Genomic DNA, 71,364 nt, shown 5'->3' on the forward strand with positions numbered 1-71,364 from the left:
ATAATTCCTCTCTGTGCTGGTCATGGTTCTGGAAAAGAATGCGATTGGGGCCTCTGTATTATTAGGCAGAACGTGAGCTAGGACTCCTCCTACGCCGTACGGTGAAGCGTCGCACGTGAGCCTAATGGGTAGTGAAGTACTGTATTGGACTACCACACTTTTAGAAGTTAATAATTGCTTTACTTGGAAAAAGGCTTCACGTTCAGTTTTCCCCCAGGTCCAACGGGTTTCCTTCTGGAGTAAACGATGTAGAGGCTCTGCTACTGTTGCCTTCTGCTTCAAAAAAACGGAATAAAAATTAAGGAGGCCTAAAAATGCCTGCAGTTCATTCTTATCTTGTGGCTCTGGGGCTTCCCTAATGGCCCTCAGTTTCTCTGTTGTGGGGTGGATACCTTCTTTGTCCACTTTATATCCCAGGAATTCTATACTGTTGGTTCCCCAGACACATTTGTCAGGCTTGATCCTTAAGCCTTTATCCAGTAACCTCTTAAGTACTTCCCTTATTCTTTTGTTTACTTGTTCTTGGTTTTCCCCTGCAATTAAGATGTCATCAAAATATGGGATGGCCCCATTTACCCCTGACAATAGGCGTTCCATAATACTCTGGAATATCCCTGGGGCTATGCTTACCCCAAACTGTAACCTTGTGCATTTGAAAGCCCCCCTGTGTGTTACAATCGTTTGTGCGTTTGCTGTTTGTTCATCGACCGGAAGCTGCTGGTAAGCCTGCGCGAGGTCGATTTTTGCAAACCTTTTCCCTTCCCCCAGGGAGTGTAGGAGTTGTTGTACCACCGGGATGGGGTAGGGGTGATGTTGGAGAGCCTTATTAAGGGTGGATTTATAGTCAGCGTAAACCCTTAAAGAACCATCTGGCTTTAGAGGCGTAACTATGGGCGTTTCCCATGGCCCTTGTTCCACAGGGACCAAAATACCTTGGCTTATAAGTTTATCTAGCTGCAGGTCTAGCTTGGGGAGAAGCGGGAGGGGTACCCTGCGAGGTTTGAGCCGGACTGGTGGGACCTTGGGGTCAATAGAAAATGATATAGGGGGCCCCTTATACGATCCCAAGGTGGGGCTGAACACTTCAGGGAACTCTTGCACGAAGTTAGGCATATTATCACAGTTTACAGTACAAACACCAGAAATTTCAATCCCCAAAGGTTCCATCCAAGCCAAACCCAGGAGAGAGTGCTTAGCCCCTGTGACAATGAGCATGGGTAGGGTACATTTGACATTCTTGAATACAATAGGTACATTTGCTGTTCCCAGGACTGAGATTACCCCCCCTTGAAAATCTCTGATTACTAAAGAGGTTTGCCTTAGATCAGATTTAGACAGGTTAGGCATGTACAGTTTAAACTTCTCCCATGGCATAATGGTATACTTAGACCCTGTATCAAGCTCCATCGAGCATGGTTGGTTGTTAAGTAACAGCGAGATAACAATTTTGCCCCCTTTTTTGGTTGCCGTGTTATTCACGGAAAATTGAGTGTTACCTCTTGAGTAGTCGCGGTTAGCGGCTGAGTAGTTCCTTTGACCCGAATAGCGGAACGGTCGGTTTTCTCGCGGCTGGGGTGTTTGGTTTTGTGGCCGTTGGTGGCGCGGTGTGGAGAATGTTTCCTCTGGTGCCGATGCTCTGCATGCGATGGCGATGTGGCCTCGACGGTTGCAGCGGTGGCATGTGGCGTCCCGGAAGGGGCATCGATGGCGCTGGTGGTTCCCTCGGCAGCCGGCGCAGGGGGCTGGGGGGTGAGTAGCTCTGTGGTGTCTTGGCTGGTCTTGTACCAGGAAGCAGTTGTCCACGTTGTGAGCTGGTTGGCTGAGGTCGTCTGATCCCTCGGCGCGGGGAGACGCGGAGTCAATCTTGGCGATGAGTTCTCGCCTTCCGTGTTCTTTTAATTCCTTAGCCGCTGCGTCGGCGGCTTCTGCGGTTTGCGCTAGTTTAATCACGGTTTGTAGAGTCGGTTCGTCTTCGGTGAGGAGTTTGTTCCTCACCGTGGCGCTTCTCATGCCGAAAACCAAGGCATCAGTGAGGCGAGCTTCCGGGTCTTTAAACTTGCATTGTGCAAGTACCGTCCGAAGTCGCGTTGTAAACTGGTTGATTGATTCTGTTTCCTTCTGAGCCATCATGGAGAACTGATGCCGAAAAACCATGGCTGGTTTGGTCGGCTTGAAGTGGCTCGCTAGCTTGGCTTGTAGGACGTCCCAAGCGACGGTTCTTGCTGGCTGCGGGTCGGTGAGAGTCTGGGCAAGGCCACGGATTTCTGGGCCACAGTAATTTAAGAAAATAGCCCGTCTGCGATCGGCGTCGGCGTCCTGTATTCCTGCCGCCTCGAGGAAGATCTCGAAGGTAGCCAGGTATTCGTCCCAGGACGTTTTTTCGGGGTCGAAGAATTCTGGAGCCCGGCCGATCTGGACGTTGCTCATGTTGCACGCGAGGTTTCTTCCGTCCGTCGTCGCCAGTGAAGTAGACCCAGAGACAGGGTTCAAACAAATCGGTACTTTTTATTCAGCTCAGAGAACAAGTGACAGCTCAGCAAGGCAAGTGACAATTCAGCTAGTACCGACTGACTCTGCTTGGAGAAACCGCTTCTTTTATACTTTTGCGGCTCCCGCCAAAGCAAGAGCCAGCCGCGTCTCAGCCAATCAGGAGCGACTTCCTGCTTTAGCTCAGACAGCGCTGGAAGACGGAACAAACTATCTACAGGAAATACAAGGTAGCCATTTCAAGATACAACATCCCCCCTTTTCCTTCTGTCCTCCAGACTATACAGATTGAGTTCATTAAGTCTTTCCTGATACGTTTTATGCTTAAGACCTTCCACCATTCTTGTAGCCCGTCTTTGGACCCATTCAATTTTGTCAATATCTTTTTGTAGGTGAGGTCTCCAGAACTGAACAACTCCTCCAAGCTGACATGCACTTCTGTCTGTTTATTTAACCAAGCACAGACAGCTTCTGTTAACTTTAAATCAGAGGCCGAATCCATTCTGAACCCACGTAAACGCAAATTCCTCCTTCTCTGTCGGTCCTCTAAATTTGCGATTCTATCATTTATTTGTTTTATTTTTCCATCGTAATCCATCACTTGTTTCTCAAATTTCAGAATCTTTCCAGCAGAGGATTCCTCGTCCTTTTTAATTTGCTTTACTTCTGAATCCAGCTGTTCCATTTTAGTTTCTACTTTATTAAATCTCTGTTCAAATCCACTACAAATGTCCAGCAATTTATCCCTTTTTTTTTCAATGTTCGCTAAGCTGGAAACATCTTCTTTTTTCCCTCCCTCCGCCATTTTAAGATTTATTGTACTCACTTATCGCTTCCTTGTTCCTTGCTTGAAATCGTAAATCTTCAAATTCTCTTTGATGCCCGCAGATTCCTGTACCTCCTATTTTTTTCTAAGAATGATTTATAGTATTTTTAAGGGAGAGAAAACTCTTTACATTATATATTTATTCGGAGCCAGAGGTGAAAATGCCTAGAAACCAATTCGGCACATGCGCAATCCCGGGAAAGAGCAAAATTGAGTCAACTTGTAGTCAACAATGTCGTCTGGCGGGACCCAGGGGAAGAGCCTTCTCTGTGGCGGCCCCGACCCTCTGGAATCAACTCCCCCCCAGAGATTAGGATTGCCCCCAACCTCCTTGCCTTTCACAAACTCCTTAAAACCCACTTCTGTTGTCAGGCATGGGGAAATTGATTCCCCTGGGCCGTTCCCGCTTTACTTATGGTTTGTATGAGACGTATGATTGTTTTTTATATTAAGGATTTTAAATTGTTTTTAACTATTGGATTTGTATTGTTCTGTTGTTGTGAGCCGCCCCGAGTCTTCGGAGAGGGGCGGCATACAAATCTAATAAATGAATGAATGAAAGAATGGAATGAATGAATGAATCAATCAATCTTCCATCCTGCATATTCTGCTGAAATTAAGTGACAAGATCTGGGTTGGAAAAAATCCAAATGACCACTAGACCACTATTTTTGCAATCCAAGCAGACCTGTAGGCTTACCTTAAGAGAGCTAGTGTGCAACAGAAATAAAGTAAGATTGGTCCTCTTAGCTTTTTAAAAAAATATAAATGTTTGTAATGTTTGCAATATAAAGCAACTCTCCCCCCCCCCCCAGTTTGAATTGATACTGCCAAATCAAGCCCACATCTTAGCTTAGACAAAGTATTACTATAGTGACCAGGTTCATCCTTGGTTTTATGGTTGCAATTTTTAAACTTCCCAGTATCATGTCCTAAATTCTGGTTTATTCTGAAGGCTTCTATCCATGATTCTTTTTAGATTTCCAAGTACTGTAAATTTCTATTTCTAATTGTTTTGTACCTCTTTCAATTTTTTTAAAAAAAATCTTAACACTTAACTCAAATACAAAGATCATCTAGATTTGACTTACTTATCAAATTTCTGTACCATCAATCATTCTGGCATGCCTCTGAAGGCTTTTACATTTACAATTTAGACAAAATTTTTAATCAAGGAACGCCCGCCCCCCCGGTCAATGGTGTCACACTTTACCAATGTTAAAATCCGGTCAACTTAATTATGTATGTAAGTAATACTTATGGTATTATATAGAACTGTGTGTTCTAGAGGAGAGAAGTACTGTGTGACTATACTATAGACTTGCTGTGTGCTAAATCTATTTATAAATTTTATTTATTAATTGGACTTATATGCCACCCCTCTCCGTGGACTCGGGGCGGCTCACAACATTTCGATAAAAAAGATACAACATATAAAACATTTCTAAGACAATTAATAGAATATTGAATTTAAAAATTATCTTAAAACTAATCGTTAAAATCGAACAATCACATGCATAAATGTTGGTCTATATATTATGTATGTAAGCAATACTTATGATATTATATAGATCTGTGTGTTCTGCTGGAGAGAAAAATTGTAGAATTATATATCTATATAGAACTATGTGTTCCAAAGGGGAATATATCAGGCATACAAATCCAATCAATCAATCAATCAATCAATCAATCAATCAATAAATATCAGTTATCTGCTGTATGTATAGAACTGCATATTCTGATATCTGGTTTGTATATGATTGCTTGACTTGTATATGTATGATGTGAACTGTCTACTTACTACTATTGAATATATGTAAATAATATTTATACTCTATTTATTAATCTGGGTTATTGGCTGAATAACAACCATTGCCACCTATACTCTGTTTTAAGTTTAGGATTCTAACATTGGTTATAAGCCCAGTGTGGGATGCTAACAGTGGTACACCGTTTTTATTTTTGTACGCCAGGAGTTGGGCGGCCTATATATACATAATATTTATTAATAAATAATACAACTTAAAGTTCTAAAATGAATAATAATTAAAAAACAAAGCCAAACTGAAAGGAAGGGCAACACAACGGAAAATAGCCCAAGATCTTTATTGCTAGCAGTACTGAGGGCGCAAATGCCTGGGGGGGGGAAAAAAGATTTGGGCCGTGAAATCGCACAAATAGGCCCTCCTCGGTAGCCATTTTGGGAAAGGGCCCAAGGTACATCCAGCAGTCCCTAATGTGCAGGAGTGATCTTCCACAGAGATCTATTCTTAGTTCTTAGCGGGTTATCCCTGAAAAAAAAAAATCTGCCGAAGGAAGAGGCTTCAAATACGTAGGGCCAAATTTTTGGTTTGTATATCCTGGTGGAACGGAAGAGCTGAGATTCAGGGGGGAAAGGGCACCTACAAGTAATTTCTCCACCTCCCTCCTCCTCAAAAAATAAACAGTGGACGACACCCATGGAAAGGCCGTAACAAGGCATCCCGGGAGGCCGCTGTTTATAAACCGGCCGTCGTTTCTTTTAAATAGATGTAGCTGTATTCTTTGGTTTCACTGTTGTTCTTTTGAGGCAAACTGGACCTGTAGAAAAGTTTTGCCCTTGGTTTCGGGGAGCATTTTGAAAAGATAAATGAAGGTAGCTGCGCTGACAGGCCAGTAGGCCAGTAGAGCGTAAGACCCCAGGAGTGCCTATGAAGGGAGCAAAATGACATGAGAGGTTTTAAAAAACAAAAGAAAAAAACTCAACAATATTTCAAAACTCGCTTCCTGTTGGCCAGGCTGAAATTCAGCTTCTGCCCACATCAATTAAAAAAAAAAAAAAATCTCATCTCGATAGCAAACCCAACAATTGAATGAATTGGCTCGGATCAATCCCATCCGAGGATGTAACTCCCTCACATATTCTCCTTTCCACACTACAATTCCCAGCTCACAACCTCTCTCTGGGGTAAATCTGGTTTGTATCCAAGCCCACAAATCGGTGCAACCCAGAATCGTGACTCTGAAGGTCTCGGAGAAGATTTTGGACAGCGGAAGGCCCTGAAGGTCTTCTGAAGGATCTTGTAAAAGTGCAGCCAACCCAAGGTTGGTATTCACTTCCTTTCTCTAGTGGTTCACAAAGGTGAATGCATGCGCCCCTCCCATGCATGTGCGCCAGGGGTGGATTCCTCTTATCTCCGTACTGGTGCACTGCATGTGCATTGTAACATTTAATGCGTATGCGCCAGAGCATCCCCTCACACAATTTTGCTTCCACACATGCACCAAAGCAAAAATAATCAGCGAAAATCACACACACATGAGTGTCCCATCATGCTATTTTGCTTCCAGACGTATGCAGAAGCAAAAAAATTTCACTGAAAATCGCATGCGGGTGAGCGTCCCCTCGTGCGATTTTGCTTCTGCACATGCACAGAAGCAAAAAAAAAAAAGTTGAAATTTTTTTTTTTTTAAATTTTAAAAATGGTGCCGCGTATGGATCGGCAAAACAGCACCGGAGCTATCACGGGCAAATTGCGCAACCGGTGGGCCACTATCGGACTACCATAACGGTTGCACACCTGTAGGAACCCACCTCCGGTGTACGCAACATTCCACGCACATGCTTTTCTCGTGCACTCGGCTTATATAGGTACCCGCACTTCAAAATGTGCCTAAATAGGATGGTATAGTGCCAGGGTGGGTGAGCAGGCCCACGTACAAATAATTCCCTCAACACTGTCAAAGTTTTACTAAGTCTGCACTTCTATTTCTACTAGTTTTTTCTCATCATTCCTATCACCGTTTTCCTCCCACTTAGGACTGTATGACTGTAACTTGCTGCTTTATCAATATTGATTGCTTCTTCATTGCTTATTTGACCCCTATGACAATCATTAAGTGTTATACCACATGACTCTTGACTCTTTTTCTTTTATGTACACTGAGAGCATCTCCACCAAAGACAAATTCCTTGTGTGTCCAATCAAACTTGACCAATAAAGAATTCTATTCTGCTCTGCTCTGCTCTATACTGAAAGAGTCCAAACAGGCAGAATATCACCTCTGAAACCACCTACCTCACCCACTCTGGTTTGTATGAGGACTCACCTCCAGCTTGGCCTGGGCACTAACAGACACAATGAGCGCAAGCCACATGGCAGTGCATCCCACGGTAAAAGCCAAGGAGCGGGATGACTGCAGGAAAAGTTCTCCCAGGATGACCAAACGGATCGAAGCTGGAGAAGAAAGGAAGGGAATGGAAGGACTTGACAAGGGTGGGATAGAGTCTCCTGCCTTCAGCCTTCAGGGGGGTTAGACTAGAACAGTGATGGTGAACCTATGGAATGGGTGCCACAGCTGGCATGTGGAGCCATATCTGCTGGCACGTGAGCTGTTGCCCTAGGTCAGCTCCAAAGGGCATGTGTGTGCCAGCCAACTGATTTTTGGCTTTCACAGAAGTTCTGGGAGGGCATTTTTGGCTTCCAGAGACCCTCCGAGGGACGGGGAGGACATTTTTACACTCCCCCTGGCTCCAGGGAAGCATTTGGAGCCTCAGGAAGGTGAAACACGAGCCTACTGGGCCCACCAGAAGTTGGGAAAGGGGCCGTTTCTGGCCTCCAGAGGGCCTCCAGGAGGCGGGGGAAGCTGTTTTCACCCTCCCCGGGCATTGAATGATGGGTGTGGGCAGGGGTGGGCAGCAGGCAGGACAGGATGGAATGCAGTTGCACTGGCGGAAATGAAGCTGCCTGCCCAGATCCAGCTGACTGGTGACAGTCACTTCTGGGATTACCGGTCTCGACTGGGCTCTCCATTTTTTTCCCTGCTGCGGCATCTGCGCTTCTCGCTTTTTTCCTCTTTCCTCCTTCCTGGCCTTGGACAAGCTTCCCTCTCTCCTGCCTGGCTCCCCTCCAGCCTCACACAGCCACCTCCGAAGGCCAGGAAGGAGGAAAGAGGAAAAAAGTGAGGAACCTGCAGCAGCAGCAGCAGGGAGAAAAGGATAGCTGAGCTGAGCCGCGCCAAAGAGGTCTGGGCTGTGGTCTTTTTCCATTTGCAAAGCCCTCACTTTACCTGCAGCTGAGATGAAAAGGCATAATAAGGCAATAATAACCATGTAACTTTCCCTCGGCTTTCCGATATTTTTAACCCCCCCCCCTTCTCCTCCTCCTTGGAAAGGGGCAGGGAGACCAGCACCAGCAGGAGTTGCCTTTTCGTCCCCCCTCTTTTCTCAACAGCTGATCGGCAACCGTTCGCCTAGCTACCCAGCCTGAGGTAGAGGGCAACCCAGGAAGGAGAGCGTGGGAAACGCGAAGCATGTTGTTACCCCAGAGAGTGACACTGGTAAGGTTGTAAGTCAAGGACTTAACAGTTCACTTGAAGGATGATAATTATTCAAGCCACTCCCACCTGGTCACATGGCCAGCAAGCCACACCCACAAAATAAGCCACATCCAGAGTGTGGAAGTAAAAATTTTGGCAGCCCATTACTGGATGTGGGTTACTTGTGCGCGTGCCATAGCATGCACGCACTATCTTTCAGCACCCGAGGGGAAAAAAGGTTCGCCGTCAATGGACGAGAAGCTCTACCAGGTCCCTTCCAGCAAAACCGGGTCTTGTTCATTTGCTGGGGTTTTTGTTGCAGTCACCATGGCCGCTTGAGGTTTCTAGCGAAGTTTCGGCGTCGTTCAGCCTGTTCGCCTACCTGGTCCTATTATGTGTCCGATTAAAAAGATAGTAATGAAAAGCAGGCTGGAGACAGTCATTACGAAATTATGGCCCTGTGGAAAGAAAGCGAGAAGAGGAGACGTGGGAGGGTGACCTCCTTCTTCCTGCGCCAGCACCCAGCTTTCTCTAAGCTTTAGGTGCTCCCACCAGCCACGCCCTCCCAGCAAAGATAAAATTGGGGTGGTGGGGGCTGTCATGGGGGGGGAATGCCGTCCAGGAAGTGGAAATGGCCCGGGAATGGCATGACGGACAGATTGTTCAAACCACTCCCACCTGGTCACATGGCCAGCAAGCCACTCCTACCCAGTCATATGTCCATCAGGCCACACCCACAATATAAGCCCCACCCACAGTGTGGCAATAAAGATTTTGGCATCCCATTACTGGGTGTGGGTTATTTGAAAATCACCAGGGTTTTTTTGCTTCTGTGCATACACGGAAGCAAAAACACTAGCGAAAATTGCCGAAATCTCATTTTCACTCGCGAGATTTCATTGATTTTTTGGGGCCGTTTTTTGCTTCTGCACATGAGCCAAAATCTCACACGGGAGCGTGCACATCTGTGCCGGCCACCAAAGACAAAGTAGCGAGGTAAGCGGCTGCCCGCCGCTGGGTGGGGGGCTCAGGAAGAAGAGCAAGGGGGAACTTCCCTGCTGGAAGCGGCGCATGGTCAAACCTGGAATTCCAGCGTGAAGGTTAAAAGAATACAGGTCATGCTACAGATCATATAACCCGTGATTAGAGGGATTCGCCGGCCCCACGTGTCAACCACACTGATCTGGGGGGGGAAATCAAGGAGACAGAGATATGGTGGGAGAGGGATCTCAAGAACAAGGCAATGGAGATCAGAGCCCTAGATTCTGGAGTGGTTGGCTGGTTCTCAGCACCTTGTGGTAGCTTTTGCCCACGGCAGACCAAAAAACAAAGCAAAACCCTACAACCCACAACACCCCACCCCCCATAATTATCCATTCTTCAGGATCGACTGCCACTAGAAATTGACAGGTCTTTATATATATGTCACAGGTTTCTGCTAAATTTGAAAACTAAGAGAGACTAGGATAGATCGATTTCGGCTTCTTTCTTTCTTTCTTTGTTTATTTATTTATTTGTTTGTTTGTTTGTTTACTTATTTGTTTATTTATTTATTGAATTTGTATGCAACCCCTCTCCGTAGACTTGGGGTGGCTAACAACGATAAAAACAGCATGTAACAATCCAATCCAATACTAAAATAACTAAAAAAACCCTTATTATAAAAACCAAATGCAGTGATCCCCCGTTTATTGCGTCCCCAACCATTGCGAACAGGGTACTTCGCTATTTTTCAACCCGGAACTCAAAATACCATCTACGCATGCGTGCCCGTGGGCACGCATGCGTAGATGGCAACCGGGAGATCAGCTGCTGGGCGCCTTCCCTGAGTCTTCCCCCTCTTGCTGGCGTCAGCGAGGAGTTTCCCCACCGCCCACGCAAACTCCTCGCTGCCGCCCGCCCTTCGCCCGCCCACGCCGTTCATTCTCGGCGCTTTCGAGCTGAGTCCGGGAGCGAATTCGCTCCCGGACTCAGCTCGAAAGCGGCGAGAATGAACGGCGTGGACAAGCCGTTCCTTGCCGTTCGTTCTCGGCGCTTTCGAGCTGAGTCCGGGAGCGAATTCGCTCCCGGATTCAGCTCGAAAGCGGCGAGAATGAACGGCGTGGACAAGCCGTTCCTTGCCGTTCGTTCTCGGCGCTTTCGAGCTGAGTCCGGGAGCGAATTCGCTCCCGGATTCAGCTCGAAAGCGGCGAGAATGAACGGCGTGGACAAGCCGTTCCTTGCCGTTCGTTCTCGGCGCTTTCGAGCTGAGTCCGGGAGCGAATTCGCTCCCGGATTCAGCTCGAAAGCGGCGAGAATGAACGGCGTGGACAAGCCGTTCCTTGCCGTTCGTTCTCGGCGCTTTCGAGCTGAGTCCGGGAGCGAATTTGCTCCCGGACTCAGCTCGAAAGCGGCGAGAATGAACGGCGTGGACAAGCCGTTCCTTGCCGCTTGCTATCGGCGCTTTTGAGCTGAGTCCGGGAGCGAATTCGCTCCCGGACTCAGCTCGAAAGCGCCGAGAGCCAGCGCCCCCCGGACCCCCAACCCGGGTTTGGGGGGCTGCTAGGAAGCCCTCCATGCCGGCGGCAAACAGCCGCGCCGCCCCCAATCTTCGGCTCCTCGCTAGCGCTGTGGGAGTAAAAACACCATCTGCACATGCGCAGATGGTGTTTTTACTTCCGCAGCGCTACTTCGCGAAAACCCGCTCGTTGCGGGGGGTCCTGGAACGGAACCCTCGCAACGAGCGGGGGATCACTGTATACATACAGACATATCATGCGTAAATTGTAAAGGCCTAGGGGGAAAGAATATCTCAGTTCCCCCATGCCTGTCGGCAGAGGTGGGTTCTGACCTCATCAGCTAGCCATACCCTCACTGGGCTTTGAACTTGCAGCCTTTGCCTTGTAAGGCAGAGAATTAACCTCTAGGGTACAGGATCTCATCCTTTCATCTTTATACCAGGGAAGTGTTATATGTTTGCTCTGTCGAATCACCCTGGTATACCCAACATGGGAGGAGCTTAATGCTTCCTTTTATTTATTTATTTATTTATTTATTTATGTGTTTGTTTGTTTGTTTGTTTGTTTGTTTGTTTGATTGATTTGTATGCCACCCCTCTACGTAGACTCGGCCCAACGCAGGGCCATTTCCAAGGCAGTTAATTAATTTATTCATAGCCGACAAACTATATTCTATATGTGTCACATGTTTTTACTGAATTTGAAAATTAAGGCAGACTAGGATAGATCTAATGTTCTGGCCTCTTAATTAAGGTCCCCTCTTAATTAACTGGCTTGGAAATGGCCCTGGGCTGGGCCGAGAGACAAAAGGAAGCATTAAGCTCCTCCCATATTTGGGTACACCAGGGTGATTCAACAGAAATACACACACACACACACACACACACACACGCACACATACACACACATGTATGTATGCATACATGCATACACATATACAGTGATACCTCTACTTAAGAACTTTTCTAGATAAGAACCAGGTATTCAATTTTTTTTTGCCTCTTCTCAATAACCATTTTCTACTTAAGAACCCAAGTCCAGAAAAATTTCCCAGGAAATTTGAGAGCGGCATGAAGGCCCAGCCAGTTTCCTGCCATTCCCCCTTTAATCCTGGCCATCTCGGGCTTTTCTGGGCTGCCAGAGGAGCCTTTCGGTAGCCCTTAAGGAGGCTTTGGCAGCCCAGAGTGAACGAAGCATTTTCCTTTCTCTGGGCACTTGATGAGGGAATAAACCACTTCTCTGTGGTGACTCCCTCGCGCTGCCTCCCACTCACCCAGCACGAGGTTGCCTCCCGGAGCGTTTGGGTGGGAAAGGCAAAAGGGGGTGCTTCGCCCCATCTGGATCAACTTGTCTTTAGCCAAACCAAGTCACCACAGTGAAGGAAAGGTGCCGGCTACAAAGCGAGCGAGAGGAGGGGGGAGCCCTTCAGCATGGGAAGAAAGGGGAAGCAGGTAGCAGCAGCAGCCACCTTTCGGTCAAAAGAGTGGGAGGTTCCCCCCTCTTGCCCACCTAGGTTTCTCTCTTCCGTTGCCAGCCGAAGCGCCTGTTCGTGCGTTGCTGGCATTTTCCCTCGCCTCCCCTCACTGGGATTCAAAGCAGCACCGGCAAAAATGAAGGGAATCCCAGCGAGGGGAGCCTCAGGGGATTACCAGCAATGCAAGAACAGGCATTTCAGCTGGCAACGGAAGTCTGGAGGTGGGGTTTCCCAGCGAGGGGAGGCTCAGGGGAATCCCAGCACTTCAGCTGGCAACGGAAGTCCGGAGGCGGGGCATCCCAGTGGCGGTGGCTCAGGTTCATAACCTGAAAATAGTTCGGAAGAAGAAGCAAAAAAATCTTAAACACCGGGTTCATATCTCGAAAAGTTTGTTAGTAGACGGGTTCATAAGAAGAGATAACACCGTATATTTGCACGAGCGTCCTCACACAAGATTTCGCTTCCTGCACATGCACAGTGGGCAAATCTCACACTGGGGCACATCAGAGGCATGCAGATGTGCACACATCCCAGAAATATCTACAAGATGCCTACCCTTGGTTCCATCATATTGTCATTTTATATTTTCATTAATATTTACATTAACCATATTTGAAAGTTTACTTGTTCTTTCTGATTCCTTGCCAATTGTAGAATTTTTCCCACACTATCTAACACACTCTTTCTTCAGGGTTTTGTAACTTTAACATCAATTTTGTCATTTCTGCACAAACCATTATTTTTTTTAATTATCATATTCTCCATGTGTGTGGGGGGGGGGGGGCTTTTAGGTTTCCATAATTGTGCGAAGGCTATTCTAGCAGCGGTCAAAATGTGTATAAAGAATGAGATATTGATTTTCTTTGGTCCTTTGTCCTCTAAAAATCCCTAATAAATGTAACTCTGGTTTGAATTCAGTTTTAAAGTCTATCATTTCTTGTATCTATACTTTTACCATATTCCAATCGGTTTGCCCGAAGTGGTAGAATATCACCACTGGTTGTCTCTATTTCTTTATCCTCCAAATAAACACACACACACACACATTCTCTCTCTCTCTATCGGTTTGCCTGAACTGGCAGAATACCATGACTGGTTGTCTCTATTTTTTTATCCTCCAAATAAACACACACACACACACATACTATCGGTTTGCCCGAACTGGCAGAATACCACCACTGGTTGTCTCTATTTCTTTATCCTCCAAATAAACACACACACACACACACACACACACACACTCTATCGGTTTGCCCGAACTGGCAGAATACCATGACTGGTTGTCTCTATTTTTTTATCCTCCAAATAAACACACACACACACACACACACACTCTCTCTCTCTCTCTCTCTCTATCGGTTTGCCCGAACCGATAGAATACCACCACTGGTTGTCTCTATCCTCCAAATAAACACACACACACACACACACACACACACACTCTCTCTCTCTCTCTCTCTCTATCGGTTTGCCCGAACCGATAGAATACCACCACTGGTTGTCTCTATCCTCCAAATAAACACACACACACACACACACACACACACTCTATCGGTTTGCCCGAACTGGCAGAATACCATAACTGGTTGTCTCTATTTTTTATCCTCCAAATAAACACACACACACACACACTCTCTCTCTCTCTCTCTCTCTCTCTCTCTATCGGTTTGCCCGAACCGGTAGAATACCACCACTGGTTGTCTCTACCTAACAGAGCCATTCCTCCAAATAAAAACCCTTATTTTCTGTTCTTCAGACTCGTTCACAGATCAAAAAGTTTGGATTTATTTCGTTTTATTATTAATGTAGGGGGTTGGGGGAGAAATACAACACTTTGCCCTGAGTTTTCGCTGTGAAGTCAGCTGGAAAAGCGAGCCGCTTACCATGTAGACCGTTGCGACGAGAAGGACTGCCTGAATGTTTATAGTAATGATGTCCTTGACATCGTTGGTTAACCCCATTGCCTTGGAGACTCCCTCGACATAACTGAACATCTGTGTCCATGTGAAAAAGAGAAGTTGTGATGAAGATGACACTGTTCATGACAAAGACAACTGGTCAAAAGATTTCGTAATCTGATATTCTTTTTGGCTGTTATGACTATTACGTCTATGAACTGGATTGTTTATTGGACTGTGCTATTTCTTGAAGTAAAGTTTAGTTCAAGTTAGAGTATGTGTTTGTGGCTGAATAATGACTATTCTCATAAACATTTCTGGGTGCATATCCCAGTCATTCAAGGGTTACTTTATGCCAGTAGTGGGTTGCTACCAGAACGGTAAAGGATGCAATTCAAAGTGTTGGTTATGACCTATAGAGCCCTACATGCCATTGGACCAAAATATCTCTGAGACTGCCTTCTGCCGCACGAATCCCAGCAGCCGATTATGTCCCACAGAGTTGGCCTTCTCCAGGTCCCGTCGACCAAACAATCAGGGGAAGAGCCTTCTCTGTGGTGGCCCCGGCCCTCTGGAATCAACTCCCTCCAGAGATTCGAACAGCCCCCACCCTTCTCGCCTTCCGTAAAATGCTGAAGACCGACCTTTGTCGCCAAGCCTGGGGATAATTACCACCTTCTCCCCACTTTTTTATTATGCTTTCAGCCTTACTGTATGATGGATTAGGTTGAATGTGTATGATTGTATAGTTAGGGATTTTACTATGTTATTAATGTTTTTTAAATTGATTTAATTTTCTACTTTTGGATTTGTAATGTATTGTATCACTGTTCTGTTGTGAGCCGCCCCGAGTCTTCAGAGAGGGGCGGCATACAAATCTAATAAACTATAACTATAACTCTGTTGGTAGCAAAAATTGAGCTGCACACAGTTGCAAAAAAAAAAATCGCCAAAATCTCATGCGCATTCATGTCCCCCTTGCAAGACTTTGTTACCTGTTCCTGCTTTGTGCGTACATTGACACAAACCCTGGAATCCAGGGGCCCTTTTCCTCCCCCCTCTTTTCTCAACAGCTGATCGGCACCTGTCCGCCTCGCTACCCAGCCTGAGGCAGGGGGCGACCCAGGAAGGAGAGCGCGGGAAACGCAAAGCAAATTGTCACCCCAGAGAGCGACACTGGTGAGGTTGTAAGTTGATGATCGTTCAAGCCACTCCCATCTGGTCACATGGCCAGCAAGCCACTTCAACCCAGTCACATGACCACCAAGCCACACCCACAAAATAAGCCACACCCACAGTGTGGCAGTAAAAATTTTGACTGCCCATTACTGCCTACCCCACTAACGCCAGAAAGCTGACTTCCAGCCAACAAAACGGTGATGGTGATTATGGGCCGCCGGAATTTCTCAACACTTAAAAATTTCCTGAGTGTCATCTTTTTCTCGTTGGCCATGACTTCGTAAAAATCTTCTTCCTGGAGTTCCCGGATCTCGTTCCCTATGTCCTCTTGAGTCCTCAGACTTTTTAAAACTGGTTGGAAAGAGGGAAGGCTGTGAGAATGGGGGCAGAGGCAAAGAATAAATTTTCATCATATAACAAGGGCAAAAAGAGTATCGACTCTTTGCGATTTCCAGCCGGGGAGTTCATATTTGCGATCCAGCCGGGAGGCTTTTGCTAATGACCGGAATCTATTTACCTTCTCTTGCCTTGATTTCGTCCTTCTTCTGGATTAAAATAAACCGAGGACTTTCTGGACAATTCAAGAGGAGCAAAAGAGAAGTGGTAGAAAGGACACATGGTATAGCAGCCATGTACGAGAAACCTGTGAAGGAAGGGGGAGAGGGAAAATAAAGGCCTTTTGGATGGAGAACTTCAAGCTCTGGTGAAATCAAAGGATTTAGGATAATTTTTAATTTTTATTTAATTTTTTATTTTAATTAATTTTTACTTAATTATTAATTAATTTTTAATTAGTTTTAATTTTTAATATTTTTAATTTTGTTCAATTGACTTTTAAGCCGCCCAACTGCTTGTGGACTCTGAGCAGCCTATAAAGGTCCATCGCAAATTTAGGTTCTCTACAAGAATCTAACCTACTAATGCTCAAGAGAAATGCATAGGCGATAAGACAGCCGTTCAAGATGGGCTAGACCAGGGGTAAAATCCAGCAGGTTCTGACAGGTTCTAGAGACTCGGCAGTGGAAATTTTGAGTAGTTTGGAGAACCAGCAAATACCAGAGTGGAGCGGGAATGGAGATTTTGCAATAGCCTTCCCCCAGAGGTTGGGAGGGAATGGAGATTTTGCAGTATCCTTCCCTTGCCATGCTCACCAAGCCACATCACACCCACCAAGCCACACCCACAGAACCAGTAGTTTTTTTGAAAAATTGGATTTCACCACAGGGCTAGACTTAGATCTTTTCTGGGCATGCAGGAACTTGTGACTTATGACCAGGAGTGGGCAGCAGGCAGGATGGGGCAGAACGCAGTTCCACCAGTGGAAATTTATTTATTTATTTATAGGATTTGCATGCCGCCCATCTTTGCATGCCGCCCATCTCCGAGGACTCGGGGTGGCTCACAACATAAATGAAGCTGTGTGCCCAACTCCAGCTGACCATCCCACCCTCCCATCCTCCTCCTCCTCAGAAAGCGGCAGGGAGACCAGCACCGGCAGGAGTTGCAGGGGGCCCACTTCCTCCCCCCATCTTTCCTCAACACCTAATTGTCACCCGTTCGCCTCGCTACCCAGCCTGAGGCAGGGGGCGACCCAGGAAGGGGAGCACAGGAGAGGCGAAGCAAATTGTGACCCCAGAGAGTGACACTGGTGAGGTTGTAAGTCGAGGACTTAACAGTTCACTTGAACGATGATGATCGTTCAAGCCACTCCCACCTGGTCACATGGCCACTAAGCCACTCCTACCCAGTCACATGACCATCAAGCCACACTCACAAAATAAGCCACACCCACAGTGTGGCAGTAAACATTTTGGCTGTCCATTACTACTTATGATGCATTTGATCCCTAACTCAGCCTGGTCATCTTCTACATTCTGCTGTTTTTTAGAAGCTATGCCTGACTTGGGCAGAAGGGTGCTAGTGGGGTCAGGATTTGCAGACTGCTACGAGGGAATTAACTATGGCTCTTGCAAAGATTTGTTGCAATGGCGATTCTAGTCCACGCACGTACCTTCTTTGTGCCCCAAAAACACCGGAAGGTTTAGCACATTGTAGAAAAATATGCCGAGGCTGAAGAAGAAGGCTGAGGTTGAAGTCATCGCCCCTCTTACGGGGGTGGGAGAGATCTCTAAGAGGTACAGCGGATCAATGCAGGAAAAGATCCCTAAGTTGAACAAGGAAATTGAACAGAGTTGAGGGATCTTGTGGCCTGTCAGCCACTGGCCTCTCCAGCGGCTGAATCAGATGACAAGGAGGCAAGGATCAGCATCAAGGCAACTTGAGAGCTCCGAGGGGGAAGAGGGAATGGAGCTGACACAGAGAGAGAGAGACAGAACCTGAGTCGTGTGTCAGTCCTCAGGTGGAGAATCAACAGCCTCCAGGTCTGGAGGTGGCTGGTGAGGAAGAGGAAGAACTTCTGGGTCCTGTGCCTGATATGCAGATGGATGCACAGAAGGCAGAGGAGAGAAGAGCAGTGGAAATCTATGGGCTAGTCCTTGGTACAGAAGAGCTCGGGGAATAGAGGACAGGGGGCAGAGATGAATAGATGGGGCAGACAACTGGTCATCTCCCAGCCGGATGGACTTGTTAGCCTGTGATGAGAAAGGATCTTTTTGCCGGGGTTGACAGCGTTCCTAATAAAGGAATCATTGATTTAAAAACAGAGGGAATAATAATAATAATAATAATAATAATAATAATAATAATAATAATAATAACAACAACAACAACAACAACAACAACAATAATTTATTAGATTTGTATGCCGCCCCTCTTTGAGAACTCGGAACGGCTTACAACAAGAATACACAATGTACAAATCTAATGTTAAAAAACAATTAAAAACCCTTATTGTAAAAAACAATCACACAACCTAACAGATCATATATAAAAAACCATAGTAGCTAAGGGGTATATCAGTTTCCCCATGCCTGGCAACATAGGTGGGTTTTCAGGAGCTTTCGAAAGGCAAGGAGGGTGGAGGCAGTCCTAATCTTTGGGGGGAGTTGATTCTAGAGGGCCGGGGCCACCACAGAGAAGGCTCTTCCCCTGGGTCCCGCCAGACGGCATTGTTTAGTCAATGGGACTCGGAGAAGGCCAACTCTGTGGGACCTAATCAATTGCTGGAATTTGTGCAGCAGAAGGCGGTCCCGAAGATATTCTGGTCTGATGCCATGTAGGGCTTTATAGGTCATAACCAACACTTTGAATTGTGACCGGAAACTGATTGACAGTGTTGACGAGACATGGGCATATCTGGGAAAGCCCATGATTGTTCTCGCGGCCGCATTCTGCACAATCTGAAGTTTCCGAACACTTTTCAAAGGTAGCCCCATGTAGAGGCATGTTTGCAGAGCTGGGTCAGAACAGGTCTGCATGATCTACTATTAGCTTCACTGCTGAAGAGCCAGATCTCAAAGAAAAGCAGCCAGCCTCTTCAGCACCCCTAAATGGCCATGGCAAATGTCAACAAACCTCTTTGGTCTCACACGGCAAACGAGCAGCAATTAGCTTTCAATTAAGGCTCAGACACAGGGTTTTGAAATGAAATTGTCTATTGTACAAAGGAATATCCATCGGCTGCCAAAGTTCAAAGTGGGTGGCAGAACGGATAAGCGAGGTTTCCAAAGCAAAGCTTTCAAAGCAAAATTACTCACAGGCTTCTTATCTTTATGTGGCCCAGTACTGCAGAAAGATATGTTTGTACGAAAGGCAAATACTCTTCACGTGCTCTTTTCCTTCGAAGGATCAAATGCTGATTTCCTGCAAAGGGAACCTCCCAATCTCCTCCCCTCATATACATGCTGGGATTATAGACTGTGCACCACTGTGCTCAAGTCCTCCTTCTGAGTCTCCATAACTGCTCTTGCCTCTCCAGCATCCGTCTCACTCTTGCGTCCAGGATAGGACCCCTCATCTCCTCTTCCTCATCAGACCCAGTCAAAGCCCCAGTTGGGGATTCTACAGCCTCTGCGGGACCCTCACACCCTATTTCTCCCTCCTCCTCACTGTCCGACAGCCACACAGGCTGACCATGCCTAGACAGACCCTGTTTCATGTGGCTTGAAGTCTGTTGTCAAAGGACCTGTCTGTGATCCAACCACAACAAAACCAATCCCGGCGCCCGATTCCCAGAGGAAGATAATCCCTCAAACGTCCTGGAGGTCAACTCACCTGCAGTGATCCCAGCCAGTAGGTTGGCAACGATGGCGAATTTGAGAAGTTGGATGGCATTGGCAATGCAGAAAAACCCCAAGGCGAATAAAACAAAGATGTTATTCAACACCAAGAGACACTTTCTGCAGAAAGGTAAAAAAAAAAAGTGTGTGGGGGGAAGGGAGAAGCAGGTACAAAAAGGTATCGGCAATCTCAGGTAGTGTTTGACTTACAAGCAGTTCATTTACTGGCCATTTGAAGTTACAAAGTAATTGCAAAAGAAGAAGACTCAGCCTATTTTTCAGAGTATAACACGCACCCTTTTCCTTTAAAAGAGGGGGAAACGTTGATGTGTCTTATACACTGAATACAACCATTTTTGGCCACTGAAAGCCCCACCCACCCTCCGCATCCCATTTTTGGCAAAAAATAAATAAATGGGCCCAGTTTTTGCAAAGAAGGAGTGCATTGAGAGTTTGGGAGGCCTGCAGCATGTTTTCGCCTTCCTCCCAGCTCCCAGGACCTCTCTGTGGGCCTCCCAAACTTTCTGCCCTGCCAGTTTTTTGGAAAAATGGGCTGTTTTTAGCTAAACCTGAGGCATTTTTGCCTCCTCCCCCCCCCCCCAGCTCCCAGGAGCATTCTGCAGGCCACCCAATCTCTTTGCTTACCCCATTTTGTTTTGCAAAAAACGGGCCCACTTTTTGCAAAAAAACCTGGTGGAAACCGGGCCCAAAAAACCTGAGTGTGCAGAGGGTTTGGGAGGCCTGCAGAGCGCTCCTGGAGGTGGGGCGGGACAGAAACTTTTTTTCCCTTACTTATCCCTTTGAAATATTAGTGTGTCTCATAGTCTGAAAAATATAGTAGGTTTTTCACACTTAGGGTTATTGCAACTGCGGTGGGTTGCTCCCGGTTTGGCCTGGATCTGCAAACTGGTAGTTGCGGTGGCAGGAGGCCCAGGAGGCTTCTGTGCTTGTGCAAGCTGGTGGCAATGGGTTTTAGAACCTATTACTACATTGCAGCCTCCCTGTGGGTCACCTGATCAAAATTCAGTGGCTTGGCTCATACTTATGGTCACAGTGTCCCTAGGTCCTGGGGACCTTCCGACGAGCCAAGTCAATGGGGAAGCCAGATGGCTGGCTAATTTTAAACAGCTGCAGTGATTCACTTAACAGTAGCAAAGAAAGTCATTAAACGGCACAAAATTCAATTGTTTCGGTCAACAAAGTCAACAAGAGGGGAGGGGAGGGGAGGAAGAAACCAGATTTCCTTAACCACCATTGTGGCATGAATGGTTGTAAAATGGGGAAAACATGAGAGGGAGGAAAAGCGTCTTTCCCCAAATGGAGCTTGGAGAGGGAGGAAAAGCCTCTTTACCTAATGGAGCTTGGAGGAAGGACAAACTTCCCTTCCCCAAATGGAGCTTGGAGGAGAGGAAAAAGCCTCTTTCCCCAAATGGAGCTTGAAGAGGGAGAAAAAGCCTCTTTCCCCAAATGGACCTTGGATGAAAAAGATTCTTTCCCCAAATGGAGCTGGGAGAGGGACCTCTCTGTGGCACTAGACCCCGTAGAGCTCCATGGTTCAACGAGGAGCTCCGGGAGTTGAAACGCCAGAAGAGACGTCTAGAGAAGCGATGGAGGAAGAGTAAGTCCGAATCCGACCGAACACTTGTAAGAGCTTTTATTAAGACTTACAAAGTGGCGCTCAAGGCGGCAAGATGCGCGTACCATGCTGCCTTGATTGCATCAGCGGAATCCCGCCCGGCTGCCCTGTTTAGGGTGACCCACTCCCTTCTAAATCAGGGGGGAGTTGGGGAACCCTTGCATGGCAGTGCTGAGGAATTTAACTCGTTTTTCGCTGATAAAGTCGCTCGGATCCGAGCGGAACTCGACTCCAATTGCATAGCAGTATCGGCTGACAATGAGTCAGTTGAGGTGACTGGGGCTAAACGTCTTTGTCCATCTGTCTGGGAGGAGTTTGACTTGGTGACACCTGATGAAGTGGACAAGGCCATTGGAGCTGTGAGTTCTGCCACCTGTTTACTGGATCCGTGTCCCCCTTGGTTGGTTTCGGCCAGTCGAGAGGTGACACAGAGCTGGGTCCAGGAGATTGTCACCGCCTCCTTGGGGAGGGGGTCCTTCCCGGCTCCTTATAAGGAGGCACTTGTGCGCCCCCTCCTCAAGAAGCCCTCCCTGGACCCAGCCGTGCTTAATAACTACCGTCCAGTCTCCAACCTTCCCTTTATGGGGAAGGTTGTTGAGAAGGTGGTGGCGCTCCAACTCCAGCGGTCCTTGGAAGAAGCCGATTATCTAGGGCCTCAACAGTCAGGTTTCAGGCCCGGTTACAGCACGGAAACTGCTTTGGTCGCGTTGATGGATGATCTCTGGCGGGCCCGGGACAGGGGCTTGTCCTCTGTCCTGGTGCTTCTTGACCTCTCAGCGGCTTTCGATACCATCGACCATGGTATCCTTCTGCGCCGACTGGAGGGGTTGGGAGTGGGAGGCACTGTTCTCCAGTGGTTCTCCTCCTACCTCTCCGGTCGGTCGCAGTCGGTGTTAGTGGGGGGTCAGAGGTCGACTCCGAGGTCTCTCCCTTGTGGGGTGCCTCAGGGGTCGGTCCTTTCCCCCCTGCTATTTAATATCTACATGAAACCGCTGGGTGAGATCATCCAAGGGCATGGGGTGAGGTATCATCAATATGCGGATGATACCCAGTTGTACATCTCCACCCCATGTCCAATCAGCGAAGCAGTGGAAGTGATGTGCCGGTGCCTGGAGGCTGTTGGGGACTGGATGGGTGTCAACAAACTCAAACTCAATCCAGACAAGACGGAGTGGCTGTGGGTGTTGCCTCCCAAGGACAATTCCATCTGTCCATCCATTACCCTGGGGGGGGAACTACTGACCCCCTCAGAGAGGGTGCGCAACTTGGGCGTCCTCCTTGACCCACAGCTGACATTGGAACATCATCTTTCGGCTGTGGCGAGGAGGGCGTTTGCCCAGGTTTGCCTGGTGCACCAGTTGCGGCCCTATTTGGACAGGGAGTCATTACTCACAGTCACTCATGCCCTTATCACCTCGAGGTTCGATTACTGCAACGCTCTCTACATGGGGCTACCTTTGAAAAGTGTTCGGAAACTTCAGATCGTGCAGAACGCAGCCGCGAGAGCCATCGTGGGGCTTCCCAGATTCGCCCACGTTTCTACAACACTCCGTGGCCTGCATTGGCTGCCGATCAGTTTCCGGTCACAATTCAAAGTGTTGGTCATGACCTTTAAAGCCCTACATGGCATTGGACCAGAATACCTCCGGAACCGCCTACTACCGCACGAATCCCAGCGGCCAATAAGGTCCCACAGAGTCGGCCTTCTCCGGGTCCCGTCGACTAAACAATGTCGTCTGGCGGGCCCCAGGGGAAGAGCCTTCTCTGTGGCGGCCCCGGCCCTCTGGAATCAACTCCCCCCGGAGATTAGAACTGCTCCCACCCTCCTTGTCTTCCGTAAACTACTTAAGACCCATCTATACCGCCAGGCATGGGGGATTTGAGACACCTTTCCCCCAGGCTTATTATAATTTATGTTTGGTATGTATGTGTTGTTTGGTTTTTTAAATTGATAGGGTTTTTAGTTTTTTCTTAATATTAGATTTGTGCCTGTACAATATTGTTTTATCGCTTGTTGTGAGCCGCCCCGAGTCTTCGGAGAGGGGCGGCATACAAATCTAATAAATTATTATTATTATTATTATTATTATTATTATTATTATTATTATTATTATTATTAAAAGCCTCTTTCCCCAAATGGAGCTTGGAGGAAAAAGCTTCTTTCCCCAAATGGAGCTGGGAGAGGGAGGAAAAGCCTCTTTACCCAATGGAGCTTGGAGGAAAAATCCTCTTTACCCAATGGAGCTTGGAGGAAAAATCCTCTTTACCCAATGGAGCTTGGAGGGAGGACAAACTTCCCTTCCCCAAATGGAGTTTGGAGGAGAGGAAAAAGCCTCTTTCCCGAAATGGAGCTGGGAGAGGGAGGAAAAAGCCTCTTTCCCCAAATGGAGCTTGGAGGAAAAAGCCTCTTTCCCCAAATGGAGCTTGGAGGAAAAAGCCCCTTTACCCAAATGGAGCTTGGAGGGAGGACAAGCCTCTTTACCCAAATGGAGCTTGGAGGAGGGGAAAAAGCCTCTTTCCCCAATGGAGCTGGGAGGGGGAAAAAACTCTTTACCCAAATGGAGCTGGGAGAGAGACGAAAAGCCTCTTTATCGAAACAGAGCTGGGAGAAGGAGGAAAAACTTCTTTCCCCAAATGGAGCTGGGGGGGGGGAGTTTTGTGTGCCCAAACAGCACTGGGCTGGAATCTCCAGAGATCTGGGAAGGCTCAGGCTGTTGTTAGTGGGCCTCGGCCAACTTTGGTAATGACAGATTCTGAGGAAGTTGAGGCAGGCCCATCTTGGTACCCTGGGCCAGTGGTGTTGCCAGCTGATACAGAGTGTTAAATCAGAGGCTGGAGGTCGAAGAAAGGGTTAACAGCTCTTTATTTAGTAATCAGGAACATTAAAAGTGACCAGCTCGCAGGCAGGTAGTGACTTGGAGGAAAAGTGGCCAAAGCCGCACCATTTATACATTTGTTACCAGCGCTGGATTGGTGACAATGTTTCAGGCTTCGCACCGACGCTTCCTATTGGTCGCACCTGCAGGCTTCTTATTGGTCGCTCCTCGGCTTCCTATTGGTGGTGCCTGCGGGCTTCTTATTGGTCGCGCCTGATCCAATTAGCAATCACTTTTATTTCAACAACTTGCAAACATAACACCCCTCCCCCATAGGTTGAAATGACTGTCAGTCATTTAGATAGGTTACGTAATCCTGCAACCTGATTGGTGGCTTGGTTGCTCGCCCAGACCTGCGCAGTTCAGTTTGATGGGAGTTGTCCTCCTGGTCGGCTGGCTCCTGGGCAGCTCCGTCCGGGTAAAGATTGCCTTGGCCTATGGACGTCGATGCAGCCTCACCAACGCCGGCCGCCAGGGTTCCAGGACAGGCGCCTCTGGATGCCGGAAGATGGTGCAGTGAATAAAACGGTTGTTCCTGCTGGTTCCTTGTGGTATAATCTATGGGAGAATGTCATTGTTATTTTGTGGGAACTCTGCGGGGTGATGCTTCCTGATTTGGTCGATGTGTCTTCGCCAAATTTTCCCGTTGTGGAGCAGGACTGTATATGATTTGGGGCCGGTTCTGTGTTCTATAGTCCCTTCCCTCCAGTGGAGTTGGAGTCAAAGTCTTTGGCATACACTGGGTTGCCCATTTTAAAAGTCCTTTCGGGCTCCGATGTTGGCTTGTCTTTCTCTTTGGTGTATTCCGGGTGAATTCTGTCCAGCTGGGAATGGAGTTTTCTCCCCATGAGAAGCTCCGCTGGACTTTTCTTGGTGCTGGCCGAAGGGGTAATGTGTTGGGCCATTAACAAGTCGTCCAGCTGCTGCTACCAGTCTCCAGGTGTTGATCAGTGAAGGGCTTCTTTAGTGAACCTCACCATGCGTTCAACCCGGCCATTAGTCGCTGGAAAATGGGGTGATATTAAAGTGTGACGGATCCCCCGTTCAGCTAGGAAGACCTCCAACTGTCTGGAAGTCAGTTGTGGGCCGTTGTCGGAGACCAGAACGTCCGGCAGTCCGTGCGTTGAGAAAATTTTCTGAAGTACCTTTATTGTAGCTACCGTTGTAGTTGAGGTCATTAAAACAACCTCTAGCCATTTTGAGTATGCGTCTACTATGATTAGAAACGATTGGCCCGCTAATGGGGGGGGCGTTTGCCCAGGTTCGCCTGGTGCACCAGTTGCGGCCCTATTTGGACCGGGAGTCACTGCTCACAGTCACTCATGCCCTCATCACCTCAAGGCTTGACTACTGTAATGCTCTCTACATGGGGCTACCTTTGAAAAGTGTTCGGAAACTTCAGATCATGCAGAATGCAGCTGAGAGAGCTATCATGGGCTTTCCTAAATTTGCCCATGTCACACCAACACTCCGCAGTCTGCATTGGTTGCCGATCAGTTTCCGGTCACAATTCAAAGTGTTAGTTATGACCTATAAAGCCCTTCATGGCACTGGACCAGAATATCTCCGGGACCGCCTTTTGCCGCACGAATCCCAGCGACCAGTTAGGTCCCACAGAGTTGGCCTTCTCCGGGTCCCGTCAACTAAACAATGTCGTTTGGCGGGACCCAGGGGAAGAGCCTTCTCTGTGGCGGCCCCGACCCTTTGGAACCAACTCCCCCCAGATATCAGAGTTGCCCCCACCCTCCTAGCCTTTCGTAAGCTACTTAAAACCCACCTCTGTCGTCAGGCATGGGGGAATTGACATGTTCCTTCCCCCTAGGCTTATAAAAATTTATGCATGGTACGCTAGTGTGTATGATTGGTTTTAAATTGTGGTGTTTTTTAAAGTAATTTAAATATTGGATTTGTCTTACATTGTATTGCTATTGCTGTGAGCCGCCCCGAGTCTGCGGAGAGGGGCGGCATACAAATCTCATTAAACTTATAAACTTATAAACTTATAATGGGCCTGCAAAGTCTATATGGATGCGAGACCACGGTCCTTTTGGCGTTTCCCACTCCATAGGCTTAGTTTTGGGCGGGTCTGGGTGAGTTTGTTGGCACAGATTACATGTTGCTACCCATGTTTCTATTTCCTGATCCAACCCTGGCCACCATAAATGGCTCCTAGCCAGGCTTTTTATCCTTACCATGCCTGGGTGACCCTGATGTAGCAATTTTAATGCTATCTTTTGTAATTATTTTGGGACTATTACCCAATCACCCCACAGTATGCAATCTCTTAACACACTTAACTCCATTTGTCTATTTTTGAATGCCTGACATGTCTCCTTTGGTATTTCCTCCGGCCACCCTTTTAGGACCCATTGTTTAACTCGGGACAACACGGGGTCTATGTTTGTCTCCCTGGCTATTTCGTCTGCAGTTATTATTGGGTTCTCCTGCATTTCAATCAATAACACGTCCGAGGCTGGGGCTGGGTCTTTTACCAGGTCTGCCTGGGGGCATCTGCTCAGGGCATCCGCGTGGCCAATTTCCTTCTCTCCCCTGTGTTTGAGGACATAATTATAAGCCGCTAAGAAAATTGTCCAACGGGTCATCCTTGGGGAGAGAAATGTGGGGGTCTGTCTATCTCCCGCTAAGATTCCTAATAGGGGTTTATGGTCTGTGATTAAGGTAAATGAGCGGCCAAACAAATACCCGTGGAATTTTTTAATGCCTGCAACTAAAGCTAGCGCTTCTTTGTCTAATTGGGAGTAGTTTCTTTCTGTCAGAGCCAGGGTTTTTGAATAAAATGCAATGGGAGCATCGGTGCCATCTGGAAATGTGTGACTAATGACGGCTCCTATCCCGAAGGGGGAAGCATCGCAGGTTAAGGTTACAGGTATCGTAATATTATACTGTACAAGGATACTGTCTGATGATGATAATTTTTTAATGGCTTGAAAGGCGTTGTGTTCGGTGGGTCCCCATGTCCAGACTGTGCCTTGTTTAAGTAGACAATGGAGAGGCTCCGCTACCGTGGCTTTCTGTTTGAGAAATATTGAATAGAAGTTTAGTAATCCCAGGAATGATTGCAATTCAGCTTTGTTTGTTGGGACAGGGGCATTTTTTATTGCTAGAACTTTTTCTTCTGTTGGATGGATGCCTTTCTTCAAATACATCAGCAAATTCCCTCAGTATATCCATTGGGGGTAAGTTTGGGCTGGCAATGGAGTGAATTCCCATAATGCCCATACCTAGCGGCTGAAACCATTCTAATCCCAACTAAGTGTGCCTAGGGCCATCTACAACAATTAGTGGCAACATTCCCCTAAACCCTTCACAACATACTGGTACATTGATAGACCCCAATACAGGAATAGCATTTCCTTGAAAGTCTGAAAGTCCGGAAGTCCAAGGAATTAATTGTTCTTTTTGAACATGTGGCAAGTATAGGTGAAATTTATGCCATAGCATTATGGAGTGTCGGGATCCCGTGTCCACTTCCATTTTGTAGGGTCTATTGTTAATCAAAAGTGAGGTAAAAAGTTTCCCCTGTGTTGGTGAAGAGTTATGGTTAATAGTGGATGGGGAATTACCTTTGCGGAATCCTGGGCAGAAACCGGTAGTCTGTTTGAAGTTCCCGCGGTTATAGGGAGCGTTGAAATTTCCAGATGCGGCTGGTTGGCGCTGCCAGGGTTGGGTGAAATCCCTTGGCGAAGGTGCTTGGCAAACCTCGGCGATGTGTCCTTTTCTATGGCAACGACGGCAGAGGGCATCCTTGAATGGGCATCTGGATCGGGCGTGGGAGCTGTTGCAACCGAAACACGGTGGAAAAGGTCGCTGTGGGTTGTTGTATTGCGGTGGGCGGCGAATCTGAAGGCAGTAGTCCTCTTCTGTTGCTGAGTCGGGAGGCTGTCCGGTGGTGTCTTCAGTAGTTGTAGGATTGTTTTCGGCCACCTTGTTGACTGTTGGTTCTGAGCGTTTGAATTCGGCGGCAGATGCGTCGGAGACTTCAGCGGCTTTAACGGCCTTTATGATATCTTGCAAGGAGGTGTCCTCGTCGATGAGGTATTTCTTTTGTAGATTTAAGTTGCTCATACCGAAGATTAGACAGTCAACTAGTTGTTCCTCTGGGTCTTTGTATTTGCATTTTGCTAGCAAGGCTCGTCGTCGGGTGACAAAGTCATTGATCGACTCACCTTCAGCCTGCTTCAACTGGGAGAATTTGTTTCGGCTGATGCGGGCAGGAGTCGTTGGCTGGAAATTGTTTGCGAGCTTTTCCTGCAGAGCCGTCCAGGAGATGCTCTCGATGGATTCTTGATCTGCGAGTGTGGTGGCTAGGTTGTAGATCACTGGACCACAATAGTGAAGGAATATAGCTCATTTTCTGTTTTCCAATGCATTGTCTAGATTGCTTGCTTGGAGGAAGATGCGAAATTTGGACATGCATGCTGTCCACGTATCCTCATCGGGGTTGAAGAAAGGCAAAGCGTGAGGCATTGCCGAAGCCATCTCTGGATGTGAAGGCTCGAACCCCTCGTCGCCACTGTTAAATCAGAGGCTGGAGGTTGAAGAAAGGGTTAACAGCTCTTTATTTAGTAATCAGGAACATTAAAAGTGACCAGCTCGCAGGCAGGTAGTGACTTGGAGGAAAAGCGTCCGAAGCCGCACCTTTTATACATTTGTTACCAACTCTGGATTGGTGACAATGTTTCAGGCTTTGCGCCGACGCTTCCTATTGGTCACGCCTGCAGGCTTCTTATTGGTCACCCCTCAGCTTCCTATTGGTTGCGCCTGCGGGCTTCTTATTGGTCGCGCCTGATCCAATCAGCAATCACTTTTATTTCAACAACTTGCAAACATAACACAGAGAGTGAAGGAGACATAGACCTGGATGAGCCTGAAAGGCCACCAGAGGTGGTAGATATGCAAGGATGGTAATGTCTGACTTGGAGGAGGAGGTAGACCACGAGCCTCTGTTAGATGACCACTTTAGAAGACTAAGAAAAAGACAAGACTATTTGTATGGAAAAAGGAAATAATCTGTAGCTTTTAATTCTAGGGAATTGTGACCACCACCACCCATAGGTATTTAAGGGTGGTGTCATGGGAAAATTAGGATAGAGTTCCAACATTTGTAATGGAGTCAGTTTGATGTTTGGGGTCTCCAGACATACCACGCTAGCACCCAGTTATTTCTCTGTTAAAATCCATGGAGTCGAAATGCCCTTGTCTGTTGAACGCCTAGAGAAATTGTGTCTCTGTGACTCAGAAAAACATTGATCTCATCCCTTTGATCACCGGGACTCTAATCTCTCCTGTGCTTTCACTGGAAAACGGTCGACATGAACTATAATTGCTTGTAAAAATGCTGCTTTTTATATAAAGAGTTTGCTTTAAAATAGCACCAAGTGGAATTCTTCCTTGATTTTCTTGTTCTGTGCACGGCCCTCGGAGTAAAACCCGACTCAAAAATCCTTTAGCTTATGAATAAATCAAACTCTTTATTGATATAAGCACACATAAGGAAAAGCAGGTAGCAGCAGCAAGAGCCAGTGTATGGGAGGCAGCCTTGTGCCGGATGTATAGGAGGCGCGTGCTCCTCCTTGCCACCTCAGAGTCCCTCTTTTTTTTTTTCAGCCTTAAAGTTTTGGATTTTTTTTATTTCCCTCACCTCACCTTATTCCTTTGGACTAAACCACTTCGCTGTGGGGACTCCCTCGAGCTGCTTCCCATACACGCGGCATGAGGTTGCTTCCTGGAGCGTCTGGGCGCGGAAAGGCAAAAGGGGGCGCTCACCTCACCTTCTTCCTTCGGCAGTGACTCTCCTCTTCTTCTTCTTCTTCTTCCTCCTCCTCCCACCCAAATTCCTAGCTCTTGTTTCTTTCCTAATCGGTTTGCACGCATTATTTGCTTTTACATTCATTCCTATGGGAAAAATTGCTTCTACTTACAAACTTTTCTACTTAAGAACCTGGTCACGGAACAAATTAAGTTCTTAAGTAGAGGTACCACTGTAATGGTTTTAAAGCCTTGTTCAATCACACCCCCAGTCTCACATCTCTTCCACTGAACAATGTTGAAACTCCACACCCAATTTCCCAAGATCCTTTGCCTTTATATTGCCCGGAAGTGATCTCACACCCCAAAGTGGCTAAGTTAGTACACTAATACCTTTTACTATACAATTCCCAACAGTTTTCCATCCACATAGGCCCGGAACACAATACAGGCCGCAGAGAGTGAGAAGAAAGCATGAGCTTGTCTAACCGGGCTGGCAGGACGCACAGGCATATGCACAGTGGAAGTGAGCCGGTCCACGGATCACTTCCTGTAGAGAGGGCTCCGCGTGCCACTTGTGGCACACGAGCCATAGGTTCAGCATCACAGCATGGAGAAATTGCATGCAACCCCCTGCCCGAATCATTTCGCCACTTCTGTTACCTGCCGTATCTGTCCACCAGGCATGTGAACAATATAATGCCAAACAACCCTCCTATGGGGAAGAATGCACGCACGGGTATTGCGTCGACCCCTTTCTTTCTCTGTACTTCCTCTTTGGTCAAGTTAGAGACAGGGACCTTGGGGGAGAAAAAATGGAAAAATGAGCACAGTGAGGAAGCAAAGAAGAGATGGCCCATTTTTGGATCAGCCAGAAATTAAATTTAAGACGTGGGTGGGAGTACAAAAGCAAAGGCTTAAAATCAGGGGTGGACTTCAAAAATTTTAGCACCAGAGGATAGGATAGGATAGGATAGGATAGGACAGGACAGAATACAGAAAGAATGGAATGGAATGGAATGGAATGGAATAGAATAGAATAGAAAACTGTATTGCCACTTTAAATGTACTTTAATCAGCATACATTAAAACAAAATTTCATTGCATTCAGCTCTCAAATATAACCATTGTGCATATACTCATATATATAAACACTTATGACACAATCCTTAAGTTGGGGCCATTAAAAGATTGAGGTTTGGGGATTCTATTTTTTCCCCATTCTCTCTCTTTTCTTTCCCCACCTTCCTATAACTTAGATTTGTTTTCCTTTGTATGTTATATGCTTAATCAAAAAATAACAAAACCTCAGCCGGGGCATCACTCTACCTGGGTTCACACAAAACATTTGAACAGGGCTCAGAGGGAGACCTTGGGGACCTTTATAATTGGGAATTGGTAGACTTCAGAGGATAATCAGAACTGCAGAAAAAACAATTGCTGCCAACCTGCCTTTTACTGAGGACCTGTATACTGCACGAGTCAAAAAGAGAGCTGTGAAAATATTTACTGACCCCTCGCACCCTGGACACATACAGTTTCAACTCCTACCCTCAAAATTTATTTTATTTGTTTATTTATTTATTTGTTTTGTCCATTACACAATAATACACAATGAAGGTTATAGAGGATATACAGTGATCCCTCGATTTTCGTGGGGGATGCATTCTGAGACCGCCCGCGAAAGTTGAATTTCCGCGAAGTAGAGATGCGGAAGTAAATACACCATTTTTGGCTATGAACAGTATCACAACCCTTCCCTTAACACTTTTAACCCCTAAATTGCAATTTCCCATTCCCTTAGCAACCATTTAGATTATTACTCACTATGTTTATTTATTAAAGTTTATTAAAAATATATTTATTAAAGGTGGACAAAAGTTTGGCAATGACATATGACATCATCGGGCGGGAAATAACGCGATATAGGGGGGAAAACGTGAACTATTTTTTAATTAATATTTTTGAAAAACCGTGGTATAGACTTTTCACGAAGTTCGAACTCGCGAAAATCGACGGAACACTGTATACGAGTAGAATGTATCAAAGAGAGGAGTCCCACTTAGGACTGTATGACTGTAACTTGTTGCTTGTATCCTAAGATTTTTATTAATATTGATTGTTTCTTCATTGCTTATTTGACCCATACGACAATCATTGTGTTGTACCACATGATTCTTGACAAATCTATATTTTCCTTTAGGTGCACTGAGAGCATTTGCACCAAGACAAATTCCTTGTGTATCCAATCACTCTTGGCCAATAAAGAATTCTATTCTATTCTATTTATTCATTTATTGACTGACTTTATATGCCAGACAAACCCTGGTTGACTTTCTGAGACTTACCGAACCTGGGTGAGACACCAGCATGAGAATGTAGCCATATTGAAAATGTCCGAGATACGAAACCAACATCGACATGAGCAATGTCTTGGTCAACTTCAACAGAAGGAAAACAAACAATGGTTACTGGAACGGTGTAAATCATGGTTCTTTTTATTTTTAAAATGTAACCTGGAACCTTTTTAAAAAGGTAATTACAATGGTGTAAACCATGGTTCTTCTTTCTAACCAGGTAACTTGGTTTTATATCAGGCCTGACTTGCGGGCTTCATGGACACACTGAGGTAGCTGCCATAAAATATATATTCTGGAGTACCGGTAATAGAAAATCTCCTTACATATAATTTTTAATTGTGTCATTTTGGGCTGAGCCCTGATCTCTGCCCTTGCTTCTGCTGAAGGCTAAAATAATAACCTATCGAGAGAACAACTATTTTGGTCTCACCCCAACTTACCCAATACTCTACACCAGTGCTTCTCAATTATTTTCCGTTACGCCCCCTCTTAGGAAGAAGTAAACATTTCGCACGTCCCCACCCCAAGTCTCCGATCTGGACCCCAATGGAACTTTAGTGTTCATATTTATTATTTTACTTATTCTAAGCTGCAAGCAAACTATTGGTTGTGGAAGGCTGCTCTACCCACTTACCTGGGAGTAAGTCACACTGAACTCAGTGGGGCCTGTTTTCGGTTAGGCAGGCATAGGCTGCCGTGGTTAGGACCCTCTTTTGACACGGGGCCAGGCCAGCTTAATCAAGACGGTGCTTTGGGGTCGCCGGCCTGGCCCGTAAGCGCTACCTCTGCTGGGCACACACAGCGAATGGTGTGGAAGGAGGCCTTAGGGTGCCGTTCGAAGCTTTTGCCCAGCTGCAGAGGATGCTCCTCCTTGTCCAGCAGCAGGTTTGCCATGCCATTCATGGCTATTGCGGCATCCACCGAGAATAACAAGAACCTACGCAGGTACTCCACCCCGCCTGGACGCTTTCTCTTCTGGGCTCGGAGCAGCATGCAACAGGGAAAATGCTCCCCACCCGGGGAAATAGATGGAGATGTTTCCCAGGGTCACGCGCACTCCCCTGGCGTCGTTCCGCCCCCGCCCCCAGGGGTGCGCACTATTCGAGAAACAGTGTGCTACACTCACATAACTTTGGTTTGCTGGTTTCGTGTGCTCTTTGCCATCTACCATTCTAGGGGAAGGAACACAGATCGAGCCAAAAGAAAAAAAGAGGAAGAAACAAGGAAAAAATATTAATCTGTCTGCTCGTTCATTCTTCCATCAGTTAAGGGTGAGGGGGAAAAAAGAAGAAAATATAAATACAATCTCACTGAGCTTTTTTGTGTTTCATGGCGTGAAAAGGGACAAGTCAGATTGGCTCAGCCGAATTTTGTTTCATACAAATGCTGGAGCAGCGGATGGAGCCAATCAGGGAAAGGAGGTGAGAACAGTCCTGGAGAAGAGGTTGGCAGTTAGATGCTGATTTGCATACATTTCCATATGGAATGTAACATCAGGCGGCATCCAGCAACCTTAAGGCCTTAAGGGGGCATCAAGCAACCTTAACCTTAAACTTTGGATATATGGTTTTTTTTTTCCTATTTCACATCCTGGTTCATATATATGGACCAGAAGGCCCTGTACATGGTCACTTAGGCCCTCATCACCTCCCATCTTGATTATTGCAATGCGCTCTACAAGGGGCTACCCTTGAAGAGTGTTCGGAGACTGCAAATTGTCCAGAATGCAGCCGTGAGAGCTATCGTGGGTGTACCTCAGTACACCCATATAACACCTACGCTCTGCGAGCTGCAGTGGCTTCCTATTAGTCTCTAGTCACAATTCAAGGTGTTGTTATTACCTATAAAGCCCTACATGCCTTAGGGCCAGACTATTTACGGGACCGTCTCCTGCTGCATACCTCCCAGAGACCAATAAGTGCTCACAGAGTTGGCTCCTCAGTGTTCTCTCTAAAATTTTTTTGGAGTGAGCGGAAAAGTATAGTGTCTGAGCGACAGTCCCTTCGGGACTGGGCGGCACAGAAATAATAATAAAATTTCCCTCTCGGCTTCTGGGCAGGTTTGGAAAACTCTGAGTTGATGATGATTTTTAAGTGAGCGATTGCTCACTGCTCAGCTTAGAGGGAACTATGCCTCCAGGTCCCATCGACTAAGCAATGCAGGTTGGCGGGGCCACGGGGGAAGGCCTTATCTATTGTTGCCCCAGCTCTATGGAACCAACTCCCCCCCCCTACGTCCGTAATGCTCCCACCCTACTGGCCTTCCGCAAGACCACGAAGACCTGGCTTTGCTGGCAGGCCTGGGCGCTGAAATTGACATCTATCATGGCCTAATTGTGTTGAATGGTAGGCATGTGTGTTGATTGGGTAGCTGAGATTTAGGTTTTTAACTGGGTTTTTATAGTTTTAGACTTCTATATTTGACTTCTTTTGCCGAAATTTCGCTTGCACAAGCATCTTCACACAAGATTTCACTTGCTCTGCATGTGCAGAAGCCAAATCTCACGCAGGTGTGCAAAGGCATGCATCGGGGATCAGAGCACCTTACTGTTCCGGTAGCAGGCCATTACTGCCGGACACACGCCTTCCGTGGATGCGCCCAGCCTTCCATGCAGGTGCTTTGCTCATTCATGCATCTTCTGTGCATGCTTCCGGCTTCAAAAATATGCCTAAATAGGATGGCATGGAGCTGGGGTGGGTGCCCCCAATCTCCGTTACCGGTTTGCACAAACTGGTCCATACCAGCTGAATACCACTTCCTTTTGTTGCAAAAGGAGATCAATGGATAGTGGACGCAAGAAGTGACAGAAATCCATCCATCCATCCATTTATTCAATTTTTATGCTTTCCTTCTCCTTAGACTCAGGGCGGCTTACAACATGTTAGCAATAGCACTTTTTAACAGAGCCAACCTATTGCCCCCACAATCTGGGTCCTCATTTTACCCACCTCGGAAGGATGGAAGGATGAGTCAACCTTGAGCCAGTGATGAGATTTGACCTACAGATCTACAGTCAGCTTCAGTGGCTTACAGTACAGCACTCTACCTGCTGCACCACCCCGGCTCTATTTCTGATATAAAGGAAATTGCAGCTGGATTCTTTCCCCTAATCCTCTCCAGAAGGTCAGAAAATGACGGGGGGTTTTGTTTGTTTTTTTAAATATAATTTTTATTGATTTTTATAGGTTTACAAAAAACAAACATATAACAGTGCACAGTGCTTGTGCCCATCACCAAACAACACACACACCCCGTCACCCCCACCACCCCTACAGGAGGATTCAAAGAGGTTTAACTTGTTTATCTATCTATTAATCCTTGGCTCTATCTTGAGCAAATTTTACTAAAAGAGTGATTGTAGTTTATTTTTCGTATTTGCATCACAGATTTTACTTAACATATAATCTTTTACCTTGTTCCATCGCACCATCAGCTTCTCTAATTTATTGTCATCAAAATTATTTAATCTTATTTCCATAATTTCAAAATATATGTGATCTACCATATACCAATACCAATTTTGTACTGTCCATTTTGTAGAATCTTTCCATCCTAAAACTATCACCGCTTGAGCACTTTCCAATGCTGCAGTTTTAATTTCCTTAAATTCTCCTAATTCGCTATATTTAATTAAAATTGCTGTTTCTTTTATAATAATCCAATTAATGTTTAACATTTTGTTAATTTCATTCTGGACTACCTTCCAGAATTTCTGTATTTCTGCACACTCCCAGATCATATGCATAAATATTCCTTTTTTCTGGCACCCATGCCAACATTTGCTCTTCTCTTTCCCCTGGAAGTGTGCAATTTGTACAGGTGTATAATACCACTTATGTAAGATTTTTCTTCTCATCTCTTTAACTCTCATATTTTTAATCTTATATATATTTTCTATTATTTCTTTCATTTCTCTTTCATCTATTTGTAAATCATCCTGCCAACATCTTGTTAAACTTTTAGCTACTTCTTCTTCCCTTTGCAATAACATCCTATATATTTTGCTGGCTTGTGCTTTACTTTCATTTATCTTTTCATTTATTATTTTTTCTAAACTATTTTCTTCTCGTAAGAAGATTTCTTTATTCTCACTTTTATTTAAATATATACATATTGCATTGATCTGCAACCAATTCTGTTTACCGATCCACCATTCCAATCTGGTTCTACTAACTCTTCCATCTTTCTCATATAATTGTTCAATTCTCGTTACCCCTTTACTATTTAGTATTTTAATAATTCTACTTAGATTAGCTTCATCCCCTATATTTAATCCATGTAATGTTGATAACTTGGATACTTTTATTCCGCTTGTCCTCTGCCATTTAAGCCATGTTTCTAAACATGCTTTAAAAGGATCACTTAAGGTACCGATTTCAATTCTACTCCAATTTTTAAATAGTAGTTCTTTGTTATTTATGTTATTAATTTCTTTTTCTAATTCTACCCATTTCTTTCCCCCCCATAACTGTAGTTCGATTAACCTTTCCATTTGAAATGCATTTCTATATAGTACTAGGCATGGGCTGCCCCAACCTCCCTCTTTCTCTTGTGCAAACTGCCAATGCTTCCTTATTCTGGATTTTTTGTCTCCTTCAATCCAAAAATTTAGTCTACTATCCCATTCTCTTAATTTTGCCTCAGGAAAACTACCCGGTAGAACCTGAAACAAATACATCATTTTTGGTATTATCATCATCTTAAGGGCCCTAATCTTAGCCATTCTTCCTAATTTTTTGCCCTTCCAATTTTTAATCTGCTTCTGGATTTTTTTCCATATTAAGTTATAATTAGCCGTTGTTATTTTTATTGGATTTTTAAACAACCAAATTCCCAAATATTTCATTTTTTTACAACCTAATTTCAATCCTGAAATTTTTTGGATCTCAATTTGCTCTTTAGGGCCAGTATTTAAACATATTATCTCTGATTTTTCTATATTAACCTTAAGACCAGATTGATCTTTAAATTCCTGAAGTAGTATCATTATTCTTTTCATCATTTCAATTGGGGTTTCAGACATCACTATAGCATCATCTGCAAATAAGTTTAATTTCAATTCAAGTTCCCCTATTTGGTAGCCTCTCCATTCCTTATCATTTCTAATTTTGTTTGCTAATGTCTCAATTGCTAATGCAAATAGCATTGGGGATAGTGGGCAACCCTGTTTAGTTCCATTCTGAATTTTAACCATTTCTGTTCTATTGCCATTTACTCTAATTTGAGCTACGTTATCCTTATATATTGTTTCTATAACTTTACAGAATTTGTTTCCCATATTTAAGTCTTTACATAATTGAAATAAGTAATCATGGTTAACTTTGTCAAAAGCCTTACAAACATCTAATTTTAAAATGCTTAATTTTCTTTTGGTACTGGTAGCATGGTGTAAGACATTGATCACGTTTCTTATTGGTTCATAAATTTTCCTTCCTTTCACAAATCCGTATTGATCTTCTCCAATTATTTTTGGTAATATATTCTCCACCCTATTTGCCAATATTTTCATAAATATCTTGTAGTCCTGATTTAGCAGGCTAATGGGGCGATAGGAACTAGGATCCATTAAATCACGATCTGGTTTTGGGACCGTTATAATTTCTGACATTTTCCATGTCTGTGGAGTTTCAAAAGTCTCCATTACATTATTAAACAATTTCACCATATATGGTAATAATTCATTCATATACACTTTGTAGTATTCAGCAGTAAAACCATCTGGACCTGGGGCTTTAGCAAGTTTCAATCCCTTAATAACTCGAGATATCTCCTCACTTGTAATTTTTGCATTTAACATTTGGCTATCCTCTTCCTTTAATTCTTTTTTAATCTCTGAGGTTTGTGAAACAACATGTTCTTTTTTATATAATTCCCCATAAAAATCTCTCATTATTTTTTCCATTTCTACATTACTACGTTTTATTACACCACCCTTATCTTTTAAAGCAGGAATATACGATTTCTCTTTTCTTTTTTCAAATAATGTACCATTTGCTTCATTGATTTATTATTCCAACTTCTAATTCTATGTTTCATAATCATCTTCATTTTATTCCAACTTTCCTCATCCAGTAATTGTAATTTCTTTTTCTTGAATGATAGTAATAAATTCCATTCTCTATTTCTTGTGATTTTTAAGGTTTCTTGGATTAAATCTATCTCTTTTAATAAATTATTTCTCTTAGCATCCCAGGATTTCCTAAGGAAAGCTTCCGTACTAATGCAGTTACCCCTCATCACTGCTTTATGTGTATCCCAAACTATTGTTTCTTTAATCTCGCCTGTTGCATTAGTACAAAAGAATCCATTAAGTTCCCTTTGTAATTTAATTCTACTCTCCTCATTTGCTGAGACGATGGGGTTGTACCTCCAAATTCTTTGTTTACTACAAACCTCTAACTCTAACACAGCTAACAAAGGAGCATGATCTGATAGCCAGATAGCTTTCACTTCTGCTTTCTTAAATTTTACCTTATCTGTTTTATTAATTAACATGTAGTCTATACAGCTGAATTTATTATGTCTTGCAGAGTAGAAAGTATCTCTATTGGCTACGTTTTGATGAAGGTCCATCATATTAATTTTGTTTAAATGTAACTTTTTCTTTTCCCCCTTCCCTGTTGTTAATTCCAAGTTAAAGTCGCCTGCTAAAATCACTATACCTTCCGCAAAATTATCTAATTTCCGTTTTACATTTATTATGAATTGTTTTACATTTACATTTGGGGCATAAATGACCGCTAAAGTTACTAACTTGTTTCTTATTTTCCCCTTAATAAATAACATTCTGCCGTCATTGTCCCTCTTAATATTACTTAACTGAAAATGCACTCTTCTGTGAACCAATATAGCTACTCCTTTTGCTTGATTCGTTCCTCTCGAAAATGACGTTGAAGTAAAGGGCTGCTCGTCTTCAGCGCTATTGGTACGCCCTCCAAGGCCATTGTGGATGGGCGCATCTGGTGAGCGTGTGCACCCGGCAGCATGAAATTTGGCTTCTGTGCATGCTCAGCAAGCAAAATCTTGTGTGAGGATGCTTGCTTGAGTGAGATTTGAGTGAGTATGTGAGGAAGCAAAAAACCAGCGAAAATCGCCCAATTCTCGCTCATGCAAGTGTTATCACATGGGATTTGACACTGCACATGCGCAGAAGCCAAACCTTGTGCGGGGTGTGCATGTGTACACCAGGGATGTGCAGCTCCATGCGCATCCCGGAATTTCTTACCAGAATGGAGCACCTGACCACATCAGTTGCTGCCCACAGTGAAGGGCTGTAAATTTTTTTACCACACTGTGGGTGTGGCTTGCTGGCCATGTGAATAGGTGGGAGTGGCTTGATGATCATGTGACCGGGGGGCGGCTTAAAAGTCATGTGACTATCTTAAAGGTGGCCAATTTGACGTCACTCAGCAGCAGGGGGGCGAACGCCTCGGCCGCGCTTCCCTTTCTTTAATCCTGACCATCTTGGGCTTTTCTGGGCTGCCAGAGGAGCCTTTCTGTGGCGCTTAAGGAGGTTTTGGCAGCCCAGAGCGAATGGAGCATTTTCCTTTCTCTGGGCGCTTGGAGAGGGAATAAACCACTTTGCTGTGGGGACTCCCTCGAGCTGCTTCCCATACACGCGGCATGAGGTTGCTTCCTGGAGCGTCTGGGCGTGGAAAGGCAAAAGGGGGTGCTCACCTCACCTTCTTTCTTCGGCAGCAACGGTCCTCCTCCTCCTCTTCTTCCTCCTCCTTCTCCCACCCAAATTCCGAGCTTTTATTTCTTTCCTAATGGTTTTGCACACATTATTTGCTTTTACATTGATTCCTATTGGAAAAATTGCTTCTACTTAAGAAAGTTTCTACTTCAGAATCTGGTCACAGAACGAATTAAGTTCTTAAGTAGAGGCACCACTGTATGTGTGTGTGTGTGTGTGTGTGTGTGTGTGTGTGTATGCGTTGTGTGTATACACACACACACACACACATACATAAATACGTATATATATATGTACATATACACATGCATGCCCTACAGTGGGGCAAATTCATCAATTTGATTTTTGAGGGGGGCAAATTGAGAATTATTTATTAATACTGACTTCTTTGCATTTCATATGGTTCTAGGGCCCCTGTTATGATAAATACGTGTTTTGGTGGCCGATTAATCTCTTATTTCTATTTAGCAGTCTGTTATTTCTAGCTGAATGTGCGCCCTTCAATGTATATCTGTTAAATTCTCCAAAATACTGACTATAATTGAATAATTATATTCAACTGTGCTTAGTTAATATTATTTTTTCTTTTAATACTAATAAATGCTTAAAAATAATTTTAATACTAATTTAAAATATCGAATAAATAAAATAAAATAAAAATACTGCCCCCTACCAATGCTTCTCTGTACTGCAGCAAGCCACTGACTGCTCCTTTGAGGCCTGCTTTCTTGTCAGCGACTTTTACCTCAGAATCTTCTTTTTCAAGTAAGATTATCAATTTTCCCTTCTCCTCAATATTCTTATATTCAGCGATTTAAATTTCTTTTCTTTTTTTCCTCTCAGATTACTGTTGTTCTTATATTTCACTCTACTTTCTGAGATCTCACAAATTTCCTTTCTGGGCCTCCTCTCTTTACTTGCTCTCAGGCAAGTTGTTTTATTTCATTCTCTGTCAATATTTATTTCTATTTATTTGGACCTTTAACAGTACAAGCTATATAAAAAATGTCTTTATGCTCTGCATATCAATGTAGCAAGACATTTGTGAAAAAAATCCAAAGCACAATTATTAACTTTTATAGCTAAGTCAATATTTTAGCAAGAAAAAGGACATTAATTCGACTTCTGTGAGGTGAATTCCCACAGATCACCAGGGCTTAGAGCAGAGAGTGGCCCAGATAATAGGTGTACTGATTTTATAAATAATTTTAAATTAATTATATTAACTTTCTTATACATATTTGATACACTGAATTCAATTTGTTTGTTTCATTCATTCAAAGAAAGCATGCTAATAATTTTATAGTCCACAGTTAATTTGATATATTAAGTTAATTTTAACAGGAATTTTATTTTAATATTAAAGTTTGTAACGTTTATTTTCTAAGTAAACAGTATTATTTATAAATTGAATATTGCTTTTAATATGCATGATTAATTTATTTTTGCCATTTTGTTTATGTAAGTGTCTATGTGAAACTGACATAACATTTTAAACCCAAGCTCAATATTACAATATAGTGTATCACAACCATCAAAGTGCATTTCACTTCATAGGTTTTTCTCACATTTATTTCTTTCAGTCACAAACTATGCATAAAATGAGTAGTGCATATATATTATATAGTTACATATTTTGTTGATAAGTGAAAAGGAAGGGAGCCTAGTATACATCTATTTTGAGCTTGTTGTCTGGAATGTTTAAAATTTATTTAAAACTACTAAAATTAACTAAGCTTTCATTAGTCCTCTACTAATGTTGTCAGAGTGTTAAAATCCCCATTGAAGACAGTTGATTTTATATAATGCTGCTCACTTTAAAATATAAAATCAACTGTCTTCAATGGGGATTTTAACACTCTCACAACATTAGTAGAGGACTAATGAAAGCTTAGTTAATTTTAGTAGTTTAGTAGTTTTTAATGAATTTTAAACGTTCCAGAGATTGTAATGGCTGTTGCCTCTTCATTTATAAATACACCCAGAACTCGCATTTTTAGGACTATGTGCGTGTGTGTGTGTGTAAAACAAGCTCAGACTCAACTCCGACAAGATGGAGCGGCTGTGGGTTCTGCCTCCCAAGGACACTTCCATCTGTCTGTCCATTACCGTGGGGGGGGGACTTCTGACCCCCTCAGACAGGGTTCGCAACTTGAGCATCCTCCTTGATCCACAGCTGACATTAGTCCACAATCATTCAGCTGTGGTAAGGGGGGCATTTGCCCAGGTTCGCCTGGTGCACCAGTTGCAGCCCTATCTAGACAGGGAGTCATTATCATTGTTGCTCATGCCCTTATCACCGATTCGACTACTGCAATGCTTTCTACATGGGGCTAGCTTTGAAGAGCGTTCGGAAACTGCAGATTGTGCAGAATGCAGCTGCCCAAGTGGTCATGAGCCTACCCAGGTAGGCCCATTTTTGTCCAACACTCTGCAGGCTGCATTGGCTGTCGATCGGTTTCCGAATGCAATTCAAAGTGTTGGTTAAGATGTATAAAGCCCTACATGGCATCTGATCATATTACTTGCAGGATCGCCTTCTGCCACATAAGTCCCAGCAACCGGTCAGGTCCCACAGAGTCAGCCTCCAGGTCCCGTTGACTAGACAATGTCACTTGGTGGGGCCTAGGGGAAGAGCCTTCTCTGGGGGGGGGGCAGCCCTCTAGCATCAACTCCCCCCAGAGATTCGTACTGCCCCCACCCACCCTCCTTGCCTTCCGTAAGAATTTGAAGACACACCTATGCCAACAGGCCTGGGGACATCAATCATCAACCCCTGCCTATGAATGAATGTATGCTGAATGGAAAGTATGTTGGTGTGATGTTTGCCCAATTTGTGACCTTTCCTGGCACAGTTTTAACAATGAATCAAACAATGAAGAGTAAATCATTGCAGTGGATAAGTTGGCAACCTGGTTGTTAAGCAAATTTGAGTTTCCCATTGATTTGGCTTGTCAGAAGGTCACAAAAGTGGATCACGTGATCCTGGGACACTGCGACCATATGACACAGTTGCCAATTTTGATCATGTGACCATGGGGAATGTTGCAACAGTTATAAGTGTGAAAAATGGTCTCTCCTTAATCTCCAGCTCTTCTTGTCTTGTCTTCTGGTACTTTGGAGAACAGATTGATTCCCTGTTATTTGTGTCAACCCCTCAAATATTGGAATGCTGTTATCATATCACTCCTAACCATCTTTGTTGCTCTCCTCTGCATTCTTTTTAGAGTGTCAACAATTTTATTTTGTATTGTAGCGACTAAAACTGGATGCACTATTCCAAGTGTGATCTTACCAAGGCAATATAAAGATATCGGAAGAAAGAAGCAGCAACAATCCACTTCTTATATAATGAGAACTACAAGCTGAAGTCTTCTCATAATTTTCTGTATAAAGTCAGGAATATCACCTTGGTAGAAAATGCAAGAATAATAGCTGAAAAGGGTGGGAAAATAATTTTATGTCTTGAGGAATAAGATAATATAGAAACAGTACTTAGACTTATATATTGCTTCATAGTGTTTTTACAACCCTCTCTAAGTAGTTAATAGAGTCAGCCTATTGCCCCCAACAATTTGAGTCTTCATTTTATCCACCTCCGAAGGATGGAAGGCTGAATCAACTTTGAGCCTGGTGAGATTTGAACTGCCAAATTGCAGGCAGCCGGCGGAAGTAGTCTGCAGTAATGCACTCTAACTGCTGTGTCATCACAGCTCCTAAACTTACAACTCTTACAACCATTGTTCCCTCTAAGCTGCATGCCCACACAGCCATGCAGGCAACACAGAAACCTCCACGCAGTGTTGCACAGTCTTGAATGAGAATGTGCCTCCCCACCCGCCTGAGTCTGACATGAGGCACAATTTCCCCAAGGAGGCAGCGAGAAAATGGCAGCCTCCGTTTGGGAGCCGGTGAGGTCAGACTAGGGCTTTGTTGGCTGCTCCCGGGGCATCGCGAGCACTTGACCCAGAGGAAGCCACCTGGCACTCACAATTAGTGGGCTCCCAACCAGCCAGCAGTGCTGAGGCGGCCCTCGAAGTCTCTGGCGGGCTGGACGGGATTCCTGGCAAGCTGGCCACGTGGCGGAAGCGACTCCCTCACTGGGGCTCTTTGGCTCAGTGTTTCCCGGGCCAAATCCTGCTGCTGCCAGGGGAGCTGTGCCCCTTGCTGCGAGCAAGGCGTGCTTTGGACAGCTACGGGCAGGAAATCCCGGGCCCATTGCACGAGGCTTGCCTTGAACAGCACCTTTGGGGACCCCGCTCCAATGCCCGAGAAGTAGCACTTAACTATCCTGCCCCGGATGGGGGGAAATGGGCGGAGGTCCTGGAAAAACCAACGGCGGGAGGAGGCTGCACGTGCCCTGCCCTCCAGAGGGGGCTTTCATTGCCTTTCGGTGGTTCTGGGCGCACCTTTGTGCCAAAGTGGGAACACACACACACAGTGACACTCCCCACTCTCTACCACTTCTCTCCCCCAACCCCCCACCAACGTTGCTTTAACAGTTCCTTTAAGGGAAGTGAGGCCAGGCACGGAAAGCTTATCCAGCAGGCAGTTATGGTTGTGGCTGTGAGTGCGGTGTGTGTTTGCACCATATCAACAGGCTGGGAGGAAATCCCCTGGTATGTCCTATGGGGCCCGCAGGCCTTTCCTGCATCTGTTTTCTCCAGAGGAACCCTTGAGCCACCCCATGAGATCCATGTCCTAAAAGACCCCCCTGCCTCAACAGAGTAGGAGGCTTCTCTTGAAATCAGCACTGGGAGGAAGGAAGGAGGGAGGGAGGGAGGAAGGAAGGAAGGAGAGGACAAGACACCCAGGAGCCCAAGGCTCTGCGGAGAGGACTCCCCTCTGCCTCCTTACAGAGCCCCCTTTTGCCACCTCTGTCTTCCTTGAAACACCCAAGCAGTGAAGGGCTACCAAAATTTTGACCACCACACTGTGGGCGTGGCTTATGCAAAATGCCCTGCATTTTCTTTCAACATCTTTTAGTGCAAATTGGGTGCTCTGGGGTGGAGCTCCATTTTTGCTACCCCACTGCGTTCCACCCTGTCAGGGCAGCAGCCCACCTGAACTGCACCCAAGCCAGATTTAATGGTCATTACGTGGACTGGAGCAAAAACTGCAGTGTCTCTCCACTCTTTCCAAAGGCAAGGAAGTTCCGCCCCCCCGCCCCTCTCTCCGCCCTCGCCTGATCAGTGCCTTTTCTCAAACTACACGTGGTAGAATTACGGTCAAAGAATTCACATGAATATTTCAGCATGGGTATGTTTTAGGCAAGGTTTAAAGGAGTATCCCCACACGGGCATTTTAGGATTTAACAAAAAGGCAATTCCAAATTTTAAAATACAAGGCAAGCATTTTTAAAATAAATTTATTAAGAAATTATCTAAGGGAGACTCAGTAAATCAAATTAAATGTGTATGGTACATATTGCAGCTTCTGCTTTATAGTGGCCAATTCTTGTGACAAGCAAAAAACTCTGGAGATCCAAGGGGCAAGTTTCAATATTGGAGCAGAAGAAGCAGTTTGAACAAACAACACAATAAAAGAGATTCGTTTAAAAGTAAAAGTTATGTTTGAAATAAGCAAATATATTCTATATGCTGTTTAATAGATTTAATAATGATACAATGGTTACGATAACATGATAACAGTACGAATTTTGATGCTGATGATTTGATTTATTTAATACAAATACAGTGATCCCTCGATTAGCACGGTCTCGATTAGTGCGAAACACTACAACACGGTTTTTCAAAAAATATTAATTAAAAAATACTCCACGGTTTTTTTTGCTATACCACGGTTTTTCCCACCCGATGACGTCATACGTCATCACCAAGAGTCACTTCTCTGTCTCTTTCTCTTTCTTTCCTGTCATTCTCTGCTTCAATCATTTTCTCATTTCTCTTTTTTTCTCCCCTTTTTTCTATCATTTCTCTCTCTCTTTCTTCCTCTCTCACACTCTCTTCCTCCCTCTCTCATCTCTTTCTTTCCTTCTCTCTCTTTCCTTCTCTCTCCCCCCCTCCACTTGCCCACGAGAAGAAAAAAAGCAACCTCTGCCGGGCAGCTCCCCTTGTGCCCCCGCTTTGTGCCTGCCTCTTGTCCCTCTCTTTTGGGGATTTTTTTTTCTTTTCTGTCTGAGTGCGTCTGTGTGAGCGCGAGAGAGGGAGTGCGTGTATGTGTATGTGTGTCTGTTGCGGCTTGGGCTGGTCGGCCTCGGAGGCGGGAGAAGGCGAAGAGGTAGCAAGCGGGGAACCCGGTGGGGTGGATGGCGGCGGCGGCGTGTGTGTGTGTGGTGGCCGCCTTCAGCTTGGGGTCGCCGCCGGCGTGCTCGAAGGACGCGCCGCCGCCCGCCTTGGAGCCCTCGAAAGCCTTGTCGTCTTCTGTGCTCTGCTCACCGCTGCTCTCCAAGCGGGGCGCAGCGGCTGGGAGCGTGCGCCTTTTCTCCCCTGCGTGGATCCTGGCTAGCCGTCGCGCCTCTCTTGAAGATGGGGAGCCTGGCGACGCGCTGTTTCCCCCACCGAGGACAATCGGGGTAAACTCTTTTGGTTGGGAACCAACCGGCCCGGTGCTCTTTTGGCTCTCTTGGGGTTTCCCCTTTGCCTGGGCAGCAGGAAGACCCAGGGAAGGTTCCTTTGGCCGCCCAACAGCTGATCTGCTCCGCAGCGCGGCAGCAGCGAGGAGCCGAAGATGGGGTTTCCCCTTTGCCTGGGCAACGGGGAAACTCCATCTTCGGCTCCTCGCTGCTTCTGCGCTGCGGAGCAGATCAGCTGTTGGGCGGCCAAAGGAACCTTCCCTGTGTCTTCCCCGCTGCCCACACGCAAACTCCACCATCTGCGCATGTGCGGCCATGGGAAAAAAAGGTGCGCATGCGCAGATGGTGTTTTTACTTCCGCACCACTATAACACGGAAAATCGATTAGCGCGGGAGGTCTTGGAACGTAACCCCCGCGCTAATCGAGGGATCACTGTATATTTTTTGAGAGATTGGTTCTTCCTTGTACAAGGTGAATATTGTTTTATAGAGGAAAGATTACATGATTAAGGATGGAGTAATTCCTGATTTGATATTTATTGAGGGGAAGAGCCTTCTCTGTGGTGGCTCCGACCCTCTGGAATCAACTCCCCCCAGAGATTAGGACTGCCCCCACCCTCCTTGCCTTTCGTAAATTCCTTAAAACCCACCTCTGTCGTCAGGCTTGAGGGAACTGAGACATCCCCCCCCCCTTGCCTATGTAACTTTGTGCATGATATGACTGTGTGATGTATTTTTTCTACTGGGTTGTGGGGGGTTTTTTTAGACTTTGTAATGTAAAACTGTTATTTTAGATTTTAATTATTAGATTTGTTACCATGTATTGTTTTTATTACTATTGTGAGCTGCCCCGAGTCTACAGAGAGGAGCGGCATTCAAATCTAATAAATAATAATAATAATAATAATAAAAAGAAAGCATTAAAAGGACCCTCCAGCTCTTTGGGGGCCAAAGGGAACCTTCCCGATGTGCCCATGGAAATAATCAATAAATAATGATGATGATGATGATAATGATGATAAATAAATAAATAAATAAATTTTTTTTAAAAATTTAAAAGGGAGATTCCATTGAGATTTGAACCCGGATCTCTGGATTCAAAGTCCAGAGTGCTAACCATTATACTATAGAACTGGCAAGGCTTCTACCCACTCTTCCAAGCAAGTAAAGGGAGGTCAGGAAGAAGTATACGTGACGTCAAAACTCCGCCTCCGAAATTCCATTGTGGGGTTTCCCGGCTCCTTTTGCTTGCAGCATGGCAAACAAAAAAAGGTGGGGAATGCCATGATGGGATTCCCCACTCTCCTCCAGGGCGGTGGCGGTTCACAGTGCTTGAGTGAACGCCGAACCCGAACTTTGCCCGAAGTTTTAAAAAAATTCGGGTTCCGCGTCACAAATGGCACAAAATTCGGTACGAACCCGAATTCTGCGAGTTCGGTTCGCCCAACACTAGTTATGATAAAGGAAGGAATAAGAAAAATAGACATTGAGGAAATGATTATGAGGGGAAGGAAGCAGCAGGCCTGAAAAGGGAAAGGTATGAGAAATAAACAACTATTTTGGAATTATAAACTATAGTGATTAACTGTAGGATTTAAATTGTTGGATTAATTTGACAGTGAATCCAGAAGCCAACCTAGATTTTTTTTTTTTTACTGGAGGTAGCTTTCTCCTTGGGCGTCATATACTTATTATAATAGATTTATTTTAAGTTTTATGATTGAAATGTTATAAACAACAAGATTTCTCTTTTTGGGGAGGGGGAAGAGTTAGGGAAATTCCTTAAATTATGAGATGGGAGACATACTGAAAAGGCTAAAGAGGGAGGAAGAGGAAATAGAAAGGGAGGAAGAGAAGGAGAGAGAGGTAGAGGAGGATTGAAGGAGTAAATATGTAGGAGAAGGAGATGAAGAAAGAAGAAGGGGAGTCTGAGAAAGACTAAAAGGAGCAGATTGGGGTAAGTTATGAAAAGAATAGATGAAGATGGGGATTCTTAAATAATGGATAAGAATGTGCATCTGTATATGTTTTTGTAACATTGGGAGGTATATACATATAATTTGTTTTGTGAAGGTGGAGAAAAATAAAAAACCTTTTGCTAAAAAAAAAAGAGTACCAAAATCATCACCATCACAGTTAGACATATACTTAGAAAATCTTTTTTAAATGAACAGCTTTAAAATGGTAAACAACTGAGGGAATGATGTTCCAAAGGATGGGTGTGATGATAGAAAAGGCTCTTGTCTCATATTATCATTTCATCCAAAATGAAATCAGGATGACCACAATGAAAACCTATTTCGATATTGTCTTGGGTGGCATCTGTGCAGGGGTGGGCTGCTGGGGGTGATTGGGGGTGGGAACGCAGTGGGGTAGCGAAAATGGAGCTCCACCCCAGAGTACCCAATTTGCACTGAAAGATGAAATAAAATGCAGGGCATCCTGCTAAGCCACGCCAACAGTGTGGTAGTAAAAACTTTGGTAGCCTTTCACTGCATCTGTGAAAAAATTCAGGTGCTCAGGCATGAAAATGTGCCGCTCAAACACTATACTTTTCTGCCCACACCGAAAAAAAATTAGAGGGAACATTGATTACAACTCTTTTTCGCCAAACTAGTGTAGAGGAATTAAAAAATAGTCAAAATAAATCCATCTAGGTTGAAGAGAGCTTCTATTTTACTTCACTTTTTAAAAAATTCCAATCAATTTTGAAAATGGGAAGAAAGATACAGTATTTTCTTTTTCTACTCAACCATTATTTTTCTGCAATTTTTGGAAGTGCAGGCCGCCATGTTCTCCTGGATCTCTTCAAATGTCTCGCCACTGGTTTCCGGGACTACTCGGAAAGTGTAAATAAGAGCGAGGATCATAAAAGGGGAGGAGATCAGCAAGTAGTAGAACTGAAAGTAGGACTAGAGACAGAAACAAAAATTAAGAAATACTGTGATCAAAGTTGGCAGGCCCACAAGACGCACAAAATTCTGTAATAAGGTCACCTTTGTACTGAAAAAACATCCCCACAGAGTTTTTAAATAAACATTTTCTTAATACGGTGGTACCTCTACTTACGAACTTAATTTGTTCCGTGACCAGGTTCTTAAGTAGAAAAATTTGTAAGCAGAAGCAATTTTTCCCATAGGAATCAATGTAAAAGCAAATAATGTGTGTGATTGGGGAAACCACAAGGAGGGTGGAGGCCCTGTTTCCTCCCAGGAGATTCCTAGAGAGGCCCCATGGAGGCTTCTCCCTGCCTTTTCTGGTTACAGTTTCGGAGTAAGTGGAAAATGGTTTGAGAAGAGGCAAAAAAAAATCTTGAACACCCGTTTTTTATCTAGAAAAGTTTGTAAGTTTCAGGATTGAAATTAGGATGTAAAAAAATGAAATATTTAGGAGTTTGGTTATTAAAAAATCCTAATAAAATTGCGACGGTTAATTATAACTCAATATGGAAGAGAATTCAAAAGCAGATAAAAAACTGGAAGAAAAAAAGGTTGAGAAGAATGGCAAAATTAGAGCTCTTAAAATGATGATTATTCCAAAAATGATGTATTTATTTCAGGTCTTACCAGGTACCTTTCCAGAGGCAAAATTGAGGGAAAGGGATAGTAAACTAAATTTTTGGATTGAAGGAAATAAAAGACCTAGAATAAGGAAAAGATGGCTGTTTGCTAATGAGAAAGAGGGAGGTGGGGGAGCCCGAGCTTAGAGTTATATAGGGAAGCATTCCAAATAGAAAGATTAATGGAACTACAGTTATTGGGGGGGGGGGGAGTGGGTGAAATTGGAAAAGGAAATCAATAATATAAATAATAAGGAGTTATTATTTTAAAAATGGAGTAAAATAGAAATTAATAATTTAACCGATCCTCTGAAAGCAGTTTTAGAAATATGGTCAAAATGGCAGGGGAAATTGGGAATTAGAAACTCAAAATTATCAACGTTACATGTATTGAATACAAATAATGACGTTAACTTAAGCAGAATTATAAAAGAATTAAATTGTAAAGGGATAATGAGAATAGAACAATTATATGAGAAGGATGGAAGAGTTAATAGAACTCGGTTGGAATGGTGGTTGGGTCAACAGAAATGGCTGCAGATTAACGCAATATATAAATATTTAAATAAAAGTGAGAATAAAGAAGCCTTTTTGAGAGAAGAAAATTGCTTAGAGAAAATATTAAAAGAAAAGATTAATGATACAAAGGCACAGGCAAGTAATATATATAGAATGTTATCGCAAGCGGAAGAGGAAGTAATAAAAGGCTTGACAAGATGTTGGCAAAACAATTTACAAATTGATGAAAGAGAAATGAAAGAAATAGTAGAAAATATATATAAAACCAAGAATACAAGAGTTAGAGAGATGAGAAGGAAAATTTTACATAAATGGTACTATACACCAGCACAACTTTCACACTTCCAGAGGAAAGGGAAAGGTAATTGTTGACATGGTTGCCAAAGGAAAGGAATCTTTATGCATATGTTCTGGGAGTGTGTTGAAGTTCAGAAATTTTGGAAGGAAGTGCAGAATGAAATAAATAAAATGTTAAATATTAAGTGGATAATTACAAAAGAAATAGCGATATTAGTTAAACAAAGAGAATTAAGAGACTTCAAAGAAATAAAAACTGCAGCATTAGAAAGCGCTCAAGCGGTAGTGGTACTGGGTTGGAAAGAGTCTAAAAAATGGACATTACAGAATTGGTACTGGTACATGGTGGATCACATTCACTTTGAAATGATGGAAATAAGATTAAACAATTTTGACGAAAATAAATTGGAGAAGCTGATGGTACGATGGAATAAGGTGAAAGATTATCTGCTGAGTAGAATTTGTGACGAAAATGTGAAAAATTAACTCCAGTCACTCTTTTAATAGTAAACAAATGCAAAGTAGAGCTAAGGAAATTAAAGAATATAAATTAGTAAATATTTGAACCCCCCGCAATTGGTGGTGGTGGTATTGTCAGTCGGGTGATTGGCACATGCACTGTGCACCGTTTTATGTTTGTTTTATGTTAATTTCAATGTGCAAAACCAATAAAAACATATTTTAAAAAAAGAAAAGTTTGTAAGTAGAGGCGTTCTTAGGTAGAGGTACCACTGTATATTTTATTTACTTTTTAATTCAAAATGGTTTATCAAAGAGTCCCTTACCTCAGTCATAATAAACAGCACGTTTACCAAACAATTGACTGAAAAACTGACAATTCCTGCAATCACATACGCGGACGCTCGAGATGACTGGAGGAATAATTCACCAATAATCACAGAAAGAATTGAACCTGGATGGAAAGAAGTCGGCAGGGCTAGTAATATATATGTTTTTAAAGCAACAGCTACAAAAGCTTCCCTTGGTCTTTTTCCAACTGCAAAGACTCCATCTCCCATCTGATCACAAACCTGGTCCCATTACGAAGCCCAGAAGGTAGAAGATAACCAAAACAATGCTGATGAGGGCCAGCACGGGGCTTTTTATCTGTGGAGAAGAAGGAAGCACCTTTGAGGTGACCATCAAAGTAGTAACCCTCCCCGTCCCCCAACTTCACATCTTCAACCAACCTCTTATCTTGCACAGGTTTGGGAACCCTATCTAAAGAAAACTGGCATTCTATGAAATGGACCAACTGGATGAAATTGATGGATTGTTGCAATTGATGGTGCAACTGACCAACTGGATGATATTTAGGCATTGGTGAAATTGACCAATTAGATGAAATTCACAGATGAGTGAAATTGACCTACAGGTCAAAATTGATGAATTGGTGAAATTGATGAAATTGACAGATTGGTACAAATGAAAACTGGATGAAATTGACGAGTTGGTGAAATTGACCAACTGGATGAAATTCACCAGATCAATTTTAACTGGCTGGGAAGGTTTGTATGTGAGACAAAGCACAGAGATGTTAACAGAAGGGCACTCAAGTTGTACAAGTGCATTTGTTCAGTTTCTGTCGGACAAAGTCACCCAGATTTGGATGGACTTGGATTCTGATTGGGCAATCCTGACCGAGATGACAAGGGCAGGTTTTAGTCCTATTGTGTGGGATGAATTTGATCCTGTGACTCCTGAGGATGTGGACAGGGCTGTGGGAGCGTCAAGTTCCTCCAAGTATTTGTTGGACCCGTGCCCCTACTGGTTGGTTTCGGCCAGCAGGGAGGTGACATGAGGCTGGCTCCAGGCTTTGGTTAACCATAATACAACCATTAAAGGGAGCGGTTATAAGGCCCCTCCTCAAGAAGCCTTCCCTGAATTCAGCAGAATTAAAGAACTTTCGTCCAGTGTCCAACCTACCCTTTGAGGGAAAGGTTGTAGAGAAAGCGATGGCGCTACAGCTCCTACGGTCATTGGATGAAATGGATTGTCTAGACCCTTTTCAATCGAACTTCAGATCTGGCAGCATGGAAACTGCTTTGGTCACTAATGGATGATCTCTGGTGAGACCAAGATTCCTCTATCTTCGGGCTACTTGACTTCTCAGCGGCTTTCAATACCATTGACCATGGTATCGTTCTGCAATGACTAAGGGAGTTGGGAGTGGGAGGCATTGTGTTATGGTGGTTCTCCTCCTATCTCTCTGGCTGGTCCCAGTCGGTGTTGGTAAGGGGACAGAGGTCGACCCCTAGATCCCTCTTTTGCAGGGTGCCTCAGGGTTCGGTCCTCTCTCCTCTCCTATTTAATATCTACATGAAACCTCTGGGTGAGATCATCTGATGACATGGAGTGAGGTATCAGCAAAATGCTGATGACATCCCGTTATGTACAGTATATCCGCCACGTGCCAGTTCAGTGAAGCAGTGGATATGATGTGCCAGGGCCTGGAGCTGGGAGGGTCTGGATGGGAGTTAACAGGTTCAGACTTAACTTTGACAAGACCAAGTGGCTGTGAGTATTGCCTCTGAAATACTATATCAACTGTCCATCCTTGGTTCTGGGGAAGGATAAACTGCACCCCTCAGAATGGGCTTGCAATTTGGGTGTCCTCCTAGACTTACAGCTAAGATTAGACAAATGTTTGACTGCTGTAGCTAGAGGGACCTTTGCACAGGTTCGCCTAGTGCACTAATTGTGACCGTACGTGTATCAGGAGGCTCTTCTCACAGTCACTCATGCCCTTGTATCATTGCAACGCGCTCTACATGGGGCTACCCCTGAAGAGTGTCCAGCGTCTACAATTGGTCCAGAATGCAGCTGTGCGAGTTGTTGTGGGTGCCCCTAGGTACACCCACATTACACTCATCCTCTGTGAACTGCACTACCTCCCAATTGGTCTCCGGACACAATTCAAGGTGTTGGTCATTACCTTTAAACCCCTACATGGCTTAGGGCCAGACTACTTCGAAACCACCTTCTACTACATAGCTCCCAGTGACTGGTAAGGGCCCACAGAGTTGGCCTTCTCCTGATCGCATCAACTAAATAGTGTTGGCTGGCTGGTCCATGGAGGGCCTTCTCTGTGGCTGCCCCAGATCTCTGGAACCAGTTACCTCCTGAGATCTGGATTACCCCTACCCTATTGGCCTTCTGGAAAGCGGTAAAGACCTGGCTTTTCCAACAGGCCTGGGGCCATTGATCTTATGGTGGTAACCAGTGAGATCCAGGCATGAATGATACGCAGGGGATTAATTGTTTGGATTGTAAATCATTTTTAAACTCTTTTTAGAAGTTTTTGCACTATTATTGATGATTATATTTTTGCTGTGAGCTGCCTAGAGTCCCTAAGGAATTGGGCGGCATAGAAATTGAAGAAATAAATAAAATAAATAAAAAGAGCAGGAATATAACCCACCTGAAGAGAAAAGAATAGAGCAATATTTGAGATGCTACATAGCAGGAAGCCATTCAAAAGGAGAAATCTCCGCCCTAAAGGCTCGACCATGCCAATCTAGAAAAGAAGCAAAGCAGAATAGGATTAACACTTTGGGACCCTGGAGAAAAACTCCTGAGAAGACCAGGGACAGCCAAAAACACAAGCCACTAGATCATCAAACTAAAGAGCCCACAACAGTTTGCCTCCAGAAATTGTGAATGCTTCAATACTGGAAGCTTTTAAGCTTTAAAGAAGAGGTTGTATTTGTCTGAAGTAGTGTAGGGGTTCCTGCCAAAGCAGGGGGTTGGACTAGAAGACCTCCAAGATCCCTTCCAATTCTGTTGTTGTTATTTTATTCACACACAAAATAAATAAATAAAATTAAATAAATAAATAAGTTTTTTTTTTTAAAGAACCAGTAATACACAACAAACAAGAGCCGGGGTGGCGCAGCAGGTAGAGTGCTCTACTGCAGGTCACTAAAGCTGACTGTAGATCTGTAGGTCAGTGGTTCAAATCTCATCACTGGCTCAAGGTTGACTCATCCTTCCATCCTTCCGAGGTGGGTAAAATGAGGACCTGGATTGTGGGGGCAATATGCTGGCTCTGTTAAAAAGTGCCATTGCTAACATGTTGTAAGCTGCCCTGAATCTAAGGAGAAGGGCGGCATAAAAAATAAAATAAATAAAATAAAATAAATAACCAGTAATACACAACAAACAAGATTTATATGCTGGATTTCATATCACAATATCACAAGTCGAACACTTCCCAAGCGTCTAGGACTGTGTGGTGTGTTTTCATATGATGCATGTACGATGGCCTTTTGCAACTGACAGATCGTGATTTTGTCAATGTTTATTGTTTCCAAATGCTGGCTGAGGTCTTTTGGCACAGCACACAGTGTGTCAATTACTACTGGAACCATCTGTACTGGTTTATGCCAGAGTAGTTGTAATTCGATTTTAAGATCCAGATATAGGCTACATTTTTCTTAGTTGTTTTTCATCAATTCGACTGTCACCTGGTATGGTGACATCAATGATCCACACTACCTCCTTTTCCACAACCGTTGTTGTTGTTGTTGTTGTTGTTGTTGTTATCATTATCATTAACATTTCTTCATCAAGGCTGAAATGATTCTGGTCTTTGCTTTTGCTATCGTGTTTTTGCTAATTTGAACTGCTTCCTGATGGTTGTATTACTTTGGGGTACATCACCCTACAAGGGTGGGGTGATAAAAGCAGCTGAGAACACAAACAAGCTAGTAATCAAGTGAGGATATAAAGTGGCTTACGATTGTCAGAAGCATCAGCTGGATGATCAAGCCTCCTGCTAATGGAATGCCGCCTGTAGTCATTCCCAAAGTTTTATAGCTTTTCTTGATGAAAAATATAATCTGTAATCAAAGACAAAAGAGGTGCAGATGGAGGCACACATAGGATTTGGGTCAGGCTCTAAAATCCCCTATTGCAACTCTTCATCACCTGTAGACTGAATTCTGCTAAACTAAAGCACATAAAGCTTAGACGTCAGTGATGACAAACATTTTTTGGTTTGCGTGCCAAAAGTGGTGTGTGTGGGTATGCTAACATGCAGGCATGTGCCCACACCCCTTCCCTCCCCCCTGCATGTGCAACCCCTCCCCCTGCTGTCCCCCGCGCATGCTCACAGGCCTTTCTGAAATGTAGTAGGTGAAACCGGAAGTTCGGAAAAATGCTGCTCTCTCCAAACAATGTTTTTTAAAGCTCTAACCAGGGGAGTAAAATAATGTGCTGAAGTTGACCAGACTAAGGACGCTAGCCAGATGAATACCTGGTAGGCAGATTTTTTCCCCCTCTATTTTCCTTCCCCAAAACTAAGGTGTGTCTTATATTACAATGTGTCTTATATGCTGAAAAATATGGTAACTTGGATAAAGGAATGGATTCTGCTGAGAAATGCAAGATTGTTGACCTTGACCTACAATTAGGCTGGCACGTGTTTCTTTGGAATGGTAAACATAGCAATAACATTTAGCAATAGCGTTTAGACTTATACAGTGATACCTCATCTTACAAACCCATCATCATACAAACTTTTCAAAATACAAACCCGGGGTTTAAGGTTTTTTTGCCTCTTCCAAACTATTTTTACCTTACAAACCCAAGCCACAGCCACTGGGATGCCCCGCCTCTGGACTTCTGCTGCCAGCAAAGCACCCATTTTGCGCTGCTGGTATGCCCCTGAGGCTCCCCTCCATGGGAAACACCACCTCCAGACTTCCGTGTTTTTGCGATACTGCAGGGGAATCCCAGCAGCGCAAAAACGGGTGCTTCGCTGGCAACGGAAGTCCGGAGGTGGGGTTTCCTCAGCAAAATCACAGCATCACAACGGAAATCCGGAGGTGGGAATTTGAGGACTTCCGTGTTTTTGCGATGCTGCAATTTCGCTTAGGCTCCCCTCGCTGGGAAACCCCACCTCCGGACTTCCGTTGCGAGCAAGGCACCCATTTTTGCACTGCTGGGATTCCCCTGCAGCATCACAAATATACAGAAGTCCGGAGGTGGGGTTTCCCATGGAGGGGAGCCTCAAGGGAATCCCAGCAGCGCAGAAACAGGTGCTTCGGCTGGCAAAAGGGGTGAGTTTTGGGCTTGCAATAATCGCTTTTCCATTGATTCCATGGGAAACATTGTTTCGTCTTACAAACTTTTCACCTTACAAACCTTGTCCCGGAACCAATTAAGTTCGTAATACAAGGTATCACTATATACCACTTCACAGTACTTTATAGCCTCCCTAAGCAGTTTACAGAGAGTAAGCAAATCCCCCCAACAATCTGGCTCCTCATTTTACCGACCTTGGAAGGATGGAAGGCTGAGTCAACCTTGAGCCTACTCAGATTTGATCAGCAGAAGTAGCTTGCACTCCTGTACTCTAACCACTACACCACTGCATAAATACTTTCAAAGAGATTATATAAGAAACACACTACTAAGGATGTGCAAAAAAATTAAAGAGCACCTTTATATTAAGATACCAGTATGGCGTTTGACAATGGAAGCTTTGACGTCTAAATATTATTAACATAAGAACTTTGGTTAGATGTAAAGCTATCTTAAATGAAGAAGGGATTTTTTAAAAAACAAAAACAAAAAACAGAGATGCTGAGTGAAATGGGGAGTAATATATCTTGGAATGCATATACAGATAAAATATACATTGACAAAGACATAAAGTTGCAAGGGTTTTATAATGAATTAACAGAATTAAATAAAATCTAAATAGGAGTAGATGAGAAAGTAATAAAGAAATTATAACTATAATTATATCCTGGGCATAAACCTAATGGAAGAGCAAGTTAAAGAAACAATGATAGTATGGGCCAACAATTTCAACGACGTATAAAGAAAAATTTTATAAGATGTTTTACAGATAGCATTACCTGCTACGGAAAATGCATCTGGTCTTTCTCAATAGCTTATTAATGCTGGCAGTAGGCTCCCTAATTAGGGCAGTGGATCGGGCAGCCCCAAAACCAATAGTAATACAGGGAGAGAGGCATTACGAGGTGAAGAAAATTTTAGATTCAAGGTTGCATAGATTGCAATATCTAGTGCAAGGGGTACTTCTTGTATTTGGGCACTTGGGTCAAGAGCCGAGATGCAAAGGCAGATAGGTTGGTTAAACAGTTTCATGGTTTAACCTAAGAGACCTCCAGGGAGAGGATGTGGGGGCTGAGGTGAGCTCTGACAACTGTATTTTTTGGAGTATAAGATGCACCTTAGTTTTTGGGGAGGAAAAACTCTACAAAGACAGGGTTTGGAAAACATTCTTTGCAGAGAGAAATAATGGAAGAGCCTGCAAGGTAAGAGCTGGGAAGATTGTTAGCAGGTAGTTACAGCTGGGGGGGGAAAAGCTACATTCAGAGTATACGGCGCACCCAAATTACCAGCCTCTTTCAGGGAGGAAAAAGGTGTGTCTTATACTCCGAAAAATATGGTAATTTCTCCATTTTTGCTTTGTCTGGCAGGAAGATTTCTTCAACTAAGGGGGTCAGCCTGTGAACCCTGAAACTGACCTGACTGGATCCATATGGGAGCGTCAATGTTGCCACACTGGAACTGAGGGATAAGGAGGGGGGATTAGAGATAGAGGGGTTTGTGTAGCCAAAATAAAATGCTTTCTCTTGAGAACAGAGGACATTCTTGCCCCCTGGGCAATGTAGAAATAGGAGATTGGACTATGTGACAGATCGTTTAGGATTTTAGGGAAATGTTCTCTTTTAACTGAATGAAAACGGTGGCAACCCTTAGAGTCGGTTTTCACCAGATATGTGCCAATATGATTTTTCCAATAAAGCAATCCTTTGAGGAATTTACCAGCCTTGGAGTTTTGCTTGCTATGGTTCGATCATACTTGAAACCCTGACACCCTATTTGTCTCACACCAACTATCTCAACTGTGCCGTCTCTTGCCTCTCTGGAATGCAGCACCTCTCTCCTGGGAATCCAGACCACATTCCATCACAGAAACTGTAACAGCTGCCTCTCCACCCCTCTGTTGTACTGCAACCCAGGAAGAGACTGGATGTGGATCCAAAACAGAGGAGGGTTGCTACCAGTTCACCCCCACCTGCCCAGGAATCATCACAGACAATCTGCACGTATGCAGCAACTTCTGCACGTGCGCCGGAGCGGCACACACAGATCTCTGAACCAGTAGCCAAAGATAAAGAAATGCAATACTGGTCCAGAAAAGTTATTCCTTGCTACAAGCCAACCACTCGGCACTTTGAGGAGGACTAAAACTCCAAATTTGAACCCTGGGAAAAGCAAATAGCACATCTTTTCTATGTGACAGTTGCTAGGGGACATCACTTACTACTGGTATTTGCACAAATCGAACCGTGAAGACCAAGACCACGATGGTGATGAGATTCCACCGGAGGCTGCGGAAGTGAAGAAGTTGCCACACTGTCATGTTCTTCTGGCTACTTTCGGCAAGCTGTTCCTGACGAAGTTCTTCCAACTCATCCTCAACGTCGTCTTCCCCTCTTAGCTCCTTCAAGACTAAAGGAGGAAGAAGAGGAGGGGGAGGCAAGGACATGTGCAAAGGGGCTATATTTGGGTGGAGCCACCGAGCCCTTTAGATCTGAAGGGCAGAAGTTGGGCTTACAGGCCTCATCCTCCCTTTGGGCCAGACAAGCAACTCGTAAGACCGTAACGCCAGATTCGCATGGTCGTACCTTGCCTTGCTTTCTCTATGTTGTTCCTCTGCAAGTACAGAAACCTCGGACTTTCTGGAGAAAGCACCAACAATATACTACTAAGTATGGCAAATACGGCTGGAACGCTCACTAAAAATGAGTAATCTGTGGTGGAGAGGAAGGGAGGGAGAGAGAACGTTAGGAAGCTCCTCTTCCTACTGCATTTTTACTCTTTTCTACTTCCTTTTATCTTGCTTTGATTCCTCTGCGCTTGGACAATGGAATGATATCCTCCCTGGCTTAGCATGACTTAAACTTTACAGCAAGGATGGAGGTGGAAATACTTACTTTCTTCATTTCCCCAGATGTAGGGCCTCAGTAAGATTTCGGCCAGAATGTATCCCCAACTGAGGAAGAGGAGCAAAGTGATCACCAAGGTTCCCCTGAGATTCAAGGAAGAGATTTCAAGGATGTAGAGAATTGTGGCCCAACTAAGGGTCCCTGTGGGATGAATTAAACATTGCATTACGGTCACAGCTTGCATTCTAGCAAGTGCAGAATTTAGGGGCACCTACAGTGTGCATCTGGCCCTGAGATTTGCAGATTTAAATGTCCAAGTTAGGGAGCACTGGGTTATAAAAGTGTTGTCCTTCCAATGCAATCTTCGCTTGTTCCTGCCTGGTGCTCTAATTTGGGCTGATATCTCAAAACTGATCCTATAGCCAAGAAATTAGAGCATGTGCAAAGAGACCCTGGTTTACCAGCTCTTTTCTCTCAGTCGGTTCTTCCTTCTCATTTCACAGGACTGAATCTGACTGCCATCTCCTTACGACTAAAATCCTTGGACTCTTCTTTAACCAGATTTATTGAAGGGGAGACAGAGTTAGGTTGCAGAAATCTTGGCATGCGTCTACAGGCAGTCGTTGACTTGTGACTACGTCTGAGCCCAAGATTTCTGTTGTTAAGCAAAACATTTGTTAAGAGAGCTTTGCCCCCTTTTACAACCTTTCTTGCCATCGTTATTAAGTGAATCACTGCAATTGCTAAGTTGGTCACAGGATGGTTAAGTGAATCTGACTTCCCCTTTGATTTTGCTGGCTAGAAGATCGCAAGAGAAGATCGCATGACTTCAGGACACTGCAACCGTTGTAAATACGAGTCAGTTGCCCAGCATCCGAATTCTGATCGTGCAAGTATGGGGCTAGTCATAAATGTTTTAAATGCTGTTGTAAGTTTGAACAGTCACTAAATGAACTGTTGTAAGTTGAGGACTGTTTGTACATTTCTTCTACATCCAAATTATTTCTCCATTCATTATGGAGATTTATTCCTGGTGGCTTCACTCCTCTGTTTCCTTGCTAATGGAAGTAATAAATGTATACTGCACTCTCAGAATATTTGTTAACAAAAAGTTTTCCTGAACCGGTGCAAACCGGCTGAATCCCACCGCTGACTCAGAATATTTGCAAACAACCATCCTGATTCCCAGACTCCCAGAAACCCACTGTCAGGCTTCTCCCGACTTGAGTGTGTAGGAAAGAAAGACCCTCAACTCCAATTTCTAAACTGACAGGATTACTTTCACAAAAGCCAAGTGGTTACAGCATAAGCAAAACTGGATCTCAATATTCCTGCATGAAGCCTGTGATTTTCCCTCTGCCCTGGCCCTGCCTTCTTCACCAGTTAATCAATGTCAAATGATATATGGACTGTTGTGGTTGGCTCACAGCCAGCTCCTCTGGTAACAGATTTTGAACCGGATGAGCCGAATCCGTCTGAGCATCAGAGAGCTGTGTGGCTCTCAGAGGATTCAGACAGTGAGGGGGAAGGAGAGATGGAAGCTGAAGGTGCTGGAGAGATAGAGGCAGAGGCCCCTGCACTGCCTGTGGAACCCCCATCTAGGGCCTCGTCTGAATCAGATGAGAAAGGGGTGATTAATGACCCCATCCTCAATGTGTGGGTGCACAGGATTATGGGACGACAGGAGCAGCTGCGCAGATGCAGAAGAAGATCCTAATCACATCTGGGAGTAATTAGGGAATTCTGCAGCAGGCTTCAAAGAGCAGGTTTTGTGGGAGTGCTGCTTGCAGGAGTTATCGTTCGTGGTTTAACAGAGACAAAGAAACATCTGGAGTTTCATCTCTAAACCAACATCTTGCATCCTCGGAAAAACCCAGTTTTTGGACAATTGTGCTTTGAAAGATTGTAGCTCTTGAAACAAAAACTGAGTACCTTTGCTGCAGCCCAGTTTGGAGGTATTCTTTACAAACCTTGGGTGGGGGGGCTTTGAGATGTTTGTTATCGGCTTGGCAGAAAACCCTAACCTTTGGGTCATAAACTGACATTCTTCTGCCTGTCATTGCGGCTCTCCGCCAATTTATAAAACAATATATTTTGTGTTTTGGAAACCTCCAGTCTGTGTGTGTGATTTTGTCTTTCCTTGCTGCTCATCCGGCCCCTCAGGCAGAACAGAGACTAGATGTTTTGAGAATGACTTTGAGGTTTCGTGCCTCTTTGGTGGAGTTTCACATGCCATTCTCAAAGTAGTGTCCTTGATCGGCCTCGTTATGGTCCAGATTGACAGTTTTGGTTCCTGTCACCCTGTCATCTGCCCTCTTACCTCCCCAATCCTACTCTTCACTTCACCAATCCTAAACTCCTAAATTAAGGGACGTTTAATGAAAAGGTAGAATTCAGCCCTTTTATTTGGGGGCTCATAATAAAGGGGTCTGTCATCATTTGGAGTTGGAGACTTTGGCCCACCAGGGTCAAGGACTCACCTGACCATATTCCTACAAAAAAACGAGCAAAGAAGGTGAATTCAATGCGCCGGAATATTTTATCAAAACACATAATGGCCGACGAAAAAATGCTAAATCCGTTGCTAATTAAGATGGCAGATTTTCTGAAAAGACACAGAAAGAGACACATTCAATATCCCCCAAATGCTAATTTTTAAGAGACTAGACAGCCATTTGTCTAGAATGGCATAGGGTGAGCAGGGGGTTGGATTGTCTGTCTGTCTGTTTGTCTGTCTGACTATCTATCTATCTATTAGACTTCTATGCCACACAATCCCATAGGACTAAGGGCAGTTTACAATAATACAAATATAATACAATAAGAAAAAGAAATCAAATATTAATAATAAAGTGACCAATCGTCCTACTTTAGGGAGGACAGTCCTTCTTTTGTAGGTTCGGTCCTTCCTCACAAAGTGTCCTCTGACTTGTCCTCCTTTTAGATATTTTTAAACTAATCTGTTAATCTCTGTATTCAGAGATGCCACGCTGAAGTGCTACATGTCATGTGATGGTACAGTTCGGAAAGACACGATTATGAAATGCCTGCGCAGGGCACAGGAGAACTTCACGTGTCTCACATTTGTCTCCCACCAGGCAACAATATTTGTGTTTACTTCCAACGGAAATACGAAATTATTTCTTTCTCAGTGAATATTATACTCAGGTAAGTACAATTCACGTTTTATTAATTCATTAATTCAATTTTATACACCCTGTTTTCAACACAAGTGTAAAATAATTTAAACATAGATTTAGTAAAGTTTTATCGCTTTTGTTATTAGAGATTTAGTTTTAATTATTAATTTTATTTATTCATAATGACATAAAAACTATCACCGCCCCTGTAAAAATGCATGTCCAATCAATCAATAACATACATACCAATTAAACATGGCTTGGCCGTGCCAGATGCTAAGACCTCCAAGATCTCTTCCAGCTCTGTTAATCGGTCATTTGTTAAATATTTATTTAAACACAGCTCCTGTTGGTCTTGGTTAATTTAAACTTCGGTTCTTTTTTCAGTGGATCAAATTGTATTCTCTTGGGTTAGGAACTAAGTGGATACTCAAGAAATGGCTTCACGTTATATGCTAATGGACGACACCAATGCCAACAGAAAGACCCGAAATTTTTGCATTTTATTGTTTATCTACAGGCCCAGAAATTCTATTCAAAATGTGCCTACTATACCTGCCATATCTGTCTGCCAGGCAGCCCCAGAGATACACCCCAAAAAGGCCTCCAAGCGGGATTAAACTGATGAGTAATAGCAGGACCTTTATATCTGTGGTGCCTTTCCCAAGTGCCTCCTTCTGAACAGTCTGAACATGCATCTGTGTCTTAAAAACATAAATTGGAAAAACGCATTGAGAACATATAACGGTGCTGTACTGCCTTCCCAGCCGCCTCCCTTCACCTCACTTAACATCCCTGCAAGGTAGGCTAGCCGTCTGGCAGTCCTTAAAGAAGGAATCTGGAGCAGAAATGTGTTTATTTATTTGTTAAAACTTTGGGACATTTCCTCCCCTCCAAACAATAACGTTGGACCTTCGGCCATTATGCTGGGCAGATGAGACCCACCAGACTGAAAACAGCACTGAGGGGGTTTTTTTTCTTGAAGGAAAACAAACCATGGTTGGTTTCCAAAAGGTGCTTTTTCAAGAAGCAAGTGGGTGTTCTGGTTTTTCTTTGAAGACATTTCACTCCAAGAAGCTTCTTCGGTTCTGCCTGGATGATTAGATTCCTTGCAGACAGCTGGTCAGTTGCATTGTTTTAGACAGCCATTGAAGCCACTTGCAGGGGAAAGGAGGGGAGGGGAAGGGAAAGGAAAGGAAAACAGGGAAAGGAAAAAGGAAAGGAAAGAAAGAGAGAGGGAAATGGAAAGTAACAGAAGAGATGGAAAAAGTCATGGAAGCAAGGAAGGAAAAGACAGGGAAGGGAAGGAAGAAGGAAAGAGGGAAGGAAAGGAAAAAGGAGAGGAAATGAAATCAAGGAAAGGAAAGAAAGAGAGAGGGAAATGGAAAGTAAAAGAAGAGATGGAAAAAGTTGAGGAAGTAAGGAAGGAAAAGACAGAAGGGAAGGAAGAAGGAAGGGAAGGAAAGGGAAAGGGAGAAAAAATGGAAAAGGAATGGAAAGGCAAAAAGGGAAAGGAAGGTGGGAAAAGTGGAGGAGAGAGGACGCGGCAAGCAACCCTATTTGAAAACCCAATGGGGTGAAATAAGCCAGGATCCGTGTGCCATGAACGTCACTGGGCCCATGCAGAGCAACCTCAGCCACTCTAATGCAGGAAGGTGGGTTGTGTGAATAACAGCTAAGCACCAAACCCAGGACCACCCAGTGAAACCCAGGGCAGCTCACTTACCAGAAAGGGATTGTTGATCATAAAGTAGATGTATCCTTGTTGCAAAAACCCCAAACTGGACCCCACCAATGAGAGAATGAGTGGGCGAGTCAGTTTCTATGAGAAGGAGCAGGAGGGGGGAAACAACAACACAATTCCTTCAGTAGAAAGGACCAACACAACATAGACAACACCTCTTAGAACCTCCCCTCTTCCTTTCACCCTTCCAATTTGGGAAGGTGTCCAATCCTTCTGCATGTGCTTTATTGTTTAGGGAAAGCTAATTATTTCCCCCAAGTTAGTTTGGATGCCGAGGCATCTCCTGGTGGTCTCTCATCCACAACCAAACCAGGTGAGACTTAGATTCCAAACATTTTCTAGGCTCTGCCTTTAAAAAAAAAAAATGCAGTTGAGAGCTGATCCTCTTCCGAAATTATTGATAATTTCTTTGCCCTGCCTTGCCTTGAGGTTTTGAAATAACCACGGATCAAGATAAACCGCAACTTTGGCCGCCCTCCGAACTCACATCACTTGGGATTGGAGATTCTGATTCCTCGTCGTCCTCCATCCTTAAGGGAAGATCGAGCAAAAATGAAAAGAAAGCAAAAAAGAGTCTATCCATTTGTTCATTCTTCCACCATCTTTACAAATGATTCTCCTCCAGAATCCAGCTAAAGAACCTCCCAAAAAAAGATGGCGGCATCTACAGACCTGACAGAACTCCGTGATGCCACCAGCAGTTTGCTACTGACTTAGGCCCAGACTATCTACGGGACTGTCTCCACCTCCCAGAGACCAATAAGATCACACAGGGTTGGCCTCTTCCAGGTCCTGTCAACTAAGCAATGCAGGTTGGTGGGGCTGCAGGGAAGGGCCTTCTCTGTGACTGCCCCGGCTCTATGAAACCAACTCCCCACCCCCCAATGTCTGTACTGCTCCCACCCCTACTGGCCTTCTGTAAGGCCCCACCCCCCGATGTCTGTACTGCTCCCACCCCTACTGGCCTTTGCCAGCAGGCCTTGGGGCCGTGAACATCACATCTCTCACGACCGAATCGTGTTGAATGGTATGTATGTGTGTTGATTGGATTGTTGAGTTGTGGGTTTTTTTAACTGGGGTTTATAGTTTTAGATTTCTATATTTGACTTCTTTTTATTGTATTTGTATCTTTTTTATATTATTGTAAGCTGCCCTTCAGGATTGGGTGGCATAGATAGATAGATAGATAGATAGATAGATAGATAGATAGATAGATAGATAGATAGATAGATAGATAGATAGATAGATAGATAGATAGATAGATGAGATGGATAGATTAGAAAGATAGATAGATAGATGGTTGGTAGGTAGGTAGGTAGGTAGGTAGGTAGATAGATAGATAGATAGATAGATAGATAGATAGATAGATAGATAGATAGATAGATAGATAGATCAATCTACAGCAGTGTTTCCCAACCTTGACAACTTGAAGATATCTGGACTTCAATTCCCAGAAGTCCCCAGCCAGCATTCGTCCAAATATCTTCAAGTTGCCAAGGTTGGGAAACACTGATCTACAGAACCAGTGCGAACCAGGAAGAACCCCATAATAAATTGTAATAAATTCCTCAAATTTGTTAGCACCAGCCCTGACCTCCCACTGCTCCTCTTCTAGTCCATTTGGAAAAGGTCAGTCTCCAATTTTTAGATATTAAGGCTGGAAATTATTTTTTAAAAAGCCAACTTACAATTTTTGGGGCGGGATGTCTTGGAGTAAAAGGAGAAAAAGCACAGCTGTCTTTTCTTTGGAAGGAAAAATGATGGAATGATGGAACAGCAGCGAGAGCCAATCAGGAGAAAGTGGCGGGAACATTCCGGAAAAAGCGGAATGGCAGTTAAGGAGCTGTTTTGCATAAATTTACATCCAGGTTTCTCTCCCCCCCCCCCTTTTAGGGGTTGAAATGTCTCTTGCTTACTGAGAGTTTTGTTAAGTGAATTTTGCACCAATCTACAGCCCTGCTCCAAGAAATCATGTCTCCGTGGTAGTGATTTCTATATTTGGAATGCTGGCAGTTGTTGTTGTTGTTGTTGTTGTTATTATTATTATTAGTAGTAGTAGTAGTAATTAGATTTGTATGCCACCGTTCTCTGAAAACTCGGGGCGACTCACAGAATAAGTATAGAAACAAAGTTACCTTGTTCGATACCCATAATAAGATCAGTTGTTACTAGCACAATTTCTGGAATAATAATTGTGGCTTCAAAGACAGGACACGTCTGCCAAGATTCTCACTTTCACACCAGTACTCAACAATATTTATCATTGTTCCAGCAATAGGAAGCAACCTAGTGCCTTAAAAAGGAGGAATGGAAATGTCCCTTAAAGGTTTATTTATTATTTATTTTGTTTCTTTTGTCAAGTATGTATTGATGGTATACAAGGATATAATAATATTTATATACATGATACTAATTTTAAAAAAGGAAAAAATAGAAGCATTAGGACAGGGGACGGAAGGCACAATGATGGCGAACCTTTTTTTGTTTCGCATGCCAAAAGGCTGTGTGTGCTAGCTTGTGCACTCCCCTGCATGCTGCTCCCGTGCATGTGGATAATCCTCCCCCCATCTCTGTGTATGTGCACAGACCTCACTAAAGCCCCGGAGTGCAAAAAAACCCACCCAAGGGACAAAATGGAAGTTCAGAAAAATGGACTTCCGGTTTTCCCTTTGTGCTGTTTTTTGCACTCCGGAGGATTCAGGGAAGCTTCTTGGAGCCCCGGACTGCAAAAACCAGCACAACAGGCAAACTGGAAGTTCAGAAAATGCACTTCCAGTTTGCCTGTTGTGCTGTTTTTTGCATTCTGGAGGGTTCCTGAAGCCCCAGAGTGTAATGGGCTGCTGCCCCCATAGTTTATGCACTATTTATTGAATACTTATACAGTTTTTTTTATTGTCCTTCCTTCTCTAGTACCTTATTATGATCCTTAATTATTTTTAAAATAGGAAAAATTAAATAGTATGTTTTGCCCTATAAATGCTTTAATCATTTAAATCATTATCTAGAACTCAACTTTTATAGCAATGAAAGAAAATTGAGCTACTTGCCTAACCTTGTTGCTTTGTTACCATACTGAACTTTGTGGGCTCAGTACAAAATCTTAAAATGTTACTTTGCTCCTCAACAAATAATGCTGTCGATCATTTGTTCTTTTTGTGGCTATTCAAATAATATGATTTAATCAACTGAAAAAGAATCCAAGCACCTATTTGAAAACGTATCTTGTCAGTAAGCCACTCCCACCCAATCACATGACCTTTAAGCCACCCCCAGTCACATTATTGTCAAGCCATTCCTACCTGGTCATATGACTGGCAAGCCGCTCCTACCTGGTCACATGGCCATCAAGCCACACCCACAAAATAAGCCACACCCATAGTGTGGCAGTTAAAATTTTGGCAGCCCATCACTGCTTACAACGCAACCATTTTTTTTTTTGGCCAAACTACCATGTAGTTTTGTACACTTTTTAAAAAATACAAATAAAGCCATCCAGTTTGAAGAGAGCTTCTATTTTACTTCTTTTTAAAAAATTCCAGATCAATTTCGAAAACGGGGGAGAAAAAGATTTCCTGTTTCTATTCAGCCGTTATTTTTCTGGAACTTTTGGAGGTGTGGGCTAACATGTTTCCTTGAATTTCTTCAAATGTCTTGCCGCTGGTTTCCGGGAGTACTCGCAAAATGTAAATATAGGTGAAGGCTATAAAAGGCCAGTAAAGAAGCAAGTAGTAGGATCCAAGGAAGGACTATAGACAGAAACAAAAATTTAAGAAATACTCAGCAGGGCCACGACAAACACAGAATTCCACAGTATAATCACTTCCATACTCGGGGGGGGGGGGGGAATCCACACAGAGTTTTAAAAGTATTTTAAATGGTAGCGCCAGTGGTGGATTCTAAAATCCTTTACTAACAGTTTGCCTGCACACATGCAACACTTCTACACATATGCAGAAGCATCCTGGGTTGGTGAATAGAGCCTCCTGCTGCTGCTGCTACTACCAGTTCTAAGAACTAGTCTGAACCAGGAGCACTCCACTACTGGGTGGTGCAGGGGTTAGAGTGAAGTACTGCAGGCTATGTCTGTTGACTACTGGTTGGCAGTTCCAAATCTCACCAGGCTCAAGGTTGACTCAGCTTTCCATCCTTCCAAGGTGGGTCAAATGAGGACCCAAAAGGTTGAGGGCAATATGCTGACTCTAAACCGCTTAGAGAGGACTGTAAAAGCAGTGTGAGGTGGTATATAAATCGGAATGCTATCACTATTTCTTTAATATATTTTGCGGAATATAAGACATACAAATTTTTTCCTCCCCAAAAGAGGCTGATAATTTGGGTGCGTCTTATAATCTGAATGTAGCTTTTTTTCTCCCAGCTCTTCCCTTGCATTGTTACTCTCTGCAAATAATGTTTTCCAATCCCTAAGTCTTTGCAGGGTTTTTTTCATTGCTCTAACTTGCTCTGAATGAATTTCTTTCCAGCCTTAATCAGGTGCTAACAATGTTCTCAGCTCTTACCGGCTTGCAAGCTCTTTCATTGTTACTCTCCACAAAGAATGTTTTCCAAGCCCTAAGTCTTTGTAGGGTTTTTTCCATTGCTCTACTTGCTCTGACTGTTTCTTTCCAGGTGCTAATGATGTTCCCAGCTCTTACTAACTTGCAAGCTCTTTCATTGTTACTCTCTCCGAATAAACTTTTTTTAAAGCCCTAACCCGGGGATAAAATAATGTGCTGAAGCTGGCCAGATGAATATCTAGTAAGCAGATTCTTTTCCCAAACTTTGCAGCATGGCAGACTGGCAGGGGTGGGAGAGGAGAAGCGACGCATGCGAGCTGCGGGCTGGCATGCATGCATGCAAGTGCGCAGCTCCATTTGTGCAAGCAGTGCGCCAGTGCACACAGGTGTAACAGCCCACTCCTCATACAAGTCAAGCTGCATGCATGTTGCAGGCATAACAATATGCCGCTCAAACAGCCCAGGTGTAAATAGGCCCGGGGGCTTGGGACTGCTGCCTTACGCTAGTCAGAAGAAGCATTATCGACAGGACTAAATTGGTTCCCCAACTGATGAGTCCTGCAAGCACATAGGCGGATGCTCGGGATGACTGGAGGAACAATTCACCAACAATCAAGGGAAGAATGGAAGCTGGAGGGAGAGAAGAAGAGAGGTCTTATACAAAAAAAACTTTAAACAACCACAAAAGCTTCTTTTGGTCTTTCTCCCACTGTGAAGATTCCATATCCCCTCCGATCACAAACCTGGACCTGTTATGTGACCCATAAAGTAGAGGATACTCAAAATAATGCTGAGGAAAGCCACCGTGGGGTTGTTGGTCTGTGGGGAAAAAGGAAGCACCTGTGAGGTGACCATCAAAGCAGTATTCAATATCTTCGGGACCATCTTCTGCCTCATGAATCCCAGCAGCCACTTAGGTCCCACAGAGTCGGCCTTCTCCAGGTCCCGTCGGCCAGACAGTGTCAACTGGCGGGACATAGGCGAAGAGCCTTCTCTGTGGCGACCCCGGCCCTCTGGAACAAACCGCCCCCTCTCTCCTGGTCTTTCGTAAACCTACCTCTGTCGGCGGGCATGGGGGCCATGAGTGATGAGATTGTCTCCGGCTGATATTAGATATGATTGAACTGGAGGAATGTGTGTGAGTGTACATGGGGTCTTTTGAAAATGTTTTTAGTAAATTTTCATAATTTAATAGTTATTTAGATTTCTTATATATTGTTACATTTAATGTTGTATGCCGCCCTGAGTCGCCTCGAGAAGGGCGGCATAGAAATCTAAAAAATAAATAAATAAATAATAAATAAATACTTTCCCCTAACCCTCCCCCCCCCCTAATTCCACATCTTCAACCAACTTCTTATTTGCCGCATGATTTGGAAACCCCATCTACAGAAAACTGGTATGAACTGGTACGAAATTGACCGACGGATAAAATTGATGGATTGGTGAAATTTACCAGCTGGATGAAATTGAAGGAATGGTGAAATTAACCAACTGGGTGAAATTCATCACATCAATTTTAACTGGCTGGGAAGATTTGTATATGTGGGGGGGGAGGGAAACAACCACAGGAATGTTAACGGAGGAGTATGTAAGTTGTCCAACTCAAGTTGGTGTAGAGAGTAGGACCCACCTGAAAAGAGAAGACTAGGCAAATATTTGTCAGACTACACATCAAGAAACCGCTCAAAAGGAGAAATTTCCGCCCCAAGGGCTCGACAAGGCAGATCTAGAAAAAAAGCAAAACAGAAGAGGATTGACCCTTTGGGATATGGAGGAAAAACTCCTGAGAAGACCATGGATAACCAAGAACACAGCCCAATGGATCATCAAACAATGGAGCCCACAATTCTTCATCTAAAATGATCCTGGTTTTCGCTTTTGCTATCATGTTTTCGCTAATTTGAACTGCTCCCTGATAGTTGTATTGCTTTGGGGTCCTCAGAGAGAG

General features: G+C 44.2%; 3 protein-coding genes across 3 annotated transcripts in view; all 3 read right to left on the minus strand.

Moving 5' to 3' along the window:
- Positions 1-5,863: 5,863 nt before the first annotated feature.
- On the minus strand, positions 5,864-34,805 carry LOC139171462 (solute carrier family 2, facilitated glucose transporter member 5-like). The gene is made up of 13 exons (XM_070759707.1): positions 34,714-34,805; positions 33,606-33,651; positions 32,468-32,560; positions 30,783-30,919; positions 19,834-19,958; positions 17,672-17,824; positions 16,178-16,303; positions 15,818-16,011; positions 14,467-14,577; positions 9,693-9,794; positions 8,994-9,069; positions 7,403-7,530; positions 5,864-6,001 (listed from the first exon to the last, which is right to left on the minus strand). The coding sequence occupies exons 1-13, from the start codon at positions 34,803-34,805 to the stop codon at positions 5,864-5,866; spliced, it is 1,521 nt and encodes a 506-aa protein (XP_070615808.1).
- A 14,649-nt stretch (positions 34,806-49,454) lies between these two features.
- On the minus strand, positions 49,455-65,482 carry LOC139171464 (solute carrier family 2, facilitated glucose transporter member 5-like). The gene is made up of 12 exons (XM_070759711.1): positions 65,387-65,482; positions 64,882-64,977; positions 63,711-63,859; positions 62,496-62,620; positions 60,064-60,216; positions 59,755-59,880; positions 59,391-59,578; positions 55,825-55,926; positions 54,507-54,602; positions 52,117-52,192; positions 51,871-51,998; positions 49,455-49,622 (listed from the first exon to the last, which is right to left on the minus strand). Exons 1-12 carry the CDS (start codon positions 65,480-65,482, stop codon positions 49,455-49,457), a joined length of 1,503 nt encoding a protein of 500 aa, XP_070615812.1.
- A 2,967-nt stretch (positions 65,483-68,449) lies between these two features.
- LOC139170762 (solute carrier family 2, facilitated glucose transporter member 7-like) overlaps positions 68,450-71,364 on the minus strand; it is a 16,584-nt gene continuing 13,669 nt past the window's right edge. The window contains exons 7-10 of the mRNA XM_070758268.1: positions 71,047-71,142; positions 70,157-70,232; positions 69,916-70,043; positions 68,450-68,645 (exon numbers count right to left, since the gene is read on the minus strand). Coding sequence (XP_070614369.1) covers positions 68,478-68,645; positions 69,916-70,043; positions 70,157-70,232; positions 71,047-71,142 — 468 coding nt within the window. The 3' untranslated portion in view covers positions 68,450-68,477. The remainder of the gene's footprint in view (positions 68,646-69,915; positions 70,044-70,156; positions 70,233-71,046; positions 71,143-71,364) is intronic.

The sequence above is a fragment of the Erythrolamprus reginae genome, chromosome 8 (genome assembly GCF_031021105.1).
Source record: "Erythrolamprus reginae isolate rEryReg1 chromosome 8, rEryReg1.hap1, whole genome shotgun sequence".
Lineage (NCBI taxonomy): Eukaryota > Metazoa > Chordata > Lepidosauria > Squamata > Dipsadidae > Erythrolamprus > Erythrolamprus reginae.

Coding starts and splice junctions, on each gene's coding strand:
- LOC139171464 (XM_070759711.1), bottom strand. CDS start 65,482: ATGGATAGACTCTTTTTTGCTTTCTTTTCATTTTTGCTCGATCTTCCC. Junction 51,999..52,116: donor GGGCTTCGTAATGGGACCAG/GTTTGTGATCAG, acceptor CTTTCCATCCAG/GTTCAATTCTTTCTGTGATT. Junction 49,623..51,870: donor TGCTGTTTATTATGACTGAG/GTAAGGGACTCT, acceptor TTCTGTCTCTAG/TCCTACTTTCAGTTCTACTA.
- LOC139171462 (XM_070759707.1), bottom strand. CDS start 34,805: ATGATAGATGTCAATTTCAGCGCCCAGGCCTGCCAGCAAAGCCAGGTC. Junction 32,561..33,605: donor AACCAGCAAACCAAAGTTAT/GTGAGTGTAGCA, acceptor CTTCTGTTGAAG/TTGACCAAGACATTGCTCAT. Junction 6,002..7,402: donor GTGCCCAGGCCAAGCTGGAG/GTGAGTCCTCAT, acceptor CTCCCTTCATAG/GCACTCCTGGGGTCTTACGC.